The sequence below is a fragment of the Marmota marmota genome, unplaced genomic scaffold, assembly GCF_001458135.2.
Source record: "Marmota marmota marmota unplaced genomic scaffold, marMar, whole genome shotgun sequence".
Lineage (NCBI taxonomy): Eukaryota > Metazoa > Chordata > Mammalia > Rodentia > Sciuridae > Marmota > Marmota marmota.
This window is the reverse complement of record NW_026000153.1, coordinates 23,618,199-23,690,287: the sequence shown is the minus strand read 5'-3', so window position 1 is coordinate 23,690,287 and position 72,089 is coordinate 23,618,199. Positions and strand designations below refer to the sequence as shown.

Here is a 72,089-nt window from a genome sequence, read left to right as displayed (position 1 = left end):
CAAGACAGTAAAATAGCAGTTGGAATTCATGGGGATAGCCATGGTGCTTCAGTCTGAGGTCCTAGAATACTGTTTATTCCCTTAAATTGAGCATCAGTGTCTCCATTCAAGGTTTTGGTGAGTACAAATCCTTGGACTTTCCCGTCCATTTCCTAATTCATGATATGGCCCACATTGGAGAAATTCTCCATGCTGAAGAGCAAACTCTCAAAATAATTCTGAAGTTCAGCTACATGGGGAGGCACTGGTGAGAAACAATGAGTTCATTGTATATTCTGCTTTTAGGGGAAAAGACCCATAGTGTACTATCATATTAGTGTCTTTGGATTTGTAATTTTAAAAATAATTTTAATTCTGCCTTTAGAAGCTAATAAATAGTTTTCATAAAATTTTTGTGTTTCATATTTTTTGATACTGAATATTTTGTGGAAACATTACAAATCAATCCAGGATGGTAAGGACTGAGTTGCTGGTTATGGATGAGCAACAAAACTTATGTAACTAATTAAAGATAAGCTCACTGGGAGACTGGCAAAGAATGTGAAACTCAGTGACTGTTTGACCCCAGATACAAATATAGCACTGCTTTTGTGGGTGTGCAAACTCTGGTACATGTTTTATGGGGCTTTTCTACACATCTGTTTCTTCTCTGCCCTCTCACATAACCACATACATTAGATTATAGCCATTGATTATATCTAATTTTAAAAATACTGTTTAGAACTAAGGATATTACCTCATATACTGAAATATTTTAAGCAATCAAGAAAAAATGTTACAGGAATGATGGGCAACTTGTGAGCAAGGTAGCAGAATTTAGTGTTTTTATTTCACTCACTGAAGATTCTGAAAATTGAGAAGCTAAAGTTGCATAATGTAATGTTGATCTTTACAAACCACTCAAATTAATATCAGTCTGTAATTTGGACTAATACTATACTTATTTCCACACCTACAATCTAGACCTCAAGGTTGCTTCTAGTTTGCTTTCTTCTGTACAATTTTATCTGCACAAAATTCCTGAGCATTGCCTTCTCTCTCTCTCTCTCTCTCTCTCTCTCTCTCTCTCTCTTCCTCTGATTTCACAGTCTCTAGCTGCCCATTCAAAGAGTGACATTTTCAAACCCTGTTTCCAAATATTGTTTAATAGTCAAAATGTTAATTGCTTCTCCCATGTTTCCTTTTCTCTGGAGAAGAGCTAACACTGGAAGAAGTCTTAAGGAATTATTGGAGAAGGGGTAATAGAACTCAGAACAAGTAGGATCCTTGATGTATAATTATCATAAGTGAAAGAAAGGAATTTTAGCATATGTTAGTAGAGGCACAGAGATTTACTTAAGAAAGAAAGTATTACAAATTCAAGGGAGAATGTGGGCCACCTTAAGAGTGAGGGACACTTTGGGTGTTTCGGGCTCCTCTTTCAAAGGTAACTTGGTGATACCAGTCCTTTCATTATCAGAATTCTTAGCCTGAGGTGGTCTCCATTAATTGATCTGGCACATAATTTTGAAAATTCCCCTAAATTATATGTTTCTTAAAATGTTTTTTCTCTCTTTATTTAATCTATTTATTGGTGGGCTAATTAACAGTGTGCATGATAATTATCATAAGTGAATGAATGAACTTATGGCTAACATTAAGATTTATAGATTCCCCAGAGGTTTGAGAGTGATAGGTACATAAGAGAGATCGCCTTGGGGACTGACAGGCCTGTAAAGTTATGCAGATTCTCAGATTAAAGTCATATTTCATCGTAGTTTCTTTATGTCTCTTTTCTACCCATATTTTTATCTCTCCTATCCTGCCTCACTTATTTCCCTTACATACACTTTTTCTTAAGCTTCAGTATTATCTCCAATTTCTGCCTTCCCAGGAATGGTCTGGGACCCCCTAGTCCTTGTAAATTTTTGTCCCCCACCCTACCAGACCAATAACTCTTAAAACTCAATTGTTGCCTCAGTTCCTTTTCCTCTTACCCCCTGCTTAAGGCAACCTGCAAATTTCCATCTTGGTTCAGTACCCTTTCTGTATTCCTGCTTTTCTATAAGTGGACTAGCCCTGAATGGGAAGCACCATTCTTTATTCTATGAGTATATTGTTGACTTTGCATATCAAAGAATCATTTGCTGAAGTACACCATGATTTTATTACCAGGATGGTTTCTGATTGTGTTCTGTCCACACATCATTAGTTCTGATATTAGGATGGTTAGAAACATTTATTTCCAAGATGAATAGATGTTCCTACCTAAGGCACTGAAACATAAGACATGCATATTCATAAGGAAAACTGACTGTTTCCAAAGATTTAGCTGATTTTTTAAAAAATGTGTCTACTGTAAAAATAACCAGAAATTCAAAGAATAAGATAAAGCCCTGGATCACTATCTTGTGTGTGCTAAATAGGTCCTTAGTGTCTATATGACCTGAGAATGAGGCTTAGTCTCATCAATAAATTCAGAATTTTAATATTTATGTAATAGTTATTGAGAAGACAGAATGATATCACTCATGATATTACTTTGTGATGCTCAGCACTGTACCTGGCACATGGTAGGTGCTTGATGTACAATTTCTTTTTTCCTAAGGTAGCTCATATCAATTGCTGTCTGTTGCATAAAATTAGAAAAAGGATTTTAAGTAATATTGTTATTTCATTTATGCGGGATTTGAACATTATGTTCCAAGTCTGTTGCTGGTAAGAAATACCATCTTTCAAGGTAAGGAGTCTTAAAACTTCCATTTAAGAAGAATCTATATTAGTAATATACTTCCTTATGCAAATGTTACCCCTAATGGATCATTACATATGCCACCGAGCCCCAACTTGGTCAGAAGAGTTCACCACAGAAGATTTGCCCTCACCTATTTTATTTTGTGCTTCACATTCTGACTTTTCAGATCATGAACTCAATTTCTTATTTTAATCAAGATATTTTAATCCTAGTGAAGCAACAATATAGTCTCATTTCGTAATCTGCTGATATTTTGCTGTTGTTTTTTTTTTTGGTTTTTTTTGCAACATTCATGTTTAAACTGCATTTGTCAACCTACCTCTATGTGGTTTATCTGCAAATTAAAAGGTGAGTTTGGTAAACAGACACCACATTTTCATAGTGAATACTGCAACTTTATCTAATTTTATTTACTCACTTGCAAATAACTTTCTTTCAAGCAGAAATCCAGGTAATCTTCCACAAGGTCTTTAACTCATGCCTCTCCAGAATGCAGCCCTCCACAACAGTCCTTACAGATGTGTACTATGGGAGGACTGGACCTGGCTTTGGGCATAGGACAAAGAGAGGGTACACCTGGACATATTTGGTTTTCCAAATTGAAGTTTCAGAAGAAAACATATTGTGTTTTGAGACATGAGAACTATTTCATAAGACCAAACCCGAAATCTTCCCTCTAAAATGTTACTGTTAGAACAAATCATCTGGGTGAAATTATTCTAGCTAGCACTTTCTGTCACTATTTTACTTTCTTAAAAAAAAAAAAAAAGCAACCAAAAGACCCAGCAAGATATTTATGCTTTGTTGTTCCTTCCTTATAACAAGGAGATTAAGGAAGGATATCTAAGCTCCACAGAGAGAGAGAAAAAAAAAAAATCCACCTGCCTCTAATGTCCTCACCCCACCTCTCCACTTCTGTTCTGCATACAGGGCCATGTGATTATCAACCCTCCTGGTTTGACGTGAGGGATCTTCAAGGGCATGGGATGATTCTGTAAGACTCCCACATTCTTAGTGATCACACAGTGCTCTCTGTGGTATTCTCTAAGGAAACCACATTCATTTTCAAGAAAGAGGATAAAGAACAAATAACCCACTCCCACGAGTTTATGTTACAGAATATGACACAGCAATAACATGGGACATTCAACAACACGGACTGCTCTCAAAAACATTCTGTGGAATGCAAGATGCCAGACACCAAAAAAATACACGGCATAAGAATTTATTAATATGAAATTCAACAATTGGTAATATTTATTCTGGTAAAAATTAGAATAATAATTACTTTTGCTGTGATGATTGTAAAGAGAATGGTAGAATGTTCTTGGATGACAGAATACTCCGTGTCTTTATCTCATTGAGAGTCACATTCACCAAGATGTACACTTAGGATTTTTACTAAAATTGTATTTAATTTATACTTCAATTTTTAAAAGACAAAGAAAGACCCTTACTATACTGGTAGATATCACTCAGTGATCCGAATTTTATGTGAAAAACAGGTCTTTAGTATCTATATGACCAGAGAATGAGGCTTTTCTCATCAATAAATTCAGAATTTTAGTATTTGTGTAATAGTCATTGCAAAGACAGAATGATATCACTTTCTGATGCTCAGCACTGTATCTGGCACATGGTAAGTGCTTAATGTATGATTTCCTTTTCCCTAAGGTAACTCATATCAATTGCTGTCTGTTGCATAAAGTTAGAAAAAGGATTTAAAGTAATATTGTTATTTCATTTATGAGGGATTTGAACATTATGCTCCAAGTATGTTGCTGGTAAGAAATATCATCTTTCAGGGTAAGGAGTCTTGAAACTTCCATTTAAGAAGAATCTATATTAGTAATATACTTCATTATGCAAATGTTACCCCTAATGGATCATTACATATGCCACCGGGCCCCAGCTTGGTTGGAAGAGTTCACCACAGAAGATTTGCCCTCACCTATTTTATTTCTTGCTTCACATTCTAACTTTCCAGATCATGAACTCAATTTCTTATTTTAATCAAGACATTTTAATCCAAGTGAAGCAACAATCTCATTTTGTAATCTGCTGATATCTTGCTATTATATGCAACAGTTGTGTTTAGTGATGGTGATTTGAATTCTGAAAATTTTCCTGGCATTGTGAAAAAATACAGGACTTTTTAAATATGTAAAGCCAATAAAATCAAGGGAAGGTAAATAACATAGCTAAATTATTCGTTTTTTTTTAAAGATAATACAGAACAGTAGCACTAGGTTTATATATCTGAGATCCCTACCTTCTCTCTCCTTCTCTCTCTCTTGGAATACTGGATGTATAGGTCAACAATTTTTTTTCCATATTAAAATACTTAGAAATTACCAACTATGTTCCATTCACTTTATTGGGGTTATAGCAGTGACAGAAGTCTGGACTCTTATTTTAAGCATTTTATCATCTAAAGGAGAGCTAAAGCATTTTTTATTATGTTAAGTTATATTTACTAGGCACCATCAATCTACTCTATACACTTGGAGGGTAGTAAGTGCTTTGTTTATATCAACTATTTCAACACTCACAACCAAATTTGGATTAAATAACTTGTCCCAAATTTCAGAATCAGCAATTGGAAGTATTTGATGCAGGCAATGCAATTCTACAGCTCATTCTCTTACTCACTATATCCTGTCAACTTTAGACCAGGCTCTAAGATAAACAAAGTTTCCTTCTTGCTAAGCCTCTAGTGCATCAATTTTTGTTTCCTTCTTTTACATTTTCTATCTTTTTCCTTCTCTCCTGTAATTATTTGTCTCCTCTCCTGGTTCATTTTCAGTTGCCTGCTCCTTCAATATCAACATTCCACAATTTGTTTCCTCAATTTTTTTTTTTTTTTGAAATTCAAACTCTTGGATTCCATCTTGCAAACATCATTTTTCCAAGGTTCAACCATTTAATCCTACTCTCTGCTTGACAGGTTCACCTGAGTTTTCCAAAAGTAGTTTACCTTACCCTGTTAATAATTTGATTCAATATGCTTCTTCCAAAATTTCTTGCCTTTTCTATTTTTACCTACTACTCAACTTGAACGTTTGTAGGCTACTTTGACTGTCCTACACCTTCATTCTCTATAACTAATTCACAGTGTTTTCTCTCTCACACATTCACCCTTCTGCATTGCTAAGGTTTGTTTATGACCCCTCACACAACACAAAGAATGAGTTAGCAACTTACCCCCAATGCAGGGGTATTGGGAGGTAGGGCCTAATGAGAGTTGACTATACCATAAGGGTGGAGCCCTTATGACTGAATTCATAATTTTATCACAGGAGTGGGTTCCTTATGAAAGGAAGATGTTCTCTGTCAGCCTGTCTTTCTCTCTTTGCCCTTCCATCATGAGATGATACATCAAGAAGGCCTTCACCAGGTGCTGACTTCTCAATCTTGGACTTCCCAGATTTCATAATCATGAGCCAATACATTTCTGTTCATTACAAACTACCTAGCTTGTCTTATTTTGTTATAGGATCACAAAACAAACTAAAACATCTGCCGATAAGCCTCAGACTGACTCTTGACATCTTCTACCTCAATTGCTGTAATGATTCCCAGTTTCACCCACCAAAATCTATTTTTACACACAGGAATATTTCTGTATATCAAGTCTGATTATTTTATTCTCTCAATTAAAAGCCCACATTTGCTGCAGAATTAAGTACACACTAGTGAGTACAGCATGAAAGACTTTGGCCATTACACTCAGACCTCCAACTCAGGGAGTGCCAGCCCTGGGAACAGGATCAAGTCCTAGGTGGGCACAGCAGGTTAGAAACTAAATGAGGAGCAACAATGGTAATGAGTATGGGGCTGCAGGAGAAGCCAGGCATGGGTATCCCGAGAAAACCCTTGTGAGGCTGATGGGATGTCACTCGGTACTAAGATCTTTGGAACGTTCCCTTCATATCCTTTGTTTTCCCAGAGGAAGCAGCAAATTGCCAGTTTGGTTCCAGGTCATTCTCCTAGCTCTTTTCCAGTGTTCCCTGGGTGCATTTATGTGTGCCCTCCTTGAAAGGGTAAAGGGAGGGAAGGAAGATCTAGTCCATCCACCTCCTTTTACGTGATATTGTAGAGGTAATCTCTATTTTCCAGCTAGTTTGTGCTTTATACTACTCCTATTTCTTTGCCTCAACCTTTGGATTGTCTCACCAAATTCCATTTTCCCTGCCCTCAGTTTGATTATAGAGACAGAAAAATATTACGTGTTCATGTTCCCAGTCTTCAGTGCAGCTCCTGATGGTCAAGGGATACATCTGTGCCAGCCCAACATTATCAGATATCCTCTGCCTCATCTTCCTCTCCCTGCCTTGGATGCAGATGTGATGCTGGAAGTCCATCAGGAAGACTGTGATCATGAGGCTACGAACCAACCCACTTATCATAGAGTGGAGAAGAACACTGTAACGTGCCACATTGGCTCTGCACCATCTGTCTCTGGGCTTCCTATGATGTGAGGCAAATAAACCCACATTGCCAGTAAGATGGATGGATTCCACACTTAACACAGTGGAAAACACGATTCCATGATATATCCTGTCTCACAAATTAAGTATGAGAGAGACATAATTATCCTCAATTCACAGACATCTTACAGCAAACTGAATCACTTGGCCAGTATGTCTTGGAGCCAGGCTTGAATCCTCCTATCAGAAACCAAAGAAGTCATTTCCATTCAAGATCAACCCTGATGTGAAATCCAGGATTAGTTTTCTGTCTTTTCAGATAAAGAAACCAAGGCATTTGGAGACTTTGGAACTGGCAAACCCAGCAGAAGCCAATTTCTTTCTCTGCCTCTTTTGAATTATTTCTATGCTATATCACTCTACTTAACATAGCCCATTAGTAAAAGGTCTCTTTCTTATTTTAGGTTGAGGGAACATCTTAGATATTAGGTGAATATTTGCATCCTTTAAGATACGATGCTAACAGTGAAAGGTTTTCTAGAACTTCAAGGACTCATTTCTGTATTATTTCTGAGATATCACAGAAAAACAGTCTATGCCCTTGAAGGTATTTATCCTGCCCTAAAATTTGCTAATACCATATTAAAATGAAAGAAAATGTGACCTTGTTTGACAGTTGTTTCTGAATTACAATATTGGTCTCATTAATTAGGGTTGTTTTTTTTCAATGTTCAACATTATATAATCTGTTCACTAAGCATAATCAAGTAAATAAAATGATTAAGACTAAAAAATTGTACAATAGATGCCAATTTTAATTATCCAGGGCCAAAAGCTACTGAAGACCAAACTGAGAAATTTAGCAGTACTCTTTGCATTCACTGTGGATATGACAATTCTACCCCCTCCTTGAAACTAATTCAACCCTTCTATGTGAATATTCCAATAGTTAGAGATCTTCCCTCTCTGGAGCTCACCTGACACTAATCCCTTCTCTGTATCATTGCTCGTTTATACTTGTGACTCAGTATTACAATTTTTTTGACATTTTGGTCACACATGGTCTCTCACATCAGTTTCCATCTAAGACCCTGTTCTCTGTTTTGAGCTTTCATTTCTGTTTCAAATTTCTCAAAGTTAGCCCTTTAATTCATACAAAGGCTTTCTCACCTCTAACCAGGGGATAAAATGAGCAACCCCAGCTTCTGCCGAGCAGAGTGCACACACCTGAAGAGCAAGCAGATCAAATGAGGTCTTGCCCTATTCTGGCAGACAGCACATTTTCCTTTTTGTGTCTGTGTTTGTGATACCATTTTCATTGCTTTTTAAAGGACATTTCTACTAGTGATGATGCCACTCCACTTTTATGTAGCTGAGAAAGTCTTTATATTGTATTTGTTTATTTATTTATGCTGGGATTGGACCCAGGGCCTTGTGCACACTTGGCAAAACTGAGTTTGTTTGACTGAGCTATACCTTCAGCTTGAGAAAAGCATTATTTCTGCATTTTTGCAGGATATTTTTGCTACATATATGGCAGGTTCTTGTCTGGTTTTATTTGTTTTGTTTCTTATTTCAACACTTAAAATAGGTCATAGCACTATTTCGCTTGTGTGATTTCAATAAGAAGACTGCTGAAATTCTTATTCTTGTTCCTCTGTAACTAACACATTTTATCCATCTGTCTTCAAGCTTTTCTCTGTATCTTTAATTCGCAGAGAATAAAATACGATGTGGTGTAGGGATGTGTGAGTGCACACACGTGGTGTGTGAGTGTGTGTGTATGTGTGTGTGCATTTGGTATTAATTCTGCTTAGTGTTCTCTAAATTTTCGATTTGTGGTTTGTTTTGGTGGTTTTGAAAACTTCTCAACCATCGTTTTTTTTCAAACATGTGTCCTGCCCTCTTATCTTTCTTGCTATTCTAGAAATTCAATTATTCATATGTTGTACCTTCTGGTTTTTTAATTTGCTCTAATTAGGTATATATGGCAGTAGTATTGTACAAAATGGAGCACAACTTCTCATTCCTCTTGCTGTACATGGTGCAGCATCATTTCAGTAGTGTAATCATACATGTATAGAGAGTAATAATGTCTGTCTCATTCTACTGTCTTTCTCATCCACAAAGCCCCACCCTCTCCTCACTCCACTCCCCTCTACACAAACCAAAGTTCCTTCATTCTTCCCTACCACCACCACCAACCCTGGGCCCCACTATGGATCAGCATCTTCTTATCAAATAGAACATCTGGCTTTTGGTTTTGGGGGATTGGCTTATTTCACTTAACAAGATATTCTCTAGTTCCATCCGTTTACCTGCAAATGCTATAAGTGCATTCTTCTTTAGGGCCAAGTGATAGTCCATTGTGTATACGTAGTACATATTCTTTCATCTGTTGAAGGGCATCTAGGTTGGTTCCATAGTTTAGCTGTTGTAGATTGAGGTGCTATAAACTTTGATGTGGTTGCATCACTGTAGTATGGTAATTTTAAGTCATTTGTGTATGAACCAGGGACTGTGATAGCTGGGTCAAATGGTTGTTCCAGTCCACATTTTCCAATGAACCTCGATACTGCTTTCCATAGTGGTTGCACCAGTTTGCAGTCCCACCAGCAATGTATGAGTCTACCTTTTCCCCTGCATCCTGGCCAATACTTATTATTGCTTGTATTCTTGATAATTGCCATTTTGACTGGAGTGAACTGAAATCTTAGAGTAGTTTTAATTTACATTTCTCTAATCGCTAGATATGTTGAACATTTTTTTCATGTTTGTTGATGGATTGTATTTCTTATTCTGTGAAGTGGTACCTTTTGATTTTATCCCACAGTTTTTGGATGTTCTCTTTTGTTTAGTTGATTTTTTTCTTTCTTTCTTTTCTTTTTATCTTTACATTCCAGTATGGGAAGTTCTACTGATCAATCTTCAAGTCCACAGGCTCTTTCCTCAGCCATGTCAAGTCTACTGAAGAAACCATTAGTCAACAATCCCAAAGTTCTTGTTATATTTTTATTTTTAAATTTACATTTCAGCCTTTCTTATAATCTTCATCTATACTAAAATTATATCTGGCTTTGCATGTTGTATGTTTTTTTATCTTCTTTATTAGAGCCATTAAATAATTTTTTGTTGTTGTTTTTAAGAATAAGAATTTCAGCTATGCCATATCTAAATCTAATTTTGATATTGCTTTATCACTTTGGATGATATTTTTCTTCCCTTTTGATATGCCTCATAACTTTTTGGTGGATATGTGGAGAATAGAAGAAGTCAGCTGGCCTTCTGCATGGTTAGAGAAAAGAACAAGTTTCTTTCTAGGAGGCTTTAAGTGTGGAGATCAGTGCTAATATCCTCTAGCAAAAATTGAGCTGTGTTTGAACTTTGTTTGTAATTTCTCCTGCAGATTAAGGCTACAGTTACTTAAGAGAGACTGAGAAGATGCTTCTGGTTGGAGATTTGATATTAGTCTCTATTTTTGTCTTTCAGCTTATAACAGGATTATAGCAGTAACTCAAGGTAGTCTTCAACAATGTACCCTGCAGATAGAACATTTTCTCCACAAAGGAGTGTGGTGAGCCGCTTCTGCCGTTTATGCAAATTATGGTCGCCATTACAAGATGGCGCTGGCTCCGCTGTGGTCTGTGACAAACAACTCCTTATTTGGGAGAGTTGGCGCATGACTTTTCATCACCCTATGAGAAAGCTCCACGTGGCTGCTTTGCATTGGGGCTTGAGATGCTTTATTAAGGCTGGGAGGGGCATCCGAGGGGAGAGAAGAATCCGAGAGAGAGAGGAAGAACTATCAGGGGCCTGAATAAAACTGCTGAAAGAAGACTCTTGAGTTGCGTCTTTCTTGCGGGCAAGAAGTCGCGACAAAGGAGATAGTTGGAAATTATCTGGTTGGACATTCCAGCAGCTTCTGCTTTCATGAGGCCCTAGCCAGCACCACTGTGTGTGTGTGTGTGTGTGTGTGTGTGTGTATTATGGGAGGATCACGCTGTCTTGGAATTCCTTCTTGTTCTTTCCAATGAGAATCTGATTGACTCTTGGAAGAAAAGCTTATAAGATGGTAAATACCTTCTCTAGCAGTAGAGCCCTTAGAAGCTTCACATTTTCACACAAGCCCTCTTTAGCCTTCAAAATTCTACACAACTGCTCTGTTAATATTTCTATTAGCTTATGTGGTATGTAGTGCCTTGTGCCTCAGGTGAACAAATGCTGGTATGTTTCTGCTGATTCTAGGATGTCATTTTTCCCTGAAATTTGTTTTCTGATAGGCCCCAGAAAAATTGATTTCAGTTTGTTTAGATTCTTCATGTAATGTAGAAGAGACAGATTTCTAGTTCTTTACATATCATGCTTTAACTTGAAATTTCTATGTCTATATTGAAAAATTAATGCTTAATTTTATTCCATTTTACACTGGATATCAAGGAAATTATATCTTATATACTGGGAGCCTTAGAATGTCACCATTAGAGAGAATCTTTTTTAGCACCCTCTCTTGATGTAGGGGGAGTGTCTGAATTACATGGAGAGAAAGTAAGTGAGCCCAAACTACATGATGAATTAATAAGATGCTTCAGGGAAGATGGGTTTATATAGGTTTTTTTCCTACAAATTACAGCTTGGATAATTTTAGGCAGAACAAAGATGAGAAGCCATGTCCTACTTTCAAGTGTTATATTTTCTACAAATCAATGGCTACTTAAAATGATTGTCTGTAAATTAAATTATCTTTACCTTAGCCATTTCAGCATGGGTAATTTGAGAATTAAAGTATGAATTAGTATTCTTTGTAAGTTAGAGAACATCTCATTATGAAGAACAAATTCTAAATAATGTTAGATGCTGTTGGTGATACGCCCAACCATCCTGGTGGTTATTTGGGGGAGAAAGAAGCATAGAAACAGAATAATAGATAATTTAAAAAGCAGAAATACTGGGGATCATGGATAAGATAAATGTAGACCTGTTATGTAACTGTCCACTTCAGAGGTCCAGTACTGGAATACTACAATCCTGGAATTATATTATATGAGGGTGCCTGGTCAAGCCAGGTCATTCAGGATAAATCATTCACAGGACTCATTCCTTTAGCCCACATGGTGAGAATTTTTCTGCAGAGTTGAAAATAAAAGTAAACAATCTAATTGCCATTGAATAACAGGACATTTGTTTATATAATTATCGTTACAAATGGAATTCAGTAGGTGACCTCTAATATAGTGGCTCCCAGTAATGTATTAGTCAATTTTTTATTACTGTAACAACATAGCTGAAGCTGGGTAACTGTAAAAAGAAAAGAAGTATATCTTAGCTCTTAGTTCTCAAAGTCAAGGGGTTATGTAGGTAATGGCCCTTTACTTGCAGAATCCTGAGGCAGTGCAAGGCATCATATGGCAAGAAGTGTAAGTATGCAGGCATATGTGTGATATCTCTGCTTTTTCTTATAAGGTCACCAGTAGTTGAGTGATTAGGATTAGACAAAGTGGTTGCTAATTCCTTCAAAAGGCCCTACCTATAAACACTACGGGCAGATTAAGTTTCCACATTTTTAATACATCACAGTGGGGATTACATTTCAACAATGGAGCTTTAAGGAAACACAATCAAATGATATCCAAACACAGCAAGTGTTCTGGCCAACTCCCAACACTGTTTTCCTTATGTGTAACATTAGCATGGAGGATCACTTGTTGGAATCTTGAGAGGCCTCCAACATGAGCCAGAAGAGGGAATCGTAGCCAACTCTCAGTGCTTTCCACCTCACAAGGCTCCCATCTGGGTTTTTTTTTTTTTTTTCAATACTTAGTGATGGTTACTCAAGGTGGTGGTTATGCTCAGGTGCTTACTGCTGCTCCTGAATGGAATTCAGGCAGTGATTAAAACGGCAAAATCACAGGCCAGTTCTTTGCCAATAACAAAGCATTTTTAAAAAATATCAATTAAATGCTGGTTGATAATCTTCAGTTGGTTAAAAAAGCATCTTAAGCAAAGATATGGGTTATATGTCACAGACACGTTTATTGAAGTAATGATAAAATTAAAAAATATTATGGAAATTTGGAAATGAAGTTGTTTTTTTTTTTAAATTGTGTGTGTGTGTGTGTGTTTTGGAATTGCGGGAACATTGGTGAACCCTCAGTAATTAAGCATCTTAAATTATTTTCAATGAAAAAAGAAATCTCAACCCTATAATTTTTATCAGTTCCTCCCCTCTAACCCCTAATCTAAACTCTTTGTCTACTTGGCTTCCATTATCATTGATGAATGCCAACTAACTAAATGGCACCAAAGCAAATTTCACTGGTGATATTTTTTTAAAGAAGACACATACCAAGATCAGTAGCTATTAAATGCACATTGTTCCAGCATTCTAAGTGTTCCCCTGACCTAGAGAAACAGACCCACCTATGCCACATTTATAACTGACATAGAAGTCCAATCTCAAAAAAAAAAATATTTCTATATCTTAAAAATACTCTCACAACTCTGGGTATGTCTGTGATTCTATATCAAGACACGTGATCAACGCCTGATCATTGTCCACCAACATCACTGCTATGGTGTGGATAAATGTCCCTGAGAGGTCTGTGTGTTAAAGGCTTAGTCCTCAGCCTGTGAACTTAGAGAGGTGGTAGAACATTTGGGAAGTGGGGCCTAGTGTAAGGAATTACATCACTATGGGCATGAACTTGATGGGGGCTTGGTAACCCTGGCCCTTCCTCTCTCTCTCTTGCTTCCTGGCTACCTGGTGGTGCACAGCTTCCTCTGCCACACACCCTCTGAATGGTGTTCTGCCTCACCACGGGTCCCAAAGCAGTGGGTCAAACAACCCAATAAAATTATCCAAAAACATGATCCAAAATAAATCTGTCCTCTTCTAAGTTGATTTGTAAGGTATTTGTTATAATAATGAAAAGCTAAAAAAAAATACTTTTATTTTCTGTTTTTTTTTTTTTTTTTAATATAACCAGTGTGTTCACCAATGTTAGTTTGAAAGGTGTCTATTAGTCAGTAAATTGCTGAAAGGTCACAGAGGAACTTGGATCCTATAATTTCTAAAGTTTCAGAACTTTCTTCTTTTCCATTCATAGTTACATTAAATAAAGCAAAATTAAGTGAGAAATATCTATTTCATGCTAGCTACCATCATTCTGTCATTTCATGTTCAGCAAAACTTGACCACATATTTCTAATTTCAAAATGTGGACGTTATTTCAAGTAGATCTAAAACAATGAGGTCACCCAGAGAACAGATGTGGAATTTAAACAAAAGATTGATGGCTTCAGGGACATCATGTAAAATGAATTTTATCCAATTAAAACTTTAAAGGGGTTTCTCATAGCTATCAAAATAAAATAGAGGAAAACAATCCTCCTTGTACATACCAATCCATATATAGCTTACAAATTTCATTACAAGACCTGCCCATGGTTGTGGGAAACTTCAGAGGCAAGGGAGACAAGACATCGTGTGTCTTGTTACTTTTTAGAGTGAACCCTTCTACCCACCTTCCAGGAAAATCCTTCATCTTTAATACTTCACTAAAAATTACCTTTTCCTGAAGATAGGCAGTTAGTGGTCCTCTCTGTGTGCTCAGGATCTTGACTGCTGTACATTTCTGCATCCCTAGCACCTAACTCAGAAACCAGAACACAAAGGGAGTGTGGCAGGCATTTGAAAGGCAAGCAAACTTAAATGCTAATTACTGAAGACCTTGGCAATGGCATCCACCTGCCACAGCACTCATCTGTCAACAATTCACTTTGCTATTATTTTCTTCTCCAAATTTCCCACATGTTAATGGGAAGCACTGCAGTTATGTACTCAATAAACAATCAATTACTAAATAGACATTTAAAGTCCTGCTGTATTATTGCCTCTGACCTAAAGTGATCTAATAAGAGGTATAAGTAAAATCCCAACATTTATAGGTTATGGCAAAGTACAAGAGATTATTTTATAATAAATTCATTACCTGTTTAGCAGTTGTGCTCTTTACTAATTGTTATGGGATGGATGCAAGATTATTATGAATAATCCCTTCTTAAAGATAATTAACTGTGATCAGGAAGACACTCAGCACTGGTTTGAGTAAATTGGCCAAGAAGCCGTATTCCTTGGTCCCTTCACAGGTATGTTTCCTAGTTTGTTCAAGCTAAATTCACGTCTAGAAAACAGCAATGTTTTTCTGCAAGTGGACCTGAAAAGGCCTTCTTTATTGTCATCATGGGTTCAGTTTTCTTCATAGTACTTTTTTTTTCTCCTTCTCAGATCTTTAGTTAATCCTGTTGGAAGCCCCTAACCCTTTTCAATTTAGAACTGCCATCCAGTGGGATGTGGACTACATTTTTGCCCACAAATTAGAACATATTGTTTCACCCTGGCTGTTCTCCAGGCCCTGGAGATGAGCTCCGGACACCACATAACTCAGTTGCTGTTGTCTTCTTCCCTTCACCTTTCAAGTGATGTGGATATGGCTGCAGCACTGGTCTCATGATGTACTAGCTGGGAATGATGGTGAGTGTTCTCAATTTCTCTGGGCATCTGTTGCTCTTCTTTGAAGTTGGTGCACAAAAGAACAATATAATAATCTCAAATGTCTAAAAAAGTTTTCCCTCTAGTTTCTACTAGTTGCACTGATTTCTTACAAAACAACACATGTATAGGTCATAAAAGTGAAAGACAACTATTAAAGAAAAAAGTCTTTTCCCACTCCATTATTTCCCACTGCCAAGACAAGACTCTGGTCAATCTTTTAGGGATGTGAATTTTAGACCATGATACATAAATAAAACAATGACAACATTTAGAATAAAAAGAAAACTAAAAAGTACAGGATATGATAGGAATAAAAAATGTATATTAGACAAAATGTATATAAAATATAATTTTAGTCAAAATATGCTCCATTACTCAGAAGTGGTTCATATGAATTACATAATAGAAATGTAAAAGTACCCTGGGAAAATGGAAGAAGATAAAGGTGTGTGTGTATCCAAGATTATATCCTCATTTCCCACAGTCACAAGTCAGCAGACTGTTCTTAAAACTGAAAAACAAGAAATAAAACCTAAACCTATTGTTTAGAAATATATTAGTATGTCATGACAGTAGAAAAGACTAAAGATGAAGGCGATTTTCTTTAGCAAACTAATCTGACTACAAAATTCAAAAATGTAAAAATTATCTGTTTCTTCTAAACTTCTTCACATTAGAACAGTTTTCCAAAGTGTTTCTCCTCTTTATCCCCAAAACCTTTGTATTTTCTGTGAATTTGTTGAGATGTTCTATTCTTGGCTGAAGCTTTTTGTTTGCATTTGTATCAAGAATGTTTGCAATTATTTACTGAAAAGTTTTTAGCATGAAGCTTTAAAATATTTGTTAGACAATGTTAATATCTATGTCATTTTAGAGTTGGCATACATTGTTTGTTTGTTTGTTTGTTTGTTTATTGTGTAATGCTGGGGATTGAACCCAGGTGTTTATTTTTTTTTAATCAGTTTGAGATCTTCAGATTTCTCCTTCTTATAAAGACATGAATTGAAATGGACGTCCAGCCCACTCTAAACCAGGTATAGGGTACAGTTACTTTCTGAGGTGCTGAGTATTAGGAGTTTGGATGGAGGACACATTTCAGCCCACACAGTATACATGGATCATGCTTTAGCATAATTTTTAGAGTTTATAGAAAACATTCTAGCTGTTTCTCAGGTGTTTTTTTTTTTTTTCTTTCTTCGAAAGAAAGGAAGGAAGGAAGGAAGGAAGGAAGGAAGGAAGGAAGGAAGGAAGGAAGAAAGGAAGGAAGGAAGGAAACCTCCATGCAAAAGGTATGGAAATAAATTAAAAAAAAATACACTCATGCACAGGTTGCTTGGGGTAGTCTTTTGTATGTCCAAGGGGGAAAAAAAGAAAAATTGGGGTTTGATTAGGGAAAGAGGAAAGCTATGCAAGATGTTCTGAAAGAAAGCACCTTGGTACTGTGGCTTTATGTGAGCACTGCTAAGCCCTGACTGGAGAGTGGCTGCAGCTGTCTGGTAACCTAGCCTTAGAGCACAGCAGGCTATTTTCTTGGAGGGGCCTTGCAAGGCGGTGAGTTGGGCAGGTGTTCTTGGGTGAGTGGTCAGCTGCCCCTGAGGTGGCTTCTGTTATCAGGCAGACCACATGTGAGAGCCTTCCTTCTGTGCTCTCCTGGCTTCATTTGTCAGAGTTTGACACAGGTGACTTCATTTTGAATCTAACACATTTTATGAGTGGTACCATGAATAAGATGCAATTGTGAGTTTATGTAAGAATATCAGAGCATTTTTATCCTAGGTGTTAAATCTCTACTGATATAAATCTTTAGTTTTCCTTACTAGAATCATTTATTTATTTTTTATGCCAATTTAAATACAGTTTTTTATTTAAGACTTGCATTTCCCACTTATAATACAGGGCTTATAAAGTGCAATATTATTTCCTTTTCCTGTGTACATGTTCCATATTCAAGTATTGAGAATGTCCAATAATTTACTGTAGCAGCAATTTTAAAACTGCCACAGAATTTGCTACAAATTTGGGTCTTCCACATATTACCATGTGGAACAATGCTACATCTGTCCTTGGGCTGGGTTAATCAACTTCTTCAATGGTGGGCCCAGAGGAAGCACCCCTGGGGTAGGAGCTCCCCACTAGGGAATCCCCCAGGCATTCCTCCGGGCATGCCTCCTCCATTCTAGTACAGTTTGGTAAAGATGGGGTTGCAGACTTTCTCCAGCTCTTTTGGCTGATATTCAAATTCTTCCTTCATGCAAGTTTTTTTTTTTTTTTTTCCCTTCTCTGCAGTTTGATTCTTATTCAGTCAGTTGATGACTTCATTACATTTGTTAAGAATCTTCTGTTTGTCCTTATCATTTATCTTACCCTGAAGTTTCTCATCTTCAACAATTGCTTTTATGTTGAATGCATAGGATTCCTGCAAATTCTTGGATGACATCTTGTCCCCCCGATTTTCATCTTTATCTTTGTACTTTTCAGTTTCCTAGACCCTGTGCTTAATGCCTTCCTTGCTCAAATAGCCTTTGTCATTGGTGATGGTTATCTTGTTCTCCTTCCTGTACTCTTGTCTATGGCAGAGATGTTGAAGATGCCCTTGGCATCAATATCAAAAGTGACTTTAATCTGACAAACACCACTAAGCGCAGGAGGTATGTCTGAGAGCTCAAAGTTGACAAGCAGGTTATTACCCCTGGTCATGGTGTGCTCACCTTCATATACTTGAATGAGCACACTAGGCTGGTTGGCAGTAGGTTGTGAAGGTCTGCGTCTGCTTGGCAGGAATGATGGTATAAGTGCTTGATGAGGACAGTCACGACTCCACCAGCAGTTTCAATACCAAGGGAAAGAGGGGTAACATCCAAAAGTAGCAAATCTTAAACATTTTCAGACTTATTTCTAGATAAAATGGCTGCCTGGACAGCTACACTATAAGCAACAGCCTCATCAGGGTTGATACCCTTATTCAGTTCTTTTCCATTGAAGAAGTCCTGAAGAAACTTCTAAATTTGGGGAATATGAGTAGAACCATCCACCAATAAAATATCATGGATATGTGACTGGTCTAGTTCAGCCTCTCAAAGAGCTTTTTCTACAGGATGGAGGTACCATGGAACAGGTCCACATTCAACTCTTCAAATCAAGCACAGGTAATGAGGGTATAGAAGTCAATTCCTTCATAGAGAGAATCAGTCTCAATGCTGGCCTACGTGCTGGAAGAGAGGGTGTGCTTAGCTCTTTTCCATGCAGTACAGAGAACCCTCTTTTGTTCTCACTGATGTCCTTCTTATGCTTGTGCTTGAACTCAGCAACAAAATGATTGACCATACAGTTGTCAAAGTCTTCTCCACCTAAGTGGGTCTCTCTGGCTATGGATTTGACCTCTAAGATTCTATCCTCAATAGTGACGATTGATACATCAATCATGCTAACTCCTAAATAAAAAATCAGCAAATTTCTTTCAGCTCCAAATTTTTTGTATGAAGCATAAGCAATAGTAGCAGCAGTTGGCTCATTGATTGTCCTGAGTACATTGAGACCAGCAATGGTTCCAATATCATTGTTTTCCTGATGCTGAGAGTCATTGAAATAAGCTGGCATTGTGACCACAGAATTGGAAAGGCAGGCCTCTGCAATTGTTTTCATGTTTGTCAGAAGCAGAGGATACCACCCTTAGATAGAAACTGTCTCTCTCTCCCTTGTATTCTACTTGAACTTTGGGCCTGTTTGCATCATTCACCACCATAAAGGGCCAGTGCTTCATATCAGACTGGATGACAACATCATCACATCTCCGTCCTATCAGACTATTGGCATAAAAAAACATGTTGGTGGGGTTCATTCAAACCTGATTCTTTGCAGCATCATCGATCAATCGTTCAGTGTTGGTGAAGGTGACATAGCTTGGGCATTCAGTTCTCCTAATCATTGGCAATTATCTCCAGTTTTACATGATGGAAAACACCCTCACAAAGATAGGTAGTGCCACTGCCAGTCCCTTAGACATGGTTCCATAAGTATAGGCCAGAATCTGCGTGTGAAGAAAACACACAAATCTCAAAAGCTGCCATAGCCTTCAATGAGACTAGACTATACATTTTTTAAAAATAATAATGAACCAAATGAAACAAAAATATTCCATATGTTGAAAACATGATTTTACTTATCACTTTCCATCCTCTATGCCATCTTCCTGCTGTCCCATAAAAAAATGAGTTTGAAGGCTGGAAATTACCTGGTAATTAGCTCATATTAAAATGATAACCATTCCCTGGGGCTATGGTTTCAGTTGTTAGAAAAAAATGAAGAAAAAAAAATAACTCTGAAACATACTCACTAATGTTAATGTATTAACTTTGCATTTTTTAGAGATAGAGTTTTCTAATTACCTGAAAAGTTTTAAACTATGTCAGCAGCACAAATGTTTTTAGAATCCAAATTATAGCATTTTTATTATAAATGGACATTATGAATGCAAGCAGTCACTGCTGACCTGCAACACAATTACATTCTATTAGAATAGAAAATGTACAAGAGACACCAGAAAGCTTTTGGCAGGGAAAATAGAAGCTTTGTTGAGTGCTGTGACCCTGTTCAATTTTTCATGATTTTTCTAGCAGCTCCCACAGCTTTCTTCTACCCCCAACTTTATAAAGATATATGAATTTAAACTTCAGCTTTCATTGCACATGATCTTGATGGGATCTGACTTTGCATCGTCTGTTTTCTCAATGGTTTCTAATAATTCTACTCATTAACTGTCATTAGCACAAAGGGCAAGCAGTTTATTCAAGATGCTCATAAACCTTTAAAGAGATTGTTTTCTGTTATTATGCAGAGGAAAAAATAAACTAGATATTTAAAAAATAAGTATTATAACTTGTTTAGAATTGTGCTGTCCCAATAGGAACAGATAAAAGAACCACATGGAAGAAATTCCCACATTGTAATTTACCCTCTTCGGTACTTACGTATTTATCTTATGTACGGTATTCATTTCCAGTTTCAAAATGAATAGAAACTAGGTAGTCATTTGTTCTTCTATTTAATTAATCACTTCATAACTTTTGTATTTTTTAGTAAATATTCTTTATTCTTTATTATTCATGTTATTTAAATTTAAATTTCATACAAAAGTTTGCTTCAGATAGGTAAGAGATAGTACATGGAGCTTATGGACACAAAACCTTTTGTTATGCAGAATTACACAAGGAAAATTCTCACATAAATTATAATACAATAAAATACAGTGCAAGTGTCTGCAATCACCAAAGTTGAATGAGGATTTGTAAGCCATAAAAGAAAGAAGTGGAGAAGGAAGTTTCTTCCAAGCAAAGGGAAAAGGATAAGTACAAACTTCAAGGGAGGGCATCTTCTGAGGAGAGGCTTGCAGCTGGAGCTTGAATGAAAGGAAAGGGGAGAATCAGGCTGCAGAGAAAACCCCATTAATGATGCCTTAGTTCTTCTCTCCCAGCAGCACAAAGGGGCAGGTATGCTAGGTGGTAGAGAGACAGGAATAATAATTTTACCATAAAAGTGTATAGAAGAATTGATACAGGATATGTATTTAGAATAAGGAAAGCTGGAAAGGGGAAAAACAGCTGGGAAGCTGAGATTGGGGATGAGGTGAGGCATACAAAAAGAATAAGAAATTTCCAGAAATAAAAATGAAGGTGATCCATTAGACAATTTGTCACCTAGAGAACATTCTTGTAGAATGTAAGTAAATATACCAGTGAGGAACTCCATTGTGTATGATCCAAGGATATGGAGTAGCTTATTTTTTCACTTGACCTTGACTTTATAACTTTTAGGTGATCCTGGAGACAATTTAATAGATTGCTTTTTAAAACTTCTTCTAAGTGTCTGCATGTACTTCCTTCAGCCAAAACGGTGGTCAAAATGGTAACTGATTTGGCATGGGAAATAAACTTTATCTATGATCATTGCCCTCCATACAGATTAGAGATGTTAAACAAAGCACGTGCAAAAGGGACACAACAATGGAAAAGAAGGACCTAAGAAAATTAGGGCTCTTTGCTTTTCCTTCACTGACATTGTGCCCATAGACATACCTTTTTAATATCAACAGAGCTTACGCCAGGAGTTATCTCAATAACCAAGAGGCTTGTAGGATTCATTGAGTTGTATGCAGAGAGCACTCTCACATCAGCCAAAGTAATTAAGGGAGGATTTTCAAAGGAAAAAAAAAATAAGAGTATCTCTAAAACATAAAGGAGGAAGATTTCTTGAAAAGCATATCTGAATACCTGGGAAGGAAACATCTCAAGATAAAAGAACAAATGACTGTCCATTTGGTCTCTCTTTGGTGCCATTCACTGACCATTCACTGTTGTTTCTCTATAGGAATCTGATTTTTTGTTTCTATTTTTGGAAGCCTGGTTTTCTCAGGTAACCTTTCACTGCCTCTAATACAACTACCCATGTCAAATATTACATGAGAACTCCTTTCAGGGACCCCCAAGAGAATGATAAGGCGTCCTGGAACTCACCTCCATTCAATAGGAGAAGAAATGCTGATTAACTTATCCTGAATGAGGTGCCCTAACTATTTCCATCCAGCTGTGTTGAAGAAGGTCTTTTATCACATGGGTCCCTAGTCACAAGGTAAACAAATGAATCCTAAGACTAATCCATATTCACCTTTGCATTCCTTTGCAAGAACTAATTTCAGGGCCAAGAGCAAATACTCAGCAAATTGTTTCTAAGACAATTTATAAATGATAAGAATATGGAGGAAATTTCAAACTGCTCACTCTACACCTCCAGAGGGAGTATGTTCCCTATCAGAGATGGGTATCTCAACAGAAACTGGAAGAATAAGACACAGCACTTGCACTGGCCAGAGATATTGTTGAAAAGAGGCAAGTGCTGACACGATGTTTAGAAAGATGATTTTTAATATTTATGAAATGCCAGAGGCTTGAAATTTTTAAGAGCACACATGAATCTGTTCCTATCTCCCTTTCTTCTTTCTTCCTGTCTTCTAAGCTAATTTACATTCTTGTGTTTATGTTTAAAAATTTCATAAAGTCTGGGAATTTAGGGATCACTCCTGGTGGACACCAGGAAGATATGAATATTTAGAGGCCATTCTAGCACACATAACAGGAAGATGACACACTAATACTTGGTGATCTCAGGAACAACCCACCGGTTCCAATATTTATTTCCAATGTTATACATCACTTAGTGATGAGGTTCCATGTAGCAATCTTGTCTGAGAAATGAAAACCATTTTATCCCTGCAGAGAACAGAAATGCACATGGCTTTGGGGTGACAATGGCTGAGTATAAAATTTCTCACCTGTGATCTTCCACATATGTTTTAGCTTCTCCAAGTCTTTTCATTGGAAATTCCACAACAAATTTGAAAAGGGAATGCCATTTTCTTAACAAATTTGCATTCTTATAAAATTTCTAAGTTTGCGATATTGGGAAAATTAGTTAAAGAACAGCACTTCAATACTGACTTATCTGCATGTAGGAATGGCTTTCTGTACTCAATGCTCAAAATCTTCAACTCCCAAATGCATCTTAAACTGCTGTTTTTAAAAAAGTTGTCATTTGATAATAAAGTCACAAAATAATACTTATAACCTATTGCCAGGCTGAATTTCTAGAGACTGAACAAAGTTTAAGTTCCAGGTGGCTACAATGACAAGCATTATAACTTATTTATGTCCTCTTAGTAGCTGTCAATGTGCTACTGTCCTTCAACTCATGATTTGAAGAAGCAGAAAGAGTAGTAACAAAGAATATATCAAACAAGTATTTGAAAATATGCTTATTAATAAAATCATGGCAAGGATGGAAAATACATCCATCCATCATGCTTAGCACTTTCAAGGTCTTCACATGAGACATCTGCCTAAACAGACAGGTTCTCTGCCAAATGATGTCATTGATGAGGCTTCTTGAAATGACATCAAGAGATATACTTGCATGCATTTGGACCTACAAGGAAATAATAATACTAGAAGAATGGATAAAACAGTTATGCAGTTCTTACTAGGCTCCCAAACCTTCACAATTCACAATGTTACTTTCATCTGCCCATGGAATAGTTAGATGCCCAAATGCAAGGTGTGGAGAATCACTAACAAACAAAACCCTGTGATTATTTTGTGGTAAGTATGATTATACAACTTTAAAGATGAGGAAACTGAGACTCAAGTTTTTAAAAGACTGACCCTAAATCATGTTGTCAATTGGAGGTAGATCTGATATTGGATCCCTGCAGAGAACAGAAATGCACATGGCTTTGGGGTGACAATGGCTGAGTATTGGTTGAGGCTCCATCCAGTCCATCATGATGAAAATACTATGCACCCTGAATTTTTGTTAGCTTGTCACCAGTCTCATTACAGTTAAAAAATAGATCAAAAATACACTTTATTCAAAGGTTTATGTCCCTGTGGTAACCCAAAAATATTTTAAGAAAAAATAGGTTACCTTTGAACATAAGAATATTTGTCATGCTGAATTTTTCTTCTGAATCATGTAGTGAGACTTAACATTATCCTCATTAATCCTTTCAAAGTCCTCCATGGATACCAAGCAAATCTGACACTTTGTAGCTGAAAATCCTACTTGACCATGTGGCTGCACAGCATCTCAGGACTAGGAATAGACCCTTTATCTGCAAAGCCTTGACCCTGACATTTGAAATCATAAACCCAATCCAATATTAGCATGCTGTATGCATCATACAGAGAACATCCTTGCCCAAAAGGTGAAGTGTGAGCAGACCCAGTTTGCACTTTGGTGAGCAGAATTAAACCAAGGAGGGACAAACTCTAGATGGAGTTTCCTAGAAAATCATTAGTATATAATTTTATATATATAAATATATATATATATATATATATATATATATATATATATATATATATACATACATACATACATATAATAAAATAAAAACAAGAACTCCTTTGNATAAATATATATATATATATATATATATATATATATATATATATATACATACATACATACATATAAATTATACATAGTTTCTGTGGATCTGGAACCCAGGAATATATTAGCTGGGTGCCTCCATTTCAAGGTCACTCACAAGGCAGCAATCTCTAGAGGAATCAACAGATAATGGAGTCTCATCTGGAAATTCAAATGGGGGAAGATCTTCTGAGCTCACTGAAGTGATTTTTGACAGGATTTTGTTCCTCCATGGTTGCTGGCCTACAGCTGTTCAACTTCCTTTCCACATGGTCCTCCCCAGAGCAGCCCCTAACATGACCAACTACTGGTTTCTCTCGAAGGAGAGGTCTTCCAGAAGAGAACCATGAATTTCCTTTTAGCCTACTCATACCAGGGGCTTTTCATTACTTCTATTGTGTTTTATTCAAGACAAAAGAGTCACTGAATTCATTCACACTCAGATGGGGGACATTTCATAAGGTGTTAGCAACAGGATATGGGGGCCTTAACTCTTGTGTTCTGTTTCCAATTTTCTTTACTAGAATTTCCACACTTAAAATTTAAGCAGGAATTAGTTTTTATTTCTTTACTACCTTTTCCAATTATTATAATCAAGATTATTTTGCTATCCTAAAATCCACATCTGTTTTAATTTTTTCCCATTCCCTCCCTCCTCCCTTTCTCTCTCTGTTAAATCTGTCTCTATAACGTATTATGATATGAAATATGGGTCTTTTAAAAAATTAAAATAAACAGTAATGTCTTTCTTATGGCTACCACCATTTCTGGTTTTGTTACATGAGACTTTTCTGGACATCAGAGGTTTTAGATGTGGTGCATGAGGGTTTCCTGCAGTCCAACGCATGTTTAATGTTCTTACCCCAGCAGGTGCTTCAGAGTCTCTTACATCCAAAGGCATCCCACATTTTTCAAATAACAAAGAAACAGGAGGAGAACGTTGTAACTCATACAAGTCTAGGGGGTGGGATGATTAGGTGGGATCAGCCTGCACCTGCCCTAGGCCAGGTAGCTGGGTAATGGGATACACACAGCAGGGCCTCAGAGTTGAAGTCCAGGCACATGGGAATCCCTTTTCTGTCCATATTACAATCACGACAGAAACATCTTTCCTAGAAGCAAACAGGCACAGAAGATGTACATAAACTAGAGTTCAGAAATCTCACATTAGAAAGCCTACCAGTGCAAATACACAGAAGGAAAATTAATAAAAATAGGGAGATTCTTATTGAGGCCATTTGGTGAAAGCAAAATTCTATAGATATGAACTGATGAAGGCAATAACTAAAATGAACATTGGACAAGTCTCTATGTAGCAATTGGATTAAGATTTCTAAAACAAACATATATCTGCACACCTCTTTCCCCTCTCCACAAGCACACACATAAACACACAGAGATATGCAGACGCACACAGACATACATACACACATACTCAAACTGCAGATAAACACCACAACACACACACACACACACACACTCAAACTGCAGATAAACACCACAACACACACACACACACACACACACACACACACATACACACACCTTGAACAGACTTGTGGACATGAGAACAACACAGAGCATTCAGATTAGAAATTGCAGATTCAGTGTTTTCAAACAAAGAGAGTTTTCATCAACAGTGTGCCCCTTCCCACAGCCATGCTGAGAAACAGCAGCCTTCTCACCAGCTGAGGAGCAGTGGTGAGGGAGATCTTTGTTGATTAAAATAAAAATGACTCAGTGATGAAGAAGAGCTATGTCTGATTAAAAAACAGAAGAGGTGACTTCATGTTCCTCATCCATAGATGTAAACATTTTGCTCAAAGCAATGGTTTAATAAAATGAATGTTGTTAGCATCCCAGCATGAGATCATTCACTCTTGAGGGCCCCAGCTGTCAGTTTCTTAACTATTAAATGGACCCTTTGGATTTCGTTTCATGGGGATAAATGGGTATGTCCATTCTGGCCCCTGTGGTCAGTTTTCTTTCTTGATAGAGCAAAAGAAATTAAGCAATGCTTTTTTTTCAGAATACTTTTTCTCCTAGGTGCAAACATGTCTATGGGTGCTACTCACACAAATCCTATTACTTGTTGACAAAATCATCAACACATCTTAAAATTTAATTTTATGCAGAGCCCTTAGTTAAAATTACCATACTGTGTTCTTAGAATTAATAAAGTGCCAGAGAAGAACATAAGCATTTTAAATAAATACTATTAAGGTGACATGGTTACAGATAATTTCATTTTCAATTGCACCTCTGATGTGTGACATGACACAGCAAGATGCGAAAATGAAACAAAATTGCTTGGAAACTGGCAAGGTCCTCTGGTTAGATAAATAAACTGACTACAGTCTGATGGTTTCATTTCAGTTCCCCAGTGTAATTTTGATTAAAATACCAAGCCGTGGAAAATTTCATTTTAATGGGAAAAAAAAAAAAACTGTTCTAGGAACGTATTTTTGTGGCACCTCTGCTTCTTATTTTGTTAAAGTTTTTCACATCTATTATTTCCACAACTTAATTCCTGGCTGCATTATCCTTTTAAAGAATCATGGAATAGTTTTAAAACAGTAGAGGGTTGCTTGTTTCTTGGCTTCTTCTCCCCCCCGCCCCCGTTTTTTTTTTTTTTTTTGGTGCAAGATATTTTAGAGCTCTTGATGTCTCCTCAGCCTTAAATGGGAAGATTGAGGTCAAAGAGGTTAAGAAGAAGGAAGCCTATCCAAAGTCCACATCATCTTGCTTCAGAGCCGCAGAACACAGAAGGCCAGATTCTCACCTGCACAAAAGGGAAGGCCTAGGAGAACTCCCTTACAGCCCTTGCTCATGCACACAGCAGCAGTACAGAAACCCCTCCAGAACTATTTCTCTTGCTGTTCATGTGTATTTATGATATCTCTTCATGAAGAAACACAATGCTTTTCTTTGCAAACATAACTTAAGTAAATAATGGTAATATTGGGCAAAGGCTGTGCTGTGGATAGAATATTTGTGGTGCCCCTATACTATTATAAATTCATTTGTTGAAATCCTGACCTCATGGTGATGATATTAGGAAGTGGAGCCATCCAGAGGTGCCCATATCATGAGTGGAGCTCTCGGGGATGGGGTCAGTGCTCTTTGAAGAAGAGACACAGACACAGAGCTCATTTTCTCTATATCTTCCATTTGAGGAGATAGCTGGGCGGGTCCTCAGCCAACACTAGATCTAACAGTAGATTGAGCTTGGATTTCCTAGTCTTCAAAACTACGAGCAGTAAGTATCTGTTGCTTAATCCACCTCCTATAGTTTGGATTTGAAATGTCCCTAAAAGCACCATGTATTAAATGCTCGGTCCCAGCCCATGGCACTATTGGGGGAAGTAACAGAATTTTTAGAAGCGAGGCCTAGGTTTGGGGCTATAGCTCAGTGGCAGAGTGCTTGCCTAGTATGTATGAGGCACTGGTTTCAATCCTAGGCACCACATAAAAATAAACAAATAAAGACATTCTGTTCATTAAAAAAAAAAGAGAGAGAGAGAGAAGAAGAAGCAGGGCCTGGTATAAGGAAGTGGGTCATCAGGGATGTGCCCATGGTAGGTATTGGGATCCCAACTCCCTCTTCTCACTTTTCTTCCTGGATTCCATGAAATGAACAGTCTTCCTTTGTCATGCACTCCCACCATGATGTTCTGTGCCACCACAGTCCCAAAACAGCTCTACCAAAGACCATGGACTGAAACCTCTGTAACTGTGAGCTAAAATCTTTCTTTCTTAAATATTTTTTATCATATTTAATGAAAATTGATTGGTATACTGCCCTAACTGAAATAAGGTTGGGACCATTAGGTTGGGAAAACATTATGAGAAGAGGTGAGAGCAAAATTCCAACCAGGATAGTGCTATGCATTGTATTGTTCTGCCAGGAAAAGATTGGGAAGAACATTCTAGAAGCCAGCACCATGCTGATGGATGGACAAATCGTCTGGACAGCAATCCTGCTATGATGTTATCATTCACTGCTATTTGTCTACTCTATTTTATCTTTCTTTCCTTTCTGGCTTCAAATCTTTGGAATCAAATCTTCACTTTCATGTTCTATTCAGCCAACTGTTCAAATCTCATAGAAAATATCCACTCCTCGCAAGACCTGTGGGGTAAACAATCTTACCATGTTTTGTAGTCTCGGGACCTGACAGTCCATCTTGCAGCTTCAACTTGAATTCCCTCTGCAGGGTTTTCTAAGGAACATTGAATAAGTCCTGGGACCATGCTGATGGAATGAGTTGGGCTCACTCTATCAGTTTACTGCAATCTTTCACCTGGAGTATCTCTTGTTACTGCGAATCTGGGTCTGACTTTTACATCAAAGATTCACAGGAACATTCTGTACAATTGAGAAAACTATCTTCTTTCCCATGAACCTTCCCCAGGATAAATAAGCTTTATTCCCAGCTCTCCACTTGGGTACTGCTTTATTCAGTTTGGGCTGCCAAAACAGATCACTACAACGGGTGACTGAAACAACAAACATCTATTTCTCATAATTGTGGAGACTGGAAGTCCAAGATCAAGGTGCCAGCATGGTTCTGTTTTTGAAGAGGGCTCTCTTCTGGGCTTGTGCATGGCCTCTTACTTGGTGTGTCCTCACATGGAAGTGTGTGGATGGTGAGAAAGAGATCCACCATTCCACCCCCATGATGGCATCACCACGACCTCATCACCTCCCAAAGGCCCTATATCCACATACCATCGCTTTGGGGTAGGATTTCAACAAGTGAATTTAGGGAAAACACAAACATTAAATCCATGGCACATACTGAAAATCAAGTATATTCACTACTCCATTTTACCTAATACCATAAACTATTTTTAACATTTTTACTCATAGCAATATTGTGCATGCCCAGCTTCTCTTTTATTTGTCATTTGCTCTGGAGTAAAATTCTGTGTGAGATCATCATGAGCTTTTGGTTATTTTTAGTATTTTTTAATTTTTTTTTTTTATTTTAAACATTTTCTCCCACTAACACATCTCAAAAGCCTCCTCTTTCCAGTCTAACCATGTATTTCATTTCCCTGTGGCATTATTCTTTTTCTACTTGGCAAGAAGTGGTTTGTGCATTATTCATAGATAGAAACTTGTTCAACAAGAAAAAACATAAGTAATGTCTATACCCCTACATCAAAGTCTCTGATGTGTCTTAACATTGGTATACACATTCTTGACTCCGTAATCCCACTTCAAAGTATTTGTCTTAAACAATCAGTGATGCCTTCATGGATGTACACAGCTACTCATAAGTGATTATCTAAACTATGAAAATCTGTACCAATATTAATGTTCAAAGGCAATGTTTAGAATGCTTCTGCCTAACGCAATCTTTGCATGAGTAGAGTGAAGACTGACACTAGGAAAAATTTCTGGGAATATATAATTACGTATAAATGCGGAATGCAAAATTATATATGATTAAAGAGAAGAAATTCTAATACAAGCTAAAACATGGCAACTTTAGGCTGATTTTTGTGGTGATAATACTTTTTGTTTTTGAAAAAACTATGGTATCACATTATTTATTGGTAATGTGTTCAAATCACTTAAATCTGGAGGTTTGAATCTTAGGATGAAACAAGTTTTATAAGAAAAACAAGAGTATTTTTTTTTCCTGAAAAGTTTTGAATGTTAGAAATCGATTAATTAGAAATGTCTATCCTGGGCTGAGGATATAGATAGCTCTGTTGGCAGAGTGCTTGCCTCGCATGCATAAGGCCCTGAGTTTGATCCCCAGCACCACAAAACAAAACAAAACAAAACGAAAACAAACAATGGCTATCTTAGGATTGAAGTATAGCTTAGTGGTAGAGTGTTTACTAAGCATCAGGATCAGAGTACACGCATGTGCATGTACATAGACAGATCTATCATTTTTCCTAAAGAAAATAGGAGCCTGGAAATAAATGGAATGAGTTCAAGCCCCAGTTTGGAAGTACATTAATCCAAAGAATTAGCAGGTAGTAGTCACTCAAAGTAACTTTTGTTCAAAGCAAGAGTTATTGCTCCCTGTAAACAAAAATATGGTATATCTGTTAGGTGTGCATTTTCTGGAATCTGACATTGAGAAATATACATACACCCACTGTGTTCATAGTATGATAAAATATTAGCAAATGCCTGTTTATATAAATATGGTTATGAACATATGAATGAATAAAATGTCTATTGTCAGATGTTTTACGGATGATGTAGAGAAAAAAAAAAACTTCCCTTGCAATTTTGTGTATCTGTGTATTGTTTGCATTTTCTAACTTTAATTATTAATTGTATTATATAAGATAGGTTGGTCACTGAGGGCTTCTTGGAAGTGGGATTAAGGACTGCATTGCTTTGGTGTTTCTATGTGAATTCTGATTAAAAAGATTTACTGGATGATATATTGAAGAGATTATATTGTCCTGTGATAAACACTTCATATTATTGAATTTTGTTATTCTATTTTAATGTTACCATATTAAGGATGCATTATAGATGGATGTTTGGGTGTCACTATGTTGACATGTGTTTGCTGAGTTCTATTTGACAGACATAATTAAGATATGCATGATAATATTCTTGGCCTTAACATTAGAGAATAATTTAATAGCTCTCAGAGTGCAGTGGGAACATGGATTTCAGACTTGAATAATTCTTTGAGAATCTATTTCTTCATCAATAATGTGTCATAATATCTATGATTAATTTGAGCTCAGACATTCCAAGATTTTAGAAATTATAAGTGAGTCACCAATTTATTTTTTCATGGTCTTTATTAAGGATGACAAATAAATTAAACAGATATGAAGATGATGCTAGAGCAGATGAGTAATTACAGTTAAAATGAACTTTTAATTAGAAAAAGTGGTCCTACAAAGGCAGAAGGAAATGCAGCAAAGGAAATAGTAAAATGGAAGAGAGAGTATTATACCAGGAACTGGTAAAAATTATAGAATTCCAGTTCTATCAACTTGACATAGTCACACACTTTCCTCAAGTGCCATTTTTCTTATTCTGCAATAATAATTAAAATTATTGCACAAGATTGCAAAATGGAAAATCAACTGGCTAGTTAATAGAAAATAAACGTTATTGGGGATATTAGTATATTTATGGATGTTAAAAATTTCACAGAGGTCAATATTTTTGTGATTAAATCAATTTTTAAAAAACAGGTAATTTCTGAACTATGTTAAAAATGTGATTGGTACATTTCCTTCAGCTGAATTTTATAATTTCTAGATTTGCCAAATTGTTTTCAAATTCTAGTCAAAAAATCTAAATCATGTGTCTCCTCAGCAAATTTTCTTTTCTACCTACTTTCCATGTTTTGGTATTTCACATTACCAAAAGTTACACTGAAGAGAAACTTCAGAGTAAGCCAGTTATTCTTGACCTTTTTTCCCACTTTCTACCCTGAGTTCATGATAAAGTCCTTGAATTTTTATGCTTAAGTTTCCTGTAACATGCCACCCTTCCATCAGTCATTGTGCAACCCTCCCATATCTGATCTTCATCATTGTCTACTCACATTGCTGCAATATAAAGTTCATCAATTCTTCATATTCTCTTATCCATCCCACCATTAGATTTATCCTCCACCTTATTTAGGGAGGCATACATCTCAATCACAGATAGAAAATAACTACTTCATTTAATATGGCCATTGATTATTAAATATAAATCTGAAACAATATACCATCCCAACATCTTTCTAAAAGGAAATCATTTTCCTCTGTATTTCCAGGGTCTAATAAGATGCAATACACAATTATAAAGCTCAGTAGTATGATCCTACTTTCTCTCTTTAGTCTCATGTCCCACCATACTAACCAGACCTTAATTTCTCCCTGTCCTCTTTAACTTTTAACTTTCCTATAGATGATGCATATATCACATTATATGTCAGGGATGGTTAAAGTTGAAAGAAAAGTTCCTGCAAAGCCATTAAGAAAACAATGGCTGGGCTGGGGGTTTAGATCAGTGGTGGAACACTTGCCTACCATGTGTGAGGCACTGGGTTCCATCCCCAGCACCACATAAAAAATAAATAAATAAAATAAAGTCATTGTATCCATCTACAACTAAAAATTTTAAAAAAGGATAAGAAAAACCATGGCCAAGGAAAGACTTTCATAGTCAATGTATATCAGAGTTTGTGAAATGTATGAAAAACACAAGAAGGCTTGCACGTGATTACTATGGGGTAGAGAGTTCTTGGCAATGAATTATAGATGAAAAAAGTATTCAAAAAGAAACAAATCCTTAGAGGGTCAGGAGACTGGAAAGAAGATTCGTATTAAAAAGTAGTCATAGTGAACCTGATAAACAAATTCTTGCTCTATGGATAGTGCTCAGAGTACACTATCAGATGTATTACCTTAACCCATGGTTTTAAGACTGAAAACATATAAATATGTGGGTTCCTCTATGGTAGGATTCATGTCCATAAGAGATGATTTGGTGTCCCATCCTTTGTCACCAAGTGTGTCCATCCACCACTCCAAGTGCTGCGTGCTAATAGCTGCCCTAGCTGTTGGCCCTTCTCTGAAAAAGTGCCTTGGAGTTAGCTCAGAGGAGAGATTATAGTCCTCAGTCCAGCTCACAGAAGATGGTGTGTGCGGGGTAGGTTTCTTCCCCCTTGCCTAAAATCTGACAAGGATAAAAGTGATGTTCCAGAATCCTTGCATGAATGAATGAAGTTAAGGCTAAAGTTAATGTAAGATGACATCCTTCCTAGAGTCTTTTCCTGTCCTTTCTCCTACTTTCCTTCAAGAGCACTGCCTCAATAAATCACCTGTACCAAGGTCTCCTACCAGGTAACCTAACTTTCAGCAAAAGCTATTCATATGTGTGATTTCCTAAAGGATAATAACAGAAAACGACCTCCGCCCCCCAAAAAACTCAGATTGTCCAAAATTCCAAAGTTCTTCTTATACCTCTTCCACAGCTGCATCCCCTCCTCCCTTTCACAAAAATACCTCTATCCTGATGTCTTATCATATATGTTTTCACTCTTTGGAACTGAACACAAAGGGGAATGACTACATGAAGTTCTTGATGAATCACTATTTCCACTCAACATCATGTTTGTAATTTTTATATTTATCTTTCTTGAAGTTATAATTTATTCATTTTCATTGTATATATAATAATCCACTTGATAAATTCTTTATGATATAAATTTATGTTTTCTACCAGTAATGATCATGACACTTTCTAGATCATGACAGTTATTACCAGTGCTCTTAAACACATTCCTTTCCATGAGTCGATGTGTATACACATATACACCTAAACATTCCTATCTGACATTTTAATTTTGTGCTTATTTTTGTAAGATTTATTGATATAATTCCAAATATAAGTCTATTAACATACATATATATATGTATATGTATATACATATATGTATATATGTGTGTGTGTTTTACATAGAATTGAAAAGAGACAGAAGATATCTACTGCTTCTGTCTTGGTCACATTGCCAGTAGTGTCTTTTAATGTGCAGAAGTTTCACATTTGGGTATATAACAATCATTATCTTTATGGTTAGTGGGTTGTTCTGTATGCTGTTTAACAAATCTTTTCCTATGCCAAGGTCATGTAATCCCTGCTGGTTTGCCTTTTAATGTTAGACTTATTTTCCAACAGTAATTAATACTTGCATGTTGTATGAACTGAGAGTAATGGTAATTTTTATACTTTTCTTTCTTTGTTATTGGTAGATAATAGACCCAGCACCAAAAATAATGCATATATGTATTTCCCTAGTCTTAAATTTGTATTTCAAATTTTGTCATAAATCTGATCTTCATATCAGTGTGAATCTGACTTCATAGTTCTGTTCCATTGGTCCATTTCCCTCCCATTAACATATAGATTTGTAATAGTTCTTAATATTTTGTAGATTATGCCTTGCCATATTGTTCTTAAAAATGTTCAGGCAGTTCTGTCTCTTTTCAATTCTATGTAAATTATAGAACCTATAATGGACATATGCTCTGTCTTCACTCTTCTCTTTCTCTTATAGACATACCCATTAACACATATAAAGCAATAAGTGGATGGACAATTATTGTGGTTGTGTCAAATGTATTCATTAATTAATGTTGAGTCCTCCTGATCATGAATATGATTTACCTTCCATTTAATAAAAGCCTTTATTAATTATATTTCATAGTGTTTAGTAAATATTCATGAGCAAGTGGGTGGGAGAGAACAATGAAGGCAGTAACTTACAGGGAGGACATCAGACTCCTACGTCAAATAGTCCACAGATCACAGGATTGGTAGCAACAAGACCTTTATCAAAGCTGGGAAGCATCAGAAAAATAAAAACTAGCATGTCAAATCTACCCCAGCCATAGTTAATTACAATCTCTTAAGGGAACTATTATTTCAAGACCACATCACAACTATCTCTCATGAACAGGTTGTTGTGACCCTTCCTGTCACTGGGTCAACACTAAAGCCATATCACAGCCACCCCAGGTCATCAGGACCATCACAAGGAAATTTGCTAAGGGCAAATTTGCAAAGGGTAATAAACAACTTAAGGGAGTAAGAGAAACTAAGGCAAGAACTAAGTGTTCCAATTCCCTTAAAAAACTCATATTCCGTGATAGCTATGCCATTCTAATAGATTTCGTGTTGTGTATTTAAATATAGGGACTTTTATTTTAATTGCCATTAATTATTTAAAGATTAAATTTATCAATATATCATATGTGAATAATATGAATTTTAATTTTATCTCCAAATATTAATACATATTACTTATTTACATGAACTCTGCAATTTGAGGTGGAATTCAATGTTCTGCCATCTAGAATGTTTGTAATAAATAAATTATATGAGTTTAATCAGATTAAGACTATTATCTTCTTATGTTGTAAAGAATTTTTTATGTGAATACTTACCAAATTTTATAAAATGTTTTACTTTGCTCTATTAGTGCAATAACATATGTATGTACATTTTACATCAATTAAGTCAATATGGTGGATTACTTTATTTTTTTATTATGAAGCTGAAATTAAATTCCTTTGTGTAAGAACTCAATATGTGTACTAATTTATTTTATTTTTTAAATTGATTTATGTATACTAATTTGTTATACATGACAGCAGAATGAATTTCAATTCATAGTACACGTATAGAGCACAATTTTTCATGTCTCTGGTTGTACACAAAGTAGAGTCACACCATTCATGTCTTCATACATGCACTAAGGGTAATGATGTCCATCTCATTCCACTGTCATTCTTACTCCCATTTCCCCTCCCTTTCCTACCAGTCCCTTTGCCCTATCTAAAGTTCTTCCATTCCTACCATGCTCCACCCCACCCCATCGCCATTATGAGTCAGCATCCTCATATCAAAGAATATACTTTGCCTTTGTTTTTTTGGAATTGGCTAACATCACTTAGCATTATCTTCTCCAACTCCATCCATTTACCTGGAAGTGCCATGATTTTATTCTCTTTTAATGCTGAGTAATATGCCATTGTGTATAAATGCCACTTTTTTAATCCATTCATCTACTGAAGGGCATCTGTGTTGGTTCCACAGTTTAGCTATTGTGAAATATGCTCTTATAAACATTGATGTGGCTGTGTCCCTGTAATATGATGTTTTTAAGTACTTTGGGTATAGATGGAGGAGAGGGATAGCTGGGTCAAATGGTGGTTCCATTCCAGTTTTCCAAGGAATCTCCATACTGCTTTCCAGATTGGCTGCTCCAATTTGTAGTCCCACCAGCAATGTATGAGTGTGCCTTTTCCCCACATCCTCTCCAACAATTATTGTTGTTTGTCTTCATAATAGATGCCATTATGACCAGAGGGACATGATATCTTAGAATAGTTTTGATTTACATTTCTCTAATTGCTAGACATGTTGAACATTTTTTAATATAATTGTTAATTGATTGTATATGCTCTTCTGAGAAGTGTCTGTTCAGTTCCTTGGCCAATTTGTTGATTGGATTATTTGGGGGTATTTTCTGGTGTTAATATTTTTAGTTCTTTATATATCCTAGAGTAGTTCTCTATCTGATGTGTGTGTGGAAAAATGTGTTCCCATTCTCTAGGATTTCTGTTCACCTCACTGATTGTATCTATTGCTGAGAAGAAGCCTTTTTGGTATTAATACATCCCAATTATTGATTCTTGATTTTATTTCTTGCACCATAGGAGAATTATTAAAAAAAAGTCAGGGCCTAATCTGACATGACGATTTGGGCCTACTAGTTTTTCTATTAGGTCCAAGGTCTCTTATTTAATTCCTACATCCTTGATCCACTTTTAGTTGAGTTTTGTGCATGGTGAGAGATAGGGGCTTAATTCCATTTTGCTGCATATGGATTTCCAGTTTTCCCAGCACCATTTGTTTAAGAGGCTATGTTTTCTCCAATATATGTTTTTGACACCTTTGTCTAATATGAGATAAGTGTATTTTTGTGGGTTTGTCTCTTTGTCCTCTTTTCTTTGCCCTTGGTCTATAAGTCTATTTTGGTGCCAATACCATGCTGTTTTTGTTGCTATTGCTCTGTAGTATAGTTTAAGTTCTGGTATAGTGATGCCACCTGCTTTACTCTTATTGTTAAGGATTGCTTTATATATCCTGGGTCTCTTATTTTTTCAGATGAATTTCATGACTGCTTTTTCTATTTCTATGAGGAATGTCATTGAGATATTGATTGGATTTGCATTAAATCTGTTCATAGTATGGTCATTTTGATAATATTAATTCTTCCTATCCAAGAACAATGGAGATCTTTCCATCTTCTAAGGCTTTTTTAAATTTCTTTCTTTAGCATTTTGTAGTTTTTATTGTAGAGGTCTTTTTCCTCTTTCGTTAAGTTGATTCCTAAGGTTTGTTTTTGTTTTGAGGCTATTGTAAATGGGGTAGTTTTCCTAGTTTCTTTTTCAGAGGATTTGTCACTGATGTACAGAAATGCCTTTGATTTATGGGTTCCAGAAGTTTTCTGGTGGAATTTTTTGGCACTTCTACATATAGAATCATATTGTCAGCAAATAGTGATACTTTGAATTCTTCTTTTCCTATTTGTATCTCTTTAATTTCTTTCCTCTGTCTAATTGCTCTGGCTAGAGTTTCAAGAACATGTTATATAGAAATGGTGAAAAAAGGCATCCCATCTTGTTCCAGTTTTTAGAGGGAATATATTCAATTTTTCTCCATTTAGAATGATGTTGGCCTGGGGCTTAGCATAGATAGCTTTTATAATGTTGAGATATGTGCCTGTTATTCCTAGTTTTTCTAGTGTTTTGAATAGGAGGAGGAGCTGTATTTTGTTGAATGCTTTTTCTGCATCTATTGAGACTTATCTTTAAGTCTATTAATGTGATAAATTATATTTATTGATTTCCATATATTGAACCAAACTTGCATCCCTGGGATGAACCCCCGTTGATCATGGTGTACTATCTTTTTGATATGGTTTTTTATTTGATTTGCAAGAATTTTATTGAGAATTTTTGCATGTATGTTCATTAGAGATATTTGTTTGAAGTTTTCTTTCTTTGATGTGTCTTTGGCTGGTTCTGGAATAGGGGTGATATAGGCTTCATAGAATGAGTTTGGATGTGTTCCCTCCTTTTCTATTTCATGAAATAATTTGAGGAGTATTGGTATTAATTCTGCCTTATCGTCTTGTAGAACTCAGCTATGTATACATCTAGTCCTGGACTTTTCTTTATTGGAAGGTTTCTGATGGTGTCTTCTATTTCATTGCTTGAAATTGATCTGTTTAACTTGTATCATCCTGATTCAGTTTGGGCAAATCATATGACTATAGAAATTTGTCAATGCCTTTGATATTTTCTATTTTATTGCAATCCAGATTTTCAACATAATTTCTAACAATCTTCTGTATTTCTGTCTATCATAATATTTTCTTTTTCATCACAAATGTTAGTAACTTGAGTTTTCTCTCTCCTGTCTTCATCAGCATGGCTAAGGGTTTATCAATTTTATTTATTTATTTTTTGAACTTTATGTTTGGTCAATTTTTTTTCAGTTGTTTCATTTGTTTTGATTTCATCTCCGATTTTAATTATTTCCTGTCTCCTACTACTTTTGGATTGATTTGTTTTTCTTTTTCTAGAACTTTGAGATGTAACGTTAGGTCATTTATTTGTAGATTTTTTTCTTCTTTTAAGGAATGAACTCCATGCAATGAACTTTCCTCTTAAAACTGCCTTCCTAGTGTCCCAGAGATTTCAATGCATTGTATCAGTGTTCTCATTCACCTCCAAGAATTTTTTAATCTCCTCCTTAATGTTTTTTTGCAACCTATTTTTTCATTCAATAGCATATTATTTAGTCTCCAGGTATTGAAGTAGCTTCTATTTCTTATTTTATCATTGATTTCTATTCATTCCATTATGATCTTATTGAATGCAGGTTAGTATCTGTACTTTTTTATATTTGCTAAGAGTTGTTTTGTGGCATAACATATGGTCTATTTTAGAGAAGTATTCATGTGCTACTGAGAAGAAAGTGTATTCACTCGTTGATGGATGAAATATTCTATATATGTCAGTTAAGTAAGTCTAAGTTATTGATTGTATTATTGAGTTCTAGAGTTTCTTTGTTTAGTTTATTTTGGGAAGATCTATCCAGTGGTGAAAGAGGTGTGTTAAAGTGACCCAGAATTATTGTGTTGTGATCTCTTTGACTCTTGAATTTGAAAAAAGGTTGTTTGATGAATGTAGATGCTCCATTGTTTGGGGCATATAAACTTATAAGTGTTATGTCTTGTTGGTTTTTGGTTCCTGTAGGCAGTATGAAATATCCTTCCTTATCCCTTTTGATTAACTTTCATGTAAAGTCTACTTTATTTGGTATGAGGTTGGAAACCCCACAGTCCATGTGGATAGTATGATTTTTCCCAACATTTCACCTTCAGTCTGTGTATGTCTTTTCCTATGAGGTTAATCTCTTTGAGGCAGCTTATTGCTGGGTCTTTTTTTTTAATTCTATATCCCAGTCTATGTCTTTTGATTGATGAGTTTATGCTATTAATATTCAGGGTTATTTTTGAGACATGAATTGTATCCCTGGTCATTTTTGTTTATTTTTGATATTTAACTTAGTTTCTCCTTTGATTGGTTTTTCCTTTAGTGTAATACCTCCCTTTGCTGAGTTTCATTGTTGTTTTTAATTTCCTCCTCAGGGAATATTTTTTTAACATGAGCTCTATTATTATTATTATTATTATTATTATTATTGCCTTACAATTCTTAATATACTTTTATACCACAATTTATCATATCTCTGTATGCAAGATATGTTGACACCAAATTCACATCTTCATACATGTATTTTGTATAATGATGAGGGTCTCCTTCCATCATCCATGTAATTCCCCTCTACCTCCCTTGCCCTCCCATCCCTCTTCCCTATCTAGAGGTAATCTTTTTCCCATGCTCTTCCTCCCTACCCTATTTTGAGTCATCCCCCTTATATCAGAGAAGACATTCAGCATTTGTTTTTTTGGTGGGATTGGCTAACTTCACTTAGCACAATCTGCTCTAAGCTACTCCTCTTCTCGGACTATACCCAAAGGACCTAAAAACAGCATACTACAGGGACACACCCACATCAATGTTTATAGCAGCACAATTCACAATAGCTAGACTGTGGAGCCAACCTAGATGCCCTTCAATGGATGAATCAATAAAAAAAATGTGGCATTTATACACAATGGAATATTACTCAGGGAATATTTTGCTGAGGATGTTCCATAGTGCAGGATTTCTAGTTGCAAATTCTTTTAACTTTTGTTTATCATGGAATCTTTTTATTTCGTCATGAAAACTAAAGCTTAATTTTGCTGGATATAAGATTCTTGGTTGGCATCAGTTTTCTTTCACAGCTTGGTATATATTGTTCCATGATCTTCTAGTTTTCATAGGCTGGGTTGAAAAATCTGCAGACATTCTAATTGTTTTCCCCCTATATGTAATTTGATTTCTTTCTCTGTGGCTTTTAAGATTCTCTCCTCATTTTGTATACAAGGCATTTTCATTATAATGTTCCTTAGTGTGGATCTGTTGTGATTTTGTACATTTGGTATCCTGCAAGTCTCTTGTATTTGATTTTCCAATTCATTCTTCATGTTTGAAAAATTTTCTGATTTTGCTTAATTGAATATATTGTTGGTTCCTTTGGTTTATAACTTTATGCCTTCCTCTATCCCAATAATTCTTAAAATTGGTCTTTTTATGTTATCCCATATTTCTTGAATGTTCCACTCATGGTTTCTTACCATCTTTATTGCACACAGTGAACATTGTTTTCAAGATTATATATTTTGTCTTCATTGTCTGAGGTGCTGTCTTCCAAGTGATCTCTGTTGGTGGTGCTTTCTATTGAGTGTTTAATTCCGTTTATTGTTTCTTTCATTTTAATGATTTCTGTTTGGATGTTTTTCAGAACCTCTATCTCCTTATTGAAATAATCTTTTGCTTCTTGTATTTGTTCATGTAGCTCCTTATCAAAATGATCTTTGGTGCTTGTATTTGCTCTCTTAGATAATCTTTTAATTCAAAGAACATTTTAATTATGTACATCTTGAACTCCTCTGAAATTTCTTCTGTTGTGCTGGCCATGGATTCTAATAATGTGTTATCTTGGTTTGTTTGGGGCACTTTCTTTCTTTGTTTTTTTTTTCATTTTGTTCATGTGTCTTCCCTTCTGTCACTGCAGATCTGAGGCATTACAGTTTTTACACTATAGGCTTATAGTGTCCCAGCAAGATTCCAATATCTCTCCTTTATGGGGGAGAATAATATTAACAGATCCCAATACAAACAATATATAACCTTAAACTAAATAGCTGCTATTAAGACATTTATGGTTTTGTCACAATATACAGAAATGGTGGGTTCAATTGTTATCTACAATATAAACAGTAGGTTTGCAAAAGGGTCTATAGTTTCTGATGGTGGACAAAGAACCAGGGGTGGGGTGCTGGATGAGATGCTGAGGGAATAAGAGGTGAGGATATAGAGTTATTAGATCTTAGAAAGCATAAAGGAAACTTAGAAAATAGTTAGTACCAAAAGAAGAGAGATAAAGTGATTTTGGGGAAACAAGTAAGTCGGAAGACAATAGAGTGTGTACAACAAACAAACAAATATTCAGAAAAATAAAAATGTAAAAATAGGAGATAAATGAATATACAACACAACTGTAATATACTATTCAGTTATCCCAGTCCTCAGTAGCCTAATTCATGAAAAGTACTAGGTTTCAGAAATGTTGGGGATGTGAGGGCTGGAGGAGAAAGAGAGAGAGAGAGAGAGAGAGAGAGAGAGAGAGAGAGAGAGAATATGAATCTCAAAGGAAGATATACAAGGATCGTTTTTGCTGTATATCAGTATCTTTCCTGCTTCCCTTCTTATTCAATAGGTGGGGTTGCCTGTTGTTTGCTGGTATCTCCACCCTCAGGGTGGTGAAGATTATTAGTGTGGGAGGGTTGGTCTTGGGGGCGGAGCTCCTGGAGGTGGCATATATCACTTGTCAGTCCCTGATGGGAGACTACACCCCAAGGATCTTCTTTGGTCCTGCTCATGTAATGTGGGTGCTTGGTCTTACTTCCTTAAATCACTTGTAAACCTCACAATTCCTGGTCTCTAAAATGAATTTCACTTACTCCCTCCCTTATTACTTTCCAATCAGGAACCTTTCTCTCTGGAGGTCTTGTGGGCTATGCTCTGGGGGCTGTGCACCTACCACAGAAAGCTGTTTTGTATTGGGCAGTTTAAAGCCAGGTTTTGAGAGCTACAGACCAGCCATGTAACCACAAGCATTATGTTGGGTTAGCAGCTGCCAGAGAGAGTGGGGTGTTGGAGACTAAAGGTACATTGATATTGTTTCTAACCCCAAGCCAGTGTTCCAAGCTGGAGGTTGCCCCAACTAAAGATGGCAACAAACGTGCCCCCAAGATGGAGGTAGCTGCTTTTAGCGATCAGGTGTTGAGTCAGGTGGGATCAGGTGGGGCCAGCCATGGCAGTGAGTGGCATGTTCAGAGATGCAGCCCTGTGGAATGCAGTATTGTGGCTGGCAGCTGTCTCCAGACCCTGTGTGGTGCCCCCAGGTTCAGGCTACCATGTATAGGGGACTGTGACAATGATGGTCGTGTCCCATGATGGATGCGACTAGGAGAGCCCCACATTGGTAGATGGGGGACCATATGGGAGTGGTGGCCAGAGTTCCTGAGTGGATGGGTGGCCAGGAGTCCTGCACTGGTACTGATGCCAATGGTCCTGCTTGGGCACTCTGAGGTTCTGCGTTGGGTGGCCAGAAGTCCTATCTGGGCACGGCAGCATTGATTCTTGCACAGAGAAGCTGTCAGTGGTCCTCTAACCATTCGCAGAGGAACAGTATTTCTACTAGTTGAATCTCAGGTCATAGAGCCACACAGAATGCAGCCCTCCTCCAGCCCAACATCTTGAATCCCCTCTAATTTTTTTTTTTAATATATATTTAATTTCAGGGGCTGGAGTTGTGGCTCAGTGCTAGAGTGCCTTCCTCATACATGTGATTTTCAGCACCACATAAAAATAAATAAATAAACAAAATAAAGGCATTGTGTCAATCTACAATATATATATATTTAATTTATATATATATATATATTCAAAATTTGATTTTTATATGTATAAATTTATATATATATATATATATATATATATATAAATTCAAAATTAAAACTAAGTTTATGCTTATAGATGGCTATATACAATTTGTAAAAATTTCTGTACAATTTTTTATTTATATCCACAAATAAGATACCTTGTGATTTGTTTTTCCCAAATGTCCTTGTCAGTATATTGTATCAAAATTATGATGAACTTATACATGAATTTGATAAAATTTATTTTAGTCTTTAAACTTTCGAATTTACCAGTAGATAATTTTTTCACATTTGTCTCCTTTTATCTGTCAGATTCTAATGATGTCCCTTTTATCAGTTATGGTATTGATAATGTATCCTCCTCTCTTTTCCTTTCTCAATTTATACATGTATTTATTTTCTCTTTCATTGTTTACTTGCTATTAGATTAGTTCTTTCCTTTTTCTTCCATTGTGTTCATTATATGTTCTTTTGGTTATTTCTTCTTGAGAACAGAGAATAGGTCTTCAGACTTTATCTTGCATAATATATATGTTTCCAATCAAAATTGTCCCTGTAATCATGGCTTCGTGAGGCCCACATATTTCATTTTTATCATTTTCATTATCATTTAAATATTTTCTAATTTCTACTGACTTCTTTGACACATAGGTCATTACAATTGTATTTCTCAATTTCTCATACTAATCTTTCAATGTTAATTTAGTCAAAAATTTCTAGCTTAATAGCACTCTGATTCAGGATTAATTTTCATTTTGGAAAGTGTAAATATCTTCAAGTAGTTTAGCATGTAAATGAAATCAAATTCATTGAACATCTCTTTAAAAACTTTCTATGTCCTTGATCCATTAGTTATGGGAAGATGTGTATTAAAATGTGTCACTATATTTGGGAATATGTCTGGTTTTTTATTTCAATAATATTTTCTCCATATACCCAAGTGAATAAAAATCTAGAAATTTTATATCACTTTCTAAATTTATACTTTTTTACTATAAAATATATACTAAATATGTAAAATATAATAAATTCACAAATTTTTAGTGCCTTGTCTTTGCATTTTCTTCTATCATGTGTTACAAATTTTCAATTTGACATCAGTGTTAGTATTTAATATCAACATAGTGTTTGATTGTATTTATGTGTTAGTACTATGAATATTTGTCCTAACCCAAGACACTAGAAAGATGCTCTAATATTATATATTAATATCTAAATCAGAACCTGGCATCAGAACACATGTCAACATAGCTAGCTTTCCTAGAACTCACCTGTGTTAAAAAGATCCTCTCATTATGACTTTATTGATGATGAAATACTTATAGCAGTGGCAAATAAAGATGCATGGAGTTAAAATTGCATTGATCTGCTGAATGAAATAAGCTAGACATAACAAAACAAACAAAAAAACAAAACAACAAAAAATAGGATGTCAATTATATGTGAAATTTTACAAAAAATCAAAAGGGTGAATATACACAGACTAAGAACAAACAATTGGTAGGAAATGGGGGAACGGGGAGATGTAAGTCAATAAATACATAGTAGAAGATATGTAGCATGTATAAGCTGGAGATCAAAGGTACAACATGAGGAGTATAAGTAATAAAATCATCTTGTATTAGGAACTTTTATTAAATAAGTTAATTTGATGTGGAAGAAACAAAAGCAAAGATATTGTCTTTGTACAATTGAAAAATTGTTTCTATTTCTTGCACACATGAAAGAATCTTAAGACCAAAATTGGATCAAAATACAACTAACAAGAGATGTAAATAGTATAGGAAGTTAAAAAAAATTGTGATGGATACATGTAGATATTTGATATTTCTTCCCTCCAAAGTAAATTTTACATCTTGACATCTCTCAAAGAAAAAAAAAAAACAGGATAAAATAGATTTCTGCACACTTTTCTGGGATAGCACAGTGGTAATTTAACTGATGGGGAAAGAATCAAACCTTTTACATCATGTTAAATACAATTAAATAGGAAAATTGTTAATTAAACAATGAATGATAAAGTCTTGTTAATTTTAAACATCTTCAATTTTTTTGTGTGTGTCTCCATGACCTTTTTAATATAAACCATAGAACTGTTGAGCACTAGGTTTTGGAATGATCATGATTTAGAGAATCTAATAGATGCCAAATTCTGACAGTAATCCTCCTAGGAAATTATTGTTTTCTATTTTTTTAAAAGATGAGGACCCTAAAATGCAGAGAGTTTGTGGAAGTTGCTCAGGTGAAAAGACTGGAGTAGAAACCAGCTTCACTGCCACCCTGATTCCAAGCTCATGGACTTCCCAAATTCTAGTTTATTTGTCCTGTAGTCATTGTAACAGTGGTCTTCACCCAGGATTTCGACACAGCTAGAAAATGATTAGACAGCCCAATGACTCCTGGGCCAGGTCTATTGCACCCCATACAAAAGAGCAGTGACTCTGGCAATCATGCATGACTCTGTGATTTCTGCAATCCTCAGTGTTATGGTTTAGATATGAGGTGTCCCCCCAGAACTCATGTGTGGGATAATGCAAAGATATTCAGAGGTGAAATGATCAGATTATGAGAGGTGTAAACTAATCAGTAGATTAATCCTCTGATAAGCATTAACTGGGTAGTAATTGTAGGTCATTGGGGTGTGACTGAAGGAGGTGGGTCACTGGGGACATGCCTTTGGGTTTTATATTTTGTCCCTGTTGAGCAGATAGTTGCATACTTTCTTACCTTAAAAAGAAGCTTTACAAGTCATTGACTTATGAATGAGTTTCTTGAGGGACTTGTATTTAAGTAAAAATATTAGAATATTCCTGGCAATCAGAATTTCTGTAACTTAGCTTTTCATACATATATACTAGATAATTAGATAAAATATTTTATGACAGAAAACATACTCTTTCAAATGCTAAGGACTCAAATCATTATAAACTTTGCTGCCTTGTTGTTAATGAGATAGATTATTAACTTCCAAAAACCCAACAGAAAATACAAGCACCAAGATAATATACCTGAAGACAAATTCTCAAAATCAAGAGCTAATCACTCATTTCTAGGTTTGTTCCTTTAAGTTTCTCTTGTAATATGTCATTTCCACCTTTTGCTGTATGAATCCTTAAAAGATTGGAATTGTTTGAGCTAGTTGTGCAAAGTGTACAGTTTTCCCCTGAGTCTCCACATCAAACTATTTCTGTCTTATCATTTAATCATTTTGTAATTTGCCATATATCCATTAAGCATAGCTCTATGCTGGAAAGAGTTTTAGGTAGTAGGATTAAATTGATGAAGAAAACAGATAAAATTCTTGGCACTATGGAAATTAAAGTCTAGTAGAGGAGAAGATAACAACAGCTGAGCAAAGAAAAGGATGAAATAATTTTAGGTAAATGAGCTTTGAAGAGAATAATAATTTCCTATAAGTAAAAGAGTGATTGGGTTTTTACTTAGTTTGAAATATCAGGGATGCATGATCTGAGAAGGTGGTATTATCATTTTTACTTTAGATATAAAAGGCTCATAACTGCAAAATAATGGTATTCTTCACAATAGGTGCCAAATTACATCAACAACCTCATTGGGAAGTTATTATTTTCTACTTGTTATAGATCAGGACTCACAGAGAGTTTGTGGAAGTTGCTCAGGGTTCCCTTGGTAAATATGTTGGAATTGAAACCAGCTTCACTGCCACCCTGATGCCATAAGAGTAATGATACTACTATTTAAGAGAGTGCATTCTTGACAGAAAAACAAAGGTTCCAAAAGATTCTGAGTCCTTTCTCTTATTGCATCTCACATTCCTACTGGGTAGCCATGGTTTTCTGTCTTGCTTAATTCATGTGGGACATTAACACAGCTTTTGCTGAGTATTTGAGATTGTATTTGGGTTGATTTTGTTAAGAGAGCAGTGGGTTCCATGGAAGGTCTGTAATTCCTCTCAGTGCTGCTACAGTTATAATATGCCGTTGTGTGCTATTACCACCTAAGTTCTTACCCATCCTCTTCCTTCAAATAAATCAGTGCCAGACTAATGAGCAATACTCATTATTTGATAAATAAACTCATAATCCCAACTCCCTCCAGAATCACTGTGATGTTAAATTGGTATTTGTACTGACATAAGAACAGGTTCATTCTTCAAGAAAGCATAACATCAGTGCAAAATGTATTCCACAAGCCAAGAGCATCATTCAGCTGGGGCTGCGAGAAAAGGTCAAGGTGATAAAATAAATTTGAGGAGAATATGGAAGAAGGCATCAGGTTGCAGTCAGGATGTCTTGTTGACCTTTATGTGCATGGCCACATTGTTTCTAATATTTCAAAGCAAGTGCCTTTTAGAAAATTTAAGATAATAAAGAAAGAAAAATTACAGTTTTTATATATCAGGTAAAATCATAACTTAAGCAATCTTAGCACAAAAATTTCAAACATATTGAATGTGAGGTCAAGAAAGTTTGAATTTAAAGGCAGCTTATACATAAGCTTTAGGAATCATCAAAAATTATAATTACATTGTTATAAATTAAATGTTAAATAGTGTTTTAAAAATTGAAACAGAAATGTAATCGAAGGGAACTATGTGAGATTGGCTTATGAACACTGTATTGTTATCTTCCATAGAAAGTGCACAGATAACAACTAATTGAATCATTGTCTCCCATACTGGAAGTGCATAGAAATAACTAATATTCTTGTAACAAGGAATAGTGATATAAGATGTTTAGTGATTATGCAAACAAATAGCAGAAAAGACAGCAGCAATAGTTCAGGGAGGGAGACTCCATAGTATTGAACAGGAATTATAGTTAATATTTTATGACAATGCATGTAGTATCATTTGAAATTTTTACCATTTGAATGTCCACCTTACATACAAACTAAGTTAACAAAGTGCCTTTCTCCGTCAGCCCTCATTCTAACTTCTTCTGCCCCCAGATGTATACACTTTTCTACTTGCTTCAGCCTCACAGCTGCTTTTCCTTGCCATCCACCTGTCTCCTCAGAACTACACCCAATGAGTCCACCTCATTTTTCTGGTATTCTCAAAGAACTTCCTCCCACTGGACCTTGAAGTTCAGTATATGTACCTTTACATGTTTCTTCCATGGACAAAACTCTCTCACTTCTCATTCCCATTCACTACTCTGTTTCTTGCCCTCCACAGTCAAGCTTCTGAGGAGAGAAAACTCTATTTTACTCTGCTTCCTCGTCTCTCATTTTATCCTTAAACTACTCTTAGGTTTCTTTTCTTTCTTTCCTTTTATTCTTTTTGGACCAGTCAGGTGAGTATATTGGTTAAGCAACATACTTTTATATCCGTGGCCTTGGGTTCAATTTGTATTCATTTCATGTAAGTGGGCAAGGCACTCAAACCTTCCAGGAATCTGTGTATACGTATATGACTTCCTCCACTCAACAGAGGTTTCTGAGATTTATCCTCAGCTCTGTTTCAGGCAGAATTCATTTTCTCTGCTCTGTGGCATTCCATTGAAAGGATATTCCAGTTTATTCAACTATGCTTGGTGTCAATGCATCTGTTATGGTTTGGATGGGAGGTGTTCCCCAGAAGCTCACATGTGAGACAATGCAAGAAGGTTCAGAGGAGAAATGATTGAGTTGTGAGGGTCTTAACCCCATAACTGAATGAATTCTCTGATAGGAATTAACTGAGTGGTAACTGAAGTAGTAGTATGTGGCTGGAGGAGGAGGGATTTAGGGCATGGCTCTGGGGTATATATTTGTATCTGGCAAGGGGTCTCTCTCTCTCTCTCTCTCTCTCTCTCTCTCTCTCTCTCTCTTTCTCTTTCTCTCTCTACTTCTTGATCACTATGTGAGCTGCTTCCCTCTGCTATACTCTTCTGCCATCCATGAGCCCTCAAATAAACCTTCCTCCTCTACAGTTTTTCTGGTTGGATCTTTAAGTCACAGTGGCCAAAAAGCTGATTGAAACAGTAACTTTGCTTTGCTTTATTTTCTTTTTATTTTTTCTATTGTATGTGCTACAATCAAATTTCTTCTACTTTTATCCAGGTGTAAATACCTAAGTATTCCTGTAGGGTAATATCCTAAAGCTTGGGATAGTTGCATATTTGACTATGTACATTTTAAACTTTAAAAGGTAATACCCAACAAGTTTCTCTCCCATGGGTACTCTGTAAATAGAGTTCATCTTGCTTTACATCTTTTTCAACATCTCATATGTAAGAATAATTACTGTGTCCCAAACAAAACAAATGTGAAATGATGTCTGATGGTTTTAATTTGTAATTACAAGAAGCTTTTAATATCAACTAAATTTACAATTAAGAGTGAGAAAAATATCATTGCCTAAACTCAATTGTAAAAATTTTAACAACAATTTTTCCCGGATCACATGATCTCTGTGCATGCAGAAAGTTGGTAAGAATAAACAGTTCCATTGGTTGTCATCTAGTGATCAGAAAAGGCATGCTTTTTTTGTGATATGTGATATGCTGTTAGAAACGTCCATTATGAAAAATTGAGAGTGATAGGTGAAGCATCATTTTTCTTTACTGGATAGAAATTCTTTAAGAACATAAATCACAGTTGGAGGGCTAGTGGGAGAGATAATGGTATTTACCACAGATAAAGGAGAGAAAATATGATGTCTTTTAGATTTCATTTAGCATCCAGATTGATTATTTTGTAACTCTGGTTGTGGCAGTCTTTTTAATAACTCTATTGGTGCAGGTGATAAATGGTATGTAGGTGATAAGTAGGAAGATGAACTGGATATGAAAATGTTCACGGTTATTATTATATGAAAGAAATAGGTTACAAACAGCATGAACAATGTGAACCCAATTATATATGAATGAAAATTTAATAATAGATTCCTAGAAGTAAACATCAAGAATTTTTGAGAGATAGATGCCATTTCTCAGTTTTGGAATTGCATATGATTTTCCTGTGCTAATGTAAGTCTTTAGGTCTTTAGAATTCCTCATGATCACTGATGATTCCTGGCCAGCAGCTACCATTCCCTGAAGATACTTTAGCCCCAAGACAAATTCAGGGTTTTGGAAAGAGTTCTAGAGAAGGTAGGAGAAAAACTGAGAATTATGTGAACAAATAGCACACTTGCAATTATGTAGATGTGTGTGCATGTATACTAAAATGGCAATATTGAGGGATGGTTGTAGTTTATGGGTACTTACAATTTTGCACCATTTTCTTTTTTCTGCTTTTAAAATTCCCTTTCACAGATTTGATACTATGTTCATATATGTATGCTAGTTTGTTTTCATTGGTAGTATTCATAGAATTGTGGAATCTATGCAGCATGGCTCAGAAGCATTTCAAGAGTCTTTAGTATTGACTGTAGCAAATGCATCCTTCATAGGACGACACAGGCTAAGCACTAAAATCACACTGATTTAATCAGTAATAGTAAAATCTGTTTAATTTTTAAGACTTAAAAGGATAAGGACCTTTTCTGATGCTAAAGAAAGCAAGTTTTATATATAAACTTTATAATAAATAATAATTTATTAGATTTAGAGCAAAAAGATGCATATGTAAATATTTTCCCTACCCTGTTTAGTCATTCCACTCCTAAGCAAATAATGAGTACTTATTATGTGCCAGGCACTTTCCTAAGCACTGGTGATACATCAAAGAGCAACAACAACAACAACAAACACACACACATACACACACACACACACAAGTCAGTAACTGAAAGTTGCAGAAAAAAGCAAACAATAAATAAGGCAAATAGGCAAATTATACAGCATGATAGAAGATGACAAATCCTTTGAAGAAATAGCCTGAAAAAGGAAAAGGGTTTTCTGGAGGCAGGGAGTTGTAAGTTTAAGCAGGGTAATCAGCAAAGACCATAGAGAGGAAGTTATATTTGTGCAAAGTTAGAGGGAAGAGAAATGTGCATGGAGAGATTGAACAAAGAGTGTGGAAGGTAGAGAGAAGACCAAGGGCAAAGACCCCGAGGAAAGAAGAAAAGTGTCAGTTAGGTTTTCATAAGAGTAGAGAATTGAAGCAGTAGGCTGTTGGGTATTCCATTTATTTATGGACTATTTTTAAGCCTTTGTATTTAAAATAAAATAGAAAGACATTTTGCATAGATTTTTGCACAGGAGAGAAGAAAAACAAAATAAGTTATCTATCACATACTCAGTATTCTTGTAAATTTATATGAAACTTTTTAGGAAAAAAAATATTTTTTCTTCTTAGTAGGAAAGATATGGTTCTTTGCAACCTCACCTGTATTTTATTCTGTCCAATACTACATTAGTTAGATGTATGTCTCTATGACAAAATTTCTGATATAGTTGACTTATAAAGTGAAAAGGTTATTTTGGCTCACAGTTTTAGGAGTTTCAGAAGCTGGTTGTCTGAGTCCCTTTCCTATGGGCCTATGGCAAGACACCACATCATGGCAAAAGCATGTGGCATAGGAGGCTGCTTCACCTCAAGGTGGTAGAGATGTGAAAGAGAGAGAGAGAAAGGGGCCCATGGTCTCAATTGCCCTTCAAGTACATGCTCCTAGGAACCCACCTTCCTCCTATTAGACCCCCACCTCTTAAAGGTTCTACCACCTCCCTAAAGCACCATAGGATGGCAATCCAGCCTTTAACACAAGGGCTTTTGGGTGACACATCCCTACCACAGCAGATATTGACCAACTTCCATATCCATGTGAACACTTCGACAAATTTCAGTCTTCTAAGATTCTTGGCATTTTGAAATGCAATAACTTTTACCTGCACATTATTTCCATATCCTACGCTTAGATCACACCTTGTTTCTTTTCATGTACTGCCTGGACTTATCCCACATGTGCTAATTTGAACCTGATTATCTCATTACCCCAGGTGTAAACAATGGGGACAGGGGACAAATGAAAAGCCTGATCTTTGAAACATTAAGAAAACATGGGAATTGTCCAAGAGTGAAGACAAAACTGGCTTCACAGTGATTAGAAGTGAAGGACGTGAACAAACCATGTGTCTAGGGGCATAAATATTGAAAATGGATGCAGCATACAGAACATTTTTCTGGTGGAAACAGAAGGCAGTGAGCTGGCTTTCACACTTGGGAATAGTCAGAAACCCATGAGGGGTCAGAACGATATTAATAGGCAAATGTCCCTGGATGCCTGATTTTCAAAAGACTGGGACTTGATTTGAAAAGGTCAAGAAAAATTACAGTGATAAACTACTGGACAATCTTGGCAATACTGACTTTTTCATAGACACAAAGTAAGGGACAAGAGAAGAATCAAAGGAGAAATGAGTCCATCTAGGAGAACTAGAGGAAAAGTGCAGGACAAAGTCTTCAGAAGCAAGAAACACAACTGGCAGTGTTTCAGAAAATTATTAAGCATACCAACAACTTGGTTTGATAAAGCATACAAGTTCTCAACACAATTCCAGGTACAATCTGATGTCTAAATCCAGTGCAAATTGGTCCTATCCTAAGGTAAGAAAGAGACTAATTGAATAGTGTCAAACAGCACAGCCTCTGAATTCAGATGGTGGTCTTAATACTAGCTCTACCACATACTGGACTATGACCTATTCAAATTCTGTTTCTCCTCTGTAAAACTGAGACAATAATAGCATCTATGTTAGTTTTCTAGGGCTATTATAATAAAATACCACAGACTAGGTGGCTCAAGCAATACAGATTTATTTTCTCAAAATTCTGGATCTGGATTTCCAAGAATAAAGTGCCAGATTTCCCCAAGAGGCCTTTCTCCTTGGTTTCCAGATGGACCCCCTTCCTGATTTTTCTCATGGCTTTTTCTCTGTGCAGTGTTATTCTTGGTGTCTCTGTGTACCATCTTCTCTTTTTGTAAGATAGTCCTTCATATTAGATTAGGTTGTATGCCCAGAGACTTATTTTAACTTTATTACCACTTTAAGGACCCTACCACCAAATACAGCCACATTCTGAAGTTCTGGGGATTTGAACATAAACATATAAATTGTGCTGAAACATATTTCAGTCCATAGTTTAATCGACTCCTTGGGAATGCATTCTCAGATAATGTACATAAAATATATTTTAAAAGCATGGTACATAAGAAATATTCAGAATATATTAGCTATTATTTTTTCCCAATAGGTATCATGCAAAGAGATGGAATAAGTCAATTTTTAGGGAGTTTCCTTCCTTTGATGGTTGGCAACACAGGTCAAGTGAAACCAAGGAAGAACTTTGGTGATATTGAACTAACACAGGGGCAATGAAAGGAATATTGGAGAAGCCAAAACATAGTCGTGTTTAAATGCTGTTACTAATTTAAGGATAGAGGGTTCTGAATGAATTCATAACTGATACAGTATTTAGCAAGTAAGATCTGTCCTCTGCTTGAGCACTAAAATATTAACATAATTGGCAATGCTCTATTCTCTTTTGAAAGTGCAGAGCAGATGTGATTACAAACACAAATAAACTGTTCAGAGCTAAGAAATGAGTAGATTATGCATCATTGGATTTGCATCAAATATTAAATTAGATGATATTTCACTTTTTATTTTGTAACTCTCTTAGGAAGAGGAATTATACTATCATTAGATTTGTTGAAAAATATGGGTTATTCTTTGAAGAGGCTGTGGTGGTGAGACTTCTAATACAATTCTTTTACATCCTAGATCTGAAAGTTTTGGGTCACTATTGGGGTTCATTATTTTTACCATTTTAAAGGACTCCCTTTTACCATTTAAAATGACTCCCCTCCTTAGACCACTTCTTCAACCCTTGCTATTCATTCATTCATTCATTCACATGAGGATTCATTGAGCACCATCTGCAGCAGTAGGCAATTTTGTGTGTAAAATTTGGGTCTGAACTTATAGGGTTTTGCAATGTAGATAGAGTGTTATGGTGGAAATGGATGATAAACTGATATAGAATTGTAAATAGAGAAAAATTATACTTGGGTTGCAAAATTGAGACTTCATGGCAGGTGGTGGCTCTTGAATTAAATGCCGGCAGCAAGATATTTAACATTGGCAAGTGAAACAGGCATTTTAGTCAAATATAAACTGGTAATGCAGCAGGCTTCTTTAAAGAGCAACCAGCAGTCTTGTCTGGTTTTTCATCTGTGAGATACTGTAGCCAGAGGTAATGACCATCCAAATTGGAACTGGATAACAAGGAATCTAAAAAACATCATTATTATTAATAAGAGGGTGGTACTATGATAGGTGATTTTGATAGGATATTTTCCAGGGAATATAGTGCCACAGTCCGGCTGCAGCAAAATAACCGGGGAGCAGGGGGGGGGTGACGAGCAACTTGTGTAGATTGATACAGCAGGAGTGGGAGCCGTTTATTGTAGAACCAGAGCAGTATATATACATTCCACACAGCTTATCTTAATTAACATAAACTCGATACAGCAGTCAACCAATAAGGAATCTCCACACTTAATGGCTCGCTGGTGTTACTTCACAAACCACTCCCCCTGGCAAAATGCCAGGCGTTACAGACTCTAACAATATAGAAATATTTAATTCTTTCTCCAGAATAACTTCCATTCTGTGAGTTTCCCAATGGGAAGAGCATCCAAAGACAAATTATGTCATTGCATATATCAGGAATTCTAATCCCACATCACAATATTTATGCCTATTAAGGTAGTTTGAACAATGCTAATTGCTACTTTTTCTCTCTTCTTGTATTATCCCTGTCTTGCATGGGTAGGTTTACAGTTTATAATCATAAAGTTATGTAATATTTATTGATTGATTCTTTTTAGTTATACATGACATTTTGATGTAATTATAAAAGCATGGAATATATCTGAATCTAGTTAGGATCCCATTCCTGTGATGCACATGATGATAGGATTCACTGTGGCATATTTTTATATGTACACAGGAAAATTATGTCAGATTCATTCCAATGTCTTTCCTTTTCCTATCCCCGTTAAAATTATTTCTGCTTGCTGACAACATGATCCTATGTTCAGAAGATCCAAAACACTCTACCAGAAAAATTCTAGAACTCATAAATGAATTCAGCAAAGTAGCTGTAAACAAAATTAACAATCATAAATTGTGTTCCTAAACTCCAATGACAAATCAGCTAAAAGAGAAATGAGGAAAACCATTTCATTCACAATAGACTCAAAAAATACTTGGAAATCAATCTAACAAAAGAGGTGGAGGAATAAACATTTCAGTGCACTAAATAAAGAAAAGCAATTGAGGAAAACCTTAGAATATGCAAAGACCTCCCATGTTTTTGGATAGGCAGAACTAATATTGTCAAAATGGCCATTCTACCAAAAGTGGTGTGTAGAATCAATGCAATTCCCATCAAAATTCCAATGATGGTCTTCATAGAAACAGGAAAAGCGGTCATTATTTGGAAAATTAAGAGGCCTAGACTAGACAAAGCAACCCTTAGCAAGAAAATGAAAGCAGGAGGCACCACAACATCAGACCTTAAATTATACTACAGAGATATAGTAACAAATTTTGTGTGTAAAATATGGGTCTGAACTTACAGAGTTTTGCAATGTAGGTAGAGTTTTATGGTGGAAATGGATGATAAACTGATATAGATTTGTAAATAGAGAAAAACTATACTTGGTTTGCAAAATTTAGACTTCATGGCAGGTGGTGGCTCTGATATTGATATCATCTAATAATCTGATATGATGGCTCTGATAATTTAAGGTCTGATATTGTGGTGCCTCCTGCTTTGATTTTCTTGCTAAGGATTGCTTTGGATAGTCTAGGCCTCTTAATTTTCCAAACAGCATGATATTGGCACTGAAAAAGGCATGAAGACCAATGGAACAGAATAGAAGACATAGAGACAAACCCACAAAAAATAGTTAACCTCATACTAGACAAAAGCATCAAAACATACATTGGAGAAATGATTGCATCTTCAACAAATGGTGCTCAGAAAGCTGGAAATCCCCTCTCACCCTGCACAATACTCCACTCAAAGTTGATCAAGGACCTAAGTATTAGACCAGAAACCCAATATAGGTCTCAAACTTCAACATATCAGCTTAGGAGTCAAATGCCTCAACAAGACTTTTAAAGCATGAGAAGTAAAATCAAGAATCAATAAATATAGTGGTAGCAAACTAAAAAAGTTTCTTCATGACAAAGAAACAATCGAGCATAAAGAGAGAGCCTACAAAATTGGGAAAAAAAATCATTGCCATCTGCACCTCACATGGAGCATTAATTTTCAGGACACATAAAGAACTCAAAAATCTCAACGTCAAAGAAACCAAATAACCCATGGAATAAATGGTCAAAGGAACTGAACAGATACTTCACAGAAAAAGAAATATGAGTGTTAAACAAATATATATATATATATATATATATATATATATATATATATATAAATATTCCACATCTCTAGTAATAAGAGAAATGCAAATTAAAACTGTACTGAGATTTCATCTAACTCTAGTCAGGGTAGCAATTATCAACAATACAAAAAACAGTAAATGTTGGCAAGGATGTGGTGGAAAAGTTACATTCATACATTGCGGGTGGAACTGCAAATTGGTGTAACCACTCTGGAAAACAGTATGGAGATTTCTCAAAAAAAAAAAAAAAAAAACACCTTGGAAAGGAACCACCATTTGACCCAGCAATCTCACTCCTCAGTATCTATCCAAAGAATTTAACATCATCATACTACAGTAATGCAGCCACATCAATGTTTATGGTAGCTCGATTCACAATAGCTAAGTATTAGCCATAAACAAGAATGACTTTATGACATTTGCCAGTAAGTGGATGGATCTGGAGACTATCCTGCTAATTAAGCCAATCCCCAAAAGCCAAAGTCAGGTTTTTTCTCTGATGTGTGGACACTAACTCATAGTAAAGAGGAGAGGGTATGGTAGGTAGAATTTCAGTAGAAAAGTTATGATATTGAACTTGCGTTGTCCTTTAGGTTCACTATCTTAGACAAGAGGTCTTGAATGAAATGTTATGTAGGCCCCATTTCTGCTCCCAGTGCTTTTATTCCCTCTCTCTAAAGTGTTGACCCTGTTTTTCACCACCTGGAAAGTTCCTGCTTAATGGTTGCTGTTGTGCTGATCAAAAGGCAGACCTTCATGGATGTGGCATGTCCATGGTGTATAAACTTGGCTCGTTTGCTTGCAGCGGGTGAGTACATCTCCTGCATTCCATTGTCAATTGCTGATCCATTTATGCCAAGTGTAGAGTTTGTATTTTTTTTCCTGACCATAAAGGGGAAATATTCAGTCTTTTAGACTTAAAAATGACTTGTATAGATGCCTATTTTGAAGTTGAAGGAATTCCCTTCTCTCACTATTTTGTTGAGTCTTCCAAGAATGGATGTTGGATTTTGCTAAATCATTATTCCACTTCTGTTGATATAACTATGTTTCCTTTATATTTGAGGATGTTTGTATGTTAAAATACAATGATTACTTTTTTGATTGAAGTGAAGTTTGCATCTCCTATGATTAACCATTTCAAATATCCCAATTAAATCACAGTTAGTGCATTCACAGTGTTGTAAATCACTACTTCTTTTAAGTTTCAAACTTTTTTATCACCCCAGAATCATCTATACCATTTAAGTAATTACTCCTATTTCTCCTTCTTCCAACACCCTGGCAATGATAATTTTTTTTCCTCTGACTTTATCTGTTTGAGATATTTTATATGAAATAAATCATACAATAAGTAAACTTGTGCTGGATATTTTTAATTTACATACAGTTTTCAAGGTTCATCCAAATTATAGATTTTAATCAGTATTTTATTCCTTTTTATGGCTGAATAATATTTTATGACATGTACATACTATGGTCTCTTTATCAATTCTTCCTTTTATGGACATCTGGGCTACTTCACTTTTTATCTTCTATGAATAATACTGCTATAAACTACATATGAATGCCTCAGTGGGTATAGAAAACTGATATGTTTGTATTTCTTTCAGATATGTATCTAGGACTGGAATTATAGTTGCTGTGTCCAGCATGGTCAAACTTGTGGGTTCTGATAAGGGGCAATAGGGGACTAGAAAATAAAGACTCACACATGCAGATTTTGAAGTTCAATAGCTAGAAACAGGTGGAGTGCTGCTGTCTGATGGAGAAGCAGATCTAAAGAATTAAGCCAGCAATCTTTTTAATTTATGTATGTCTCATTATCATGTTAAAGTCTATGCAAGTATTATTCTTTATATTCAGGAAAGTTACAGAAACTAGAAACACCTGTGTAGCTATTCCAGTTGCAATCCACAGTTTCAATGTGCAGTGTTAGGAGCTTTGTGTAATGCTCAAGAAAGTCCTTTGTTTAAAGTTATTGTTAAGCCAGCAGGCTCATGAGTAGCAGAGCTGGTGAAACATTTAGATTGTCTAGCAAGAGAATTATTTTATTCTCTGTAGCTATGTGCCTGAGATCAAGGTCAAAGCTAATAGAACTCTTGCACAGAGCCTCCACCTCATGCAGAGCATTACCACAGCACCTAAGCATCCTGTGCCCTTGCACAGAAACATTCCCAGGTACCAGGCATGCCAAAGCCATGAGGTCATCAGAGACCCCAATATCAGATACTGTCCCTCCATTCTCTGTCTCGGCTCTCCACATACAGTTTCATGTAGCAATTCTGTACTTAACTTTTAGAAAAACTACCAAATTTTTCCATAGCATTTGCACCATTTTACATCCCTAGGAGCCAGGTATGACTCCCTATTTCTTTATATCCTTTCCAAAACTTGTTCAGTATTTTTTTTATCTACACTCTCTAGTATTTGTGAAATTTTATCTCTGCAGTTTCAATTTGCATTTACTTAGTGACCAGTGAAGTTGAATATTTTTATGTGCTTATTATATATTTGTATATTTTCTGTTGAGAAATGTATATTCAAGACCATTCTCTATTTTGAAAATCGAATTTTCTTTTGTAATTGAGTTATAAGAATTCATTATGTATTTTAAAACATTATCTGATTTGTGATTTGCTAACATTTTCTTCCACTGTTTAGATTGTCTTTGTATTTTCTCAGTAATGTCCCCTGATTCACAGAAAAAGATTTTAATTTTAATGACATCTAATTTATCAATTCCTCTTTAGTTGCTTTTGGTTTTGTTGTCAAATCTGAGAATTCATTGACAAATCCAAGGTCATAAAGAAGTATCCCCATGTTTCCTCTAATAGTTTTATATTTAGGCCCATGATCCATTTTAATTTTGATGGTTAAATGTGATCATCATTTTTTCTCACACAAAATAAAAACTCAAAAACTTTTGAGCTCTGTATTATTATAAGCACTAAAATTTCTGACTTTATACATAACAAGTTTAGCAAACAGAAGCCCTTAATTTGAAAAAAAAACTTTTTGAAGAAATCAATTCACAATTTTTCATTTCTCTGTCTAGTTGAAAGACCTTTCAGGGTTTTTTCTCTGCCCAGAGATCTGCCTATAAATCAAATGTTTTGTTTTTCAAACTTTTGGTGTGTGCACAAGCAAAAAATTCTCCTCAAAATCCTGACTGTGTGCCTCACAAGATGGTGATTATTGAAAACACAGAACCAAAGTGAAGATTCCAAACCCAAAGACCATTAGCTCACACCACAGGATGCTCTCACATCTCCCTTGTGATAGTGATGCTTGGCACCCCGTGTCTATCAGATAGAATTCCCTGAATGATCCAGCAGTTTTGAATAAATGGATGAGGGAAAGATGGGCATAAAGAGTTAAGCTTTGGGGAGTAGTAAAAGGAAAAAAAAATAAAAATATAGATTTTTGCTTTCTATAAAAACACATAATCTAATTTTAAAAAAAATGGCTAGAACCAGTCCTGAGACCCTGGAAGGGTCTTGCATAACAGAAGATCAAGCTGTATTGACCTCATAGTTAATCCTATTTTGATTATAAATATCTGATTATTAATAATTTGAATCTATCTCATCTGCATAGTACATTTCCCTAAATATATTCATTTTCAACTTCTAATCAGATGGTAAGGCAGGTTTCACATGTTCAGAATAGTGCATCCACCATATTTTAAGTTTGGATCTGACATATGCCCACACCAGGAGCATCACTCTGACCCAATCAAGGGCACTAGTTCTATTCATGTCTCCTCTGTCAAAGTCTAAAATTCATTCCATTATCAAGTACAGGTGGGGATATTGTTTTTCTTTTGCTCCCAATTATTTGCATTCATGTCTTGGTTTTAATTTTTATGTAAAACGTTACCCCACTACTGATAGAACCCAATAGAAGACACCAGAAATCATTCAGTCAGTATAAAAATGTCTATCATTGTTCACCTGAGTTGTGCTTCTTAAAAATCATTGTAAATTTAAGACCCATAAGGAAGCTTAAAGGAGAATGAACTTATTCACTTAGAAAATAATGAGCCTGTACTAAGTACCTGAAATGTTCTGGTTTCCAGGTATACCAGGCATATATTAGAACAACATAATTTCAGAGCTCTTAAAATGTAATCTAGTTGAAAAGAGAGTAATAAACAAATAAATAGCCAATTGCAGTTATCAATAAATACTGTGAAATAAAGGAAGGCAGAACCTTCCTTAAACAGAAAATCTGAGATCAGAACTTCACTCATTGAATCTCTACTGTAACTCTAGTGAGGTTAATACATTTAGGCTTCACTCTACCCAAAGTGTTTGGCACTGCTATTTTTGTTTTATATGAAGAAAAAAGCTTACATAATTTTGCTACAATAACAAACAAAACAACATCGGCACAATTCCTGTTGAGTGTTAGAGTGCTGACTTGGTCCACTTAACCTGCTGTAACAAAATTCTATCAACTATGCCTTATCAACAGTGCACAAGTATTTCTCACAGTTCTGGAGTCTGGAAGTTGAAGATCAAGATCTGTAGAGAAGGAAAAGCTTACTTAAGGGCTCATGGTTTCAGAGGTCTCCATTCATACACAGCCAGCTCCATTTCTTAGGGATCCAGGTGAAGCTGAATATCATGGTGGAAGAGTGTGGCAGATGGAAGCAGCTCACAAGATAATCAGGACGCAGAGAGAGAGATTCAACTCTCCAGATACAAAATATATACCCCATAAACCACTTCCTCCAGTCACACTCCATCTGCCTCTAGTTACCACTCAGTTAATCCCATCAGAGGTTAATTCACTAATTAGGTTAAGGCTGTAACCTTCTCCTTGTACTATCTCACATGTGAGCTTTTGGGGCACACCACATCTAAACCATAACAGGCAGCTTAGCTGGGTACAGTGGCACACACCTGTAATCCAAGTGACTTGGGGGGCTGAGGCAGGAGGATTGCAAATTTGAGGACAGCCTCAGCAATTTAGTGAGGCCCTAAGCAAATTAAGGTAGGACAGGGCCAACCCTCAGGACTTACCCACCTACCAGTGGCCTCAACTCCATTGCATTGATGGTTAGGTTTTCTATTAATTTGGGGGCACCATAGACATTCAGTCAAGAACAATTTCAAATGGAAAAAGACTTGTCTCAGAACTCAGCCTTAACTCTAGTAGAACTAGCATAACCTAGAAGACTTTAGATTTAGGATTCATTTGTTTGCTTGTTTTTTCTGAGAGTTATAGTGAAAATATCAGACAATCATCCGAAGTGGCAGCCATGGTCATACTGAAATAGCTCTGTAGGATTTAAAAAGGGCCTTAAACAAGAGAGGAAAGTTGTGAATAATTATCAATGGGATTTCTGTCAACTGTTGCAGAGTTGTTTTTCACCTGTGTGATGATTTGACTTCTTGAAATGCTGCAGAGCATGACCTAGTTTTAATGATGCTGTGAAGAAAGAACAATGGCTCCCGTGCACATTAAATATACAAAGGATCAGCCACAGGGGTCGTGATTTTTCTGGGGAATCTAAATATCATTGATACTGGAAATGTAAATTGGATGCATCATCACATTTATTTTTCTACCCAAAGAATTCTGAATTCTTACTTTCTGTTATGGTTTGAATTTGAAGTGTTCTCCCAATGCTCCTGTGTTCATGCAAAAATGTTTGGAGGTGGAATTTTTGGATTGTGAGAGCTGTAATCTAATCAATCCACTCTAATTTGAATGGACTGACTGGATGGTGACTGTCAGCAGGTGGATATGAGTGGAGGAGTTCCTTCCCTGGGGTCTTGCCCTGGAAGAAGGGTGCATCTACCCTGCAGTCCCTCTTCTCTCTCTCTCTCTCTCTCTCTCTCTCTCTCTCTCTCTCTCTCTCTCTCTCTCTCTCTCTCTCTCTCCTTCTCAGCCACAATGAGGTGAGAAGCACTCCTTCACCATGTATGGGATGTCACTCTGCACAGTCTATAGCTAAGGGGTAGGAAACTGTATTCCAGTCCTTGAGGGATGAGCCTCTGTTTCCATGATTTGGAATTTTTCTGCATGGAAGATGTGCCCATACGCCATGTATTTCTTGATTTAATCACTTATACTAATGTAGTCTCATAGTCTATTTTATGCCTTAGTTACAATCCAATATAATTTATATATTTTAATAATGATGACATTGTTCCATGTCTGGTCATCGGGAGCCTTCTCAGTTGACTTTTTTGTTCCTTTAATGTACCACCAGGATTGTATGTGTTTATGTTTGCATGGCCACTTTGTTTCTTTGTCTGGTCTATCCATTTATGTGCCTACACCTTTGCTGGTATCTAGCTGCCTTAACTCATATAGCTTTATCCTAACTCTTGCAGTGTGCTAGTGTCTTTTCTCTTACAATGTCCCATTTCAGTTTTGTGTTGACTTTTCTGGAACTTTGCCATTCTGCATAAACTTGAGAGTCATTTCAACGATGTCTATAGCATACCTTGAAGAAACTTTCATTGGAATTATACTGACTCTGAGGATATATTTGGGGAAAAAATTATACATTAAGAATATCAAAATTTCTAAACTATACACACAGAATGTCTACTTATTTAGACTGTCTTTGATTTCTTTAATTAGAGTTCTAAATATAAATCATACAAATATTTTGTTAGATTTAAGCCAATGATTGCATTTTGGGAGTCTGAATATAAATATTGCTGTATTTTTAAATTACAATGCCAATCATTCAATGCTGGCATACAGAAAAATAATTGATGTTTTCACATTAGCCTGTGTCCTGTGACCTTAAACAAACTCTATTATTAGTTCCTGAAAGTTTTGATTAATTTTTAAAGTAGACATTCATGTCATTTTTGAGTGAAAACATTCTTATTCCTGCCTTTCCAATTTGTATGCTTTCTATGTTTCCCTTATTGCATTGCAGTAGCTAAAGCTTCTAATGTGGGGCTGAGTAGTGAGAGGGGACCTCCTTGAATTGCTCTCAATCTATTATGGTTTGCATTTTATTTATCTCCATCAAATATGATACTAGCAATTGTCTTTTTATATGTTCTTTATCAAGTTGAAAATCTTTCTCTCTAGTACTACTTTGCCGAGAATTTTCACTCATAAATTAATTGAATTCTTTCAACTGTATTTTCTGCATCAGTTTACATGCTTATTTTTTTTTCATTAGCCTGTTAATGTGGTAGATTTTTTTGAAAATGTTAAACTGGTCTTGCATATTAAAATAAACCTTATTTGGCCAAGGTTTGTAAACTGCTTCACACATTGTTAAGTTTAGTAATAATTTATTGAGTATTTTTGCTTTGAGATATGGTTCTGATATTTTCCTTTCATGTTATAATGGTTTGGATATGAGGGATAAAAAGATGTCTCCTCAAAGATCATGTGTGAGACAATATTCAGAGGTGAAATGATAAGATCATAAGAGGTGTAACTTAAGAGTGGATTCATTGATAGATTAATAATTTAAAGGACTGCTGTATTAATGTGGTGACAACTGTATGCAGATAGGGTGTGACTGAAAGAAGAAGGTGGTTGAGGGGAGTGCCTATAGAGTTTATATTTTATGCCATTGGAGCTCTCTCTCTGCTTTCTGACTTCCAGGAACTGAGCACCATTCCTCTGCCAGAACCTTCCACCATGATGTTCTGCCTTACCTCAGGCCCTAAGCAATGGAATTTGTCAACCATGGACTGAACCTCTGAAACTGTGAGCTCAAAATTAAGCTTTTCTTCATCCAAATTATTCTTTTGGGGTATTTTGGTTAATCGAATTAAAAACTGAATACAATGCTTGTGATGCCTGTATCTTGGCTTTGGTTAATAGTAGTGCTGATCTCATAGAATAAGTTAGAAGGGGTCCTTCTGCTTCTATTTTATGGGAGTAATAGAGAATTGGTACTGTTTTTTTTTTCCTTAAATATTTGATAGTCACAAATGAGACTATCTGTGTCTGTTGCTTTCTTTTTTAAAGGTTATTAGTGATTTTTTTAAATTTTATTTTTTATTTGTACACATGCACAATACCTTTATTTTATGTATTTTTATGTGGTGCTGAGGATCGAACCCAAGGCCTCACACGTGCTAGGCGAGCACTCTACAGCTGTGCCACAACCGCAGCCCAAGGTTATTAGTGATTGATTCAACTTGCTTAGTATATATAGGCCTATTCCTCTTATCTACTTCTTTCGTGACTTTTAGTAGTTTGTAAATTTCAAAAAAATCTTATTTAAGTTTCAAATATTTGAGTATAAATTTGTTTATAATATTTCTTTATTATTCTTTTAGTATCTATGAGATCAGCAATGATAACTCCTCTTTTATTTTATTAACAATTTAAATTTCTCTTTTTTTCTTAGTTAATTTGACTAAAGGTTTGAATTTTATTGATCCTTTCAAATAAGCAGGGTTTTTTTTGTTGTTGTTGTTATTGATATTTTCTCTTGGTTTCATATTCATTGGTTTCTCCTCTAACGTTAATTCCTTTCTTCGGCTTTTTATAGATTTGTCTTGTATTTGTTTCCCTAGTTTCCTAAAATGTAGCTTAGATTATTGATTTTCAGTATTTTTTATGAATTTAATACAATCAATTCCCTCTTAAGCAATACTTTTTTTTCTATTGTGAAAGTTTGATTAGTTGTACTTTCATTTTTATTTATTCCAAGTAATTTTTAAATTCTCTTTGATACATCTTTGGTTTCTATGTTATTAATTTAGTGTGCTTTCTTAATCTCCAAATGTTTTAATATTTTTCCATCTTTCTCTTTTGAATTACTAATTTAATTTCATAGTAGTCTGATAAATTCTCTGTAGAATTTCTATTTTTAAATTGATTAAAGTGTGCTTGTGGTCTACCACATAATCCATCTTGGTAAATGATTCTATGTGATCTTCATAAGAATCTATGTTCTGTTATTGTTGGATGATGCATTCCATAAATGTCAATTTGATCTAGTTGTGTGATGGTATGTTTACAACTGTGTCCTTACTGATTTTCTCACTGCTGTTTCCTTCTCTCTCTCTCTCTCTCTCTCTCTCTCTCTCTCTCTCTCTCCAGTTTCATCATTTTTCCCCATGTATTTTGATCCACTATGGTTAGATGTGATTGTTTTAATAATCTTTACGTATTTTTGGAGAACTTCATCATTTTGTAAGGCCCTCTTCTTTATCTCTGATAATTATTTTTTTTTTTTGCTTAGAAATGTGTTTATCTGAAATTACTGTGGATTATCCTTTTAGCTTTATTTTCATTGATGTCAGCATAGTATAACTTCATCTCTCATTTTTGAACAGCTTTACTGAAATATACTATTCAATGGTTTTTAATATATGCATAGATAAATGCAAACAGCACCACCCATGATTTTTAAATATTTCAAAATCTTCAAAAAAATTTCATATCCTTCCATTGTCACTATCCATCCACTTATCGCCCCAAACCCTAAGCAACCATTTATGCATTTTCTGTCACTGTAGATTTAATTATTTTGGTCGGTTCATATAAATGGAGTCATATAATATGAGATCTTTTATGACTGGATTCTTTACTTAATGTGATATGTTAAGGATTTTCCTGATTTTTTTTGTTTGTTTTGTTTAGCATGAAATAGTGTTTCATCTCTTTTTAGGACCAAATAATATACCATTTTAGAGATATACTACATATTTTTATTTATCAGTTGATAAACTTTTAGGCTCTTTCCACATTTTGGCAATTATAAAAAATGCTGCTCTAACTTTTTGTGTACAAATTATTGTGTGAGACACATATTTTAATTTTTCCTTAGGTAAATAATGGAGAGTGAAATTGTTGGTTTATATGGTGGCTCTATGTTAAATTATATGAGAAACTGAAAGACTTATTTGCAAAGTAATTGCCTCATTTTACAGTTTCACCAGCAGTAAATAAGAATTCCAACTTTTCCCCCTTTACATCAACTCTTATTATTATTTGATATTTTTTTCTATCCTTCATAGTTGGTTTAAAGTGTGCTTTGAGGTTTTGATTGATTTGCATTTTCCTGATGGTTAATGAATTAAAGATCTTATCATGTGCTTGCTGGCCATTGAAACTTTTTCTTTGAATAAATGCTGGCTTAGGTATTTTGTCCATTTAAAAAATTGAGATATTTGTCTTTATATTGAGTTGCAAGACGTCTTTGTATTTTTTAATATAGAAGAGGTAGGTTATCTCTCAGATATATTTCATGATTTTCTGTCATTCTATACTTTTTCCATTTCAGGTTTTCCATAGTGTTTTTTGAAGCATAACTATTAGTCCAATATTTTTTTTATTTGTGTTTTTGTGTCATATCTAAGAATACATTGCTAAATCCAATGCCATGAAGATTCATCACTCTAAGAGTTTCAAAGCTTTAATCTTATATTTAAAACTTTAATTCAAGAGCCCATCCTCATTATTATTCATATTTCTATTCTATTCTAACACTATGTGTTAAAAAGATGATTCTTTCCCCTACTAAATTGTTTTTCATAAAATCAGTTGACTATTTTCCATTTCTTTGTGTTTTTAAAATTACAGAAGAATTTCATAGACAACTCAGGTTTGGGTCATGTTTTATTATCACTATAACAATTTCTGTAATTTAATTGTTATATCTAGATCATTCATTTTTCCAGTGATTTTTGAGGTATTCAGTTTAATCTCTACCATGTTTATAACTGTTTTCTATAACCTTATATTATTGTTTGTTTAACTTTTCCCTCTTTTTCTACCTTATCTGATTTTAATGGAGAATTTTGACTCAAGTTTGTCTCCCTTCTTAACATCTATTTTAAAAATTATTTACAGTGATTGCCCTAGAGTTTGCAATACATATTTGTAAATAGTTTCAATCGTCTTTCAAATAACACTGTATTACTCTGTGTAGTAAGGAGTCTGTCTGCCAATCTTTCACCCCATCCCCTATACTACTGCTGTTACTAATTTAACATATCTATTAAAAAAAATCAACAAATACATTCTATTATTATTTCTTTGAATGAAGAATTATCAACTAGACTAAGAAAAAAATGCTCTCTTCAAAAGGACATAAAATAAAATTGAAACAATACAGAGAAGATTAGCATGGCCTCTGCACAAGGATGACATTCAAAGTCATGAAGTATTTTATATTTTTATACCACAGTGGAGGAGATGTGGAAATTTTGAAAGTTCACTGTTAAACTGATCTATGAGGTAAAGATAATGTAATGAGTGAAATCAGAGAAAAAATACAAGAACTGAAATATAACTACAATAAGAAGATAGAGATTCTAAAAAAGAATTACTTGGAAATCCTTGAAATAAAGAAATAAAAAAAATAAAAATAAAAACTGAATACAAAAAAAAATCACCAATAGACTAGAACACTTGGAATATAGAATTTCAGGCAATAAAGGCAATGTATAGACACTTGAAAATAAATTTGATCATGGAGAAAGATGTTGAAAGTCTCTGGACAGAATTTTTAAGAAATATGGGATAACATTAAAAGGCTAAATCTAAGATTTATCAGGGTTGATGAAGGCTCTGAAATATACCCTAAAGAAATTCACAATATCTGCAACAAATTGTATCAGAAAATTTTCCAAATCTCAAGGCTGCTATGGAAAATCAAACATATGAGATACCCAGGATCCCAAATATACAAAATTACAATAGACCCACACCAAGGAAGATTATTATGAAAATGCCTAACATGCAGAATAAGGATAGAATTTTGAAAGTTGCCAGAGAAAACCAACTGGTTACATTTAGAGGTAAACCAATTCAGATCTCAGCCAAGTTTTCAACCCAGTTCCTAGAAGCTAGGAGGTCCTGGAATAATACATACCAAAATCAGAAATAAAATGGATGCCAACAACAAATACTATATCCAGAAAATGTAAACTTCAGAATTGAAGACAAAATAAAAATCTTCTGTGATAAACAAAAAAGTCAAAAGAATTTACAACTAGAAAGCCCACACTACAAAACATGCTCAATACAACATTTCACAAATAAGAAATTGAAAATAAAAATAAAAACAGAGAGAAAAACTGCACTACACTACAAAACCAGTCAGTCAAAGGAGAATCTAATTCAACTTACAAACTAGAAATAAATCAAAATGACAGGAAATTAAATCTTATATCAAAAAGAATATTGAATGTAAATAAACTAAACTCATCAATCAAAAGTCATAGGTTGGCAGATTAGATTAAAAAACAATACCCAACAATATGCTGTCTCAAAGAGACTCACCTCATAAGCAAAAACATCCATTGAATGAAGATAAAAGGATGGGGCGGGGGAACCATATTTTTCATGTGGATCTTGTAAATAAGCAGGGGAGAATTTGGAGACTTTTGACTCAAGTTTTTCTCATAACTTTCAGGACTCATAATTAATTTATCAAATATAAATTTATCAAAATAGCAGGATACAAAATTAACACCCAGAAAGCTATTGAATTCCAATACTCCAATGATGAATCATTTAAAAGAGAAATTAGGAAAACCATCCCATTTAAAATAGCCTCAATAAAATAAAATACTTGGGAAAAATCTAACAAAGGAGGTGAAGGACCTCTACAATCAAAACTACAGACCACTAAAGAAAAAAAAAATTGAGGAAGACCTTTTTTTTTTTTTTTGGAGAAGCAGAATTAATATTATCAAAATGGCCATACCATGAGAACTACTACACAGATTCAATTAATTACCATCAAAATTACAATCACATTCTTCATAAAAATATAAAAAGCAGCCATGAAATTCCTTTGGAAAAATAAGAGGTCCATAGGAATCAAAGGAATCACACCAGAAACTGTGCACATACTAGAAGAAAACGTAGCTCCAAACACTCCAATATATTGGCTCAGGAATTGACTTCCTTAACAAGACTCCTAAAGCACAAGAAGTAAAATCAAGAATCAATAAATGAGATAACATCAAACTAAAAAGTTTCTTCACAACAAAGGAAACAATCAAGAGCATGAAGAGACAGCCTACAGAATTGGAGAAAATCTTTGCAACCCTTGCCTCAGATAGGGTCTTAATTTCCAAGATATAAAAAGAAATTAAAAAAACTTAACATAATATAAATAGATAGATAGATAGATAATCCCATCAATAAATGGGCAAAGGTACTAAATAGACACTTCACAAGAAATATGAATAGTCTACAAATGTATGAACATTTGTTCAACATCTCTAGCAATTAGAGAAATGCAAATTAAAACTACACTGAGATTTCATCTTATTCCAGTCAGAATGGCAATTATCAAGATTAAAAGTAACCATAAATGTTGGCAAGGATGTTGGGGAAATAATAAACTCATACATTGCTGGTGGGACTGCAAATGTGTGCAACCATTCTGGAAAGCATTATGGAGATTCCTCAAAAAACAGGAATGGAACCACCATTTGACTAAACTACCCCACTCCTCCATATATATGAGGACTTAAAATGAGGACACTATAATGACACAGCCACATCAATGTTTATAGCAGGTAAAACTACAGTAGCTGAGATATGAAGCCAACCTAGGTGCCCTTAAATAGATTAATGAATTTTAAAAATATGGTATGTATACACAATGGAGTGTTATTCAGCCATGAAGAGGAATGACTTTATTGCATTTTTAAGTAAATGGATGGATCTGGAGACTATCATGCCAGGTTAAACAAGGCAGTCCCCCAAAGCCAAAGGTTGAATGTTTTTGATGATATGTGGAAGATAACACACAATGCAATATTACTCAGCAATAAAAGAGAATAAAATCATGGCATTTGCAGGTAAATGGATGGAGTTGGAGAAGATAATGCCAAGTGAAGTTAGCCAATCCCAAAAAACTAAATGCTGAATGTTTTCTTGATATAAGGAGGCTGATTCATGGTAGGGTTGAGAGGGGGAGCATGGGAAGATTAGAAAAACTCTAGATAGGGCAAAGGGGAGGGAGGGGAAGGGAAGGGAAAAGGGAGTAAAAGAGATGGTGGAATGTGATGACATCGTTATCCTAAGTACATCTATGAAGACACAAATGATGTGAATATGTGTACAACCAGAGATGTGAAAAATTGTGCTCTATATGTGTAATATGAATTGTAATGCATTCTGCTGACATATGTAACAAAGTAGAATAAAAAAAAATTAAAAAATAAAATAAAAAAGGGGGGGGTGGGAGAGGAAGAATAGAAATTCAGTAGATTAGATAAAGGGGAATAAAGGGAAGGGAGGGAGGATAGGAAAAGGAAAGGCAGTGGAATGAATCTGACATAATTTTTCTATGTACATAAGTGAATATAACACAGTGAATCCCTCCATCATGTATATCCAAAAGATTGCTGCAGTCTGGCTGGGCACAATTCAGGGGCCACTTGTCAAAAGAAAAGAACTTTATTTTTAGAACCACACACACCAAACAAAACAGCTCCTCAGGAAAACCTTCAGAGCCCAACTGCCACCACCAGCTTCCCACAAGCCTCTCAACCTCCCCCACTCCTCCTGCTCTTGAGGCTGATTGGCTGGGTCCCATGGACAGAGCCAAAAAAAGTCCCCCAATGAGCATCTCCATGGTCTGAAAGGGCGGGGAAACAGCCCAATGAGCATCACCACAGAGGAGCCAAACAGTTGGCAGCTAGAAGTTTGCTGGGGCCGCTGTGAGCCAATCATCAACTGGCAGCTGGAAGTTTGCTGGCAGCTGGAAGTTTGCTGGGGCCCCTTCGGCTGTGGCTCTCAACAAAAGATATATTCCATTCTTTTATTATTATATCAAAATGGATTCTACTGTCATATATAACTAAAAAGAACCAACATATAAAAGAATAAGGAAGCTCACTTTGTTTCACCTTTATTTGTTCTACTCCTTTTTTTTTTAGTTGTAATAAGAACCCCCAACATGACATATATGCTCTTAAATTTTTTTCACTTGCATAATTTGGCATTGTTAATTATAGGAACAATATTATAAAACACATCTCTAGAACTTGTCATCTTGTATGAAACTTTGTGTCCACTAAATGGTAACTCCCATTTTCTTCCTCCTTCCAGACACTGTCAAACTTGATTCTCTTCTTTATTTAGATGAATTTTACTATTTTAGGTATCTTATGCAAATTGAATAATGTATTATTCATTTTCTGTGACTAGCTTATTTCACTTAGCATAATGATCTCCAAGTTCATCCTTGTTTTAGCATATGGTGAGATTTCCTTCTTTTAAAAAGCTGAGTGATATTCAATTGTATGTATGTATTTCGCATTTTCTTTATTCATGCATAAGATCTGGACATTCCAATTACTTCCTCGTCTTGGTCATTGAGAATAATGCTAAAATAAAAATGGGAGTGTTTTTATCTTTTAAATGTAGAAGTAAGTTTGTTGGGTCTTATGGTAGTTCTATCACTTAA

The 72,089-nt window shown here is 35.4% G+C and overlaps 1 non-coding gene and 1 pseudogene across 1 annotated transcript; one reads left to right on the top strand and one right to left on the bottom strand.

Moving 5' to 3' along the window:
• Positions 1–17,891: 17,891 nt before the first annotated feature.
• On the bottom strand, positions 17,892–43,113 carry LOC107146085 (annotated as a pseudogene).
• A 24,617-nt stretch (positions 43,114–67,730) lies between these two features.
• Positions 67,731–67,835, top strand: LOC125611558. The gene has a single exon (XR_007341772.1). It is a non-coding gene; the product is annotated as a U6 spliceosomal RNA (small nuclear RNA).
• Positions 67,836–72,089: the final 4,254 nt, after the last annotated feature.